The sequence below is a fragment of the Malania oleifera genome, chromosome 3 (genome assembly GCF_029873635.1).
Source record: "Malania oleifera isolate guangnan ecotype guangnan chromosome 3, ASM2987363v1, whole genome shotgun sequence".
Taxonomy (NCBI): Eukaryota; Viridiplantae; Streptophyta; class Magnoliopsida; order Santalales; family Ximeniaceae; genus Malania; species Malania oleifera.
In genome coordinates this window covers 37,910,967-37,983,055 of record NC_080419.1, presented here as the reverse complement: position 1 = coordinate 37,983,055, position 72,089 = coordinate 37,910,967, and the positions used below count along the sequence as shown (strand labels likewise).

General features: G+C 34.0%; 2 protein-coding genes across 2 annotated transcripts; one reads left to right on the top strand and one right to left on the bottom strand.

Annotated features, from left to right (window-relative positions):
• Positions 1-26,269: 26,269 nt before the first annotated feature.
• Positions 26,270-54,299, top strand: LOC131150606 (pre-mRNA-processing factor 19). Its single transcript, XM_058101431.1, has 18 exons — positions 26,270-26,432; positions 26,545-26,630; positions 27,287-27,358; positions 27,481-27,543; positions 28,642-28,728; positions 30,178-30,325; positions 30,408-30,529; positions 30,784-30,900; positions 33,606-33,701; positions 33,813-33,872; positions 38,885-38,959; positions 50,803-50,907; positions 51,085-51,201; positions 51,278-51,355; positions 51,436-51,532; positions 53,138-53,189; positions 53,647-53,717; positions 53,835-54,299. Exons 1-18 carry the CDS (start codon positions 26,420-26,422, stop codon positions 53,948-53,950), a joined length of 1,575 nt encoding a protein of 524 aa, XP_057957414.1. The 5' UTR covers positions 26,270-26,419; the 3' UTR covers positions 53,951-54,299.
• Positions 54,300-54,896: 597 nt separating this feature from the next.
• Positions 54,897-67,578, bottom strand: LOC131150607 (uncharacterized). Its single transcript, XM_058101432.1, has 8 exons — positions 67,207-67,578; positions 57,627-58,042; positions 57,454-57,526; positions 57,225-57,305; positions 57,010-57,073; positions 56,647-56,734; positions 56,451-56,535; positions 54,897-55,197 (listed from the first exon to the last, which is right to left on the bottom strand). Exons 1-8 carry the CDS (start codon positions 67,315-67,317, stop codon positions 55,159-55,161), a joined length of 957 nt encoding a protein of 318 aa, XP_057957415.1. The 5' UTR covers positions 67,318-67,578; the 3' UTR covers positions 54,897-55,158.
• Positions 67,579-72,089: the final 4,511 nt, after the last annotated feature.

Below are 72,089 nucleotides of genomic sequence, written 5' to 3'. Positions count from 1 at the left end.
TAGTGACAAAGGACTTAACATAGTCTTTAAGCAAGATAAGTGCATAGTTCAAAATCGAAGAAAACATGAAATTCTAGTCACAGCTTATAGGGTAAATAATGTATATTGTATAAACCTTGAAAACTTAATCTCTCAAAATGTAACATGTTTAGCAGCCATGAATGAAGCCAGTTGGCTTTGGCATAGAAGCCTAGGACATGCAAGCATGGATCTATTATCAAACTTATCTAGAAAGAAGTTAGTCAAAGGTTTACTAAATACAAAATTCATAAAAGATAAAATTTGTGATGCTTGCCAACTTGGAAAGCAAATAACACAAGCTTTAAAAAGAAGAAACATATTTCTACTAGTAGACCCTTAGAACTTATTCATTTAGATTTGTTTGGTCCTACGAGAACTTAAAGCATATGAGGTAAGTAATATGCTTTTGTCATAGTTGATGACTACTCCAGATTTACCTGGGTACTATTTTTAGCCTCCAAAGATGAAGCTTGTAACATGTTAATACATTTGTGCAAGAAACTTCAAAATGAAAAAGGATATAGTGTTTCAAATATAAGGAGTGATCAAGGAATAGAATTGAATAACAAAGAAGTTGAAATTTTTTGTAATGAATATGAAATTAATCATAATTTTTCAACACCTAGAACTCCACAACAAAATGGAGTTGTTAAAAGAAAGAATAGAACTCTTCAAGAAATAGCAAAAACAATGCTAAATGAACATAAGCTACCAAAATATTTTTGGGCTGAAGCGGTAAATACCGCATGCTGTGTAATAAATAGAGTTTCAATAAGAACAAATTTAAATAAAACTCCTTATGAACTTTGGAAAGGTAGAAGGCCTAACATTTCTTACTTCCATGTTTTTGGATGCAAATGCTTTGTATTAAATGATAAAGATGATTTAGGTAAATTTGATACAAAAGCCGATGAAGGTATATTCTTAGGGTATGCATTAAAGAGCAAAGCTTTTAGAATCTACAACAAAAGAACTCTTACAATTGTGCAATCAATTCACGTAACATTTGATGAAGAAAATCCATTTAATAAAACAATAAATGTTGAAGAAGTTCAAAATACTCAAAAACCAGAAGACTTAGAAATTGTAGAAGAAAAGAAGAAGAAAATGAATTAAATTCAAATGATGATGCTATAGAAAATTCTGAATTGTGATGACCCAAAAATATATATGTATGATTAAAGTACAATAATAATAAAATAATAAAAATAGTCATTAAGTTAATATACAAAAGTGTTTTTCTGTAGGATCCTTGATTCCATGTTTGATGCCTAAGAAAGACCTTGTCTTAGCGAGTGCTCAGAGACCATTGCGGCTCAGTCGCTCCCTGGAGGTCGGCCTGGTCAAAATGGAATTTCATAGGATAAACAGGATAGACACTATTTGTACACGTAAATAAGTATATATACATAAAATAGTGTTTTGACAGACATAATTTGTCGAAATACATAATAAGATAATAATAATATAGGTATCATATGTGGGGCCCACAAGACTATGTGGGGTCCACATGAGTCCCGGAGCCACAAGACACTGTTTATATACGTAAATAAGTACATAAAATAATGTTTTAACTGATATAATTTGTAGAAATATATGATAAAATAATAATAATATAGGTATCCTATGCGGGGCCCACAAGACTGTGTGGGGCCCACATGAGTCCCGAAGCCGTATGGAGGTTTTCACAAGTCTCAAAGTTATGTTGGATGGATAAAATCGTATAAGAGTTATTCGAGTTACGTAGGATCCATTCGGGTCTCGAAGTTGTGTGGGGCCCACAAGACCATGTGGGGCCCACATGAGTTTTTAAAATTTAAATTTAATTTTTGTTCAAAAATAAATAATAAATAAATAAATACTAAAAGTAGTTTAAAATTAATAACAATGATAATAATAATGATAATAATGATTAGAAAAAAAATAATAAAATAATAGAATAATTAATTAAGTTATTGATTAATTAATTAGGTAAGTAATTAATTAAAAAAAAAATTTATTTAGTGGGAATGGTGGCAAGCACTCCCACATGGCTTCCATCCCTATCCCATACTCAACCCATACCTTACCCATCCCTTGCCCATTCTTTAATTTTTAAAAATTATAATTTCACCCATCTCCACACATTTTTATAAATTCCATTTCTTCCCCAAAATTTTCCTATAAATAGGGAGGTCTCAACCTTCATTTTTCACAACAATTTTCTAAGGAAGAGAAGGATTAGTGAGTGAAAGAATTTGTGGTAGAGTGAGAATTTTGAGTAAGTTCTCACTCACCCACTCTTTCCGATCTCATATCTTAAAGATAGTTATTGTGTTCGTAGCACACGGTAAAAGAAGAAGGTAAGTAAATTTTGATTATGTTAGTTTCTTTTTATTTTAAATTCATACCCGAGCTTATTTTGTACGTAAATTTTAATTATGTTACTTAGTTCCACAAAATTTCTATGAGTTTATTTTTACGCGTATTTAATTATACCAGTTCTATCTTTAATATACTTGCATATATTTTTGGGTTAAGAAATGTTCCAATCCCCTCGGGTAAATTTTCAGCATTTCTTTCTATTCAAAAATAAAATTATATATATTTATAACACAAAAATTGTGTGGCATGAATTTATTTTTACGTTACATTTTTTATGTAAATATGAGTAAAGATGAGATTTTCACGATATTATTTTAAATTACATAAATTATAATAAGATGATTTTCAAACCCCTTATGACAACGAAAGTTCAAAGTTACAGATGCTCGGTACCGCAGCTTAAAGTTTATACGGATCAGAGTGCACCCACACTGTTTACAGAGTGGTTATTTATGTTAGTGGATTTCTCCTGAGTGCACACCTGGTTCCGGACCAGGACTTAATAAGGAAAATCTCACTTAAAGTTTACGTACGTTGATTTAGTTTGGTCGGCCAGCCAGCTAAGTCCAGTCTTCGGACCGCACAACCCAGTCATGGGGGTAAACATGACTTACGGCAAACAGGCCTAAGGGTGGGTTTTTATAATATATATTTATACATATTTAATTACGTGTACAAAGTTACTGATGATTTGAAGGAAAAGTGTAAGTTTACGTGAAAAGGATCATTTTGGTACTTAAATGACGATCTAAGGAAAACGTATAAGGAAAAGTATATGTATGTTTATCATTAAATATTTTTACAGTTTTAAAGTTAAAAGTTTAATTTAGCAGTTATAGTATATGATTGTAAAAATTTACTGTTGAAATTGATGACAAAAGTTTTATGTAGAAATTTTTAAATTTATGTTTATTCTAAAAGCAGTCTTGAAGTTATAGTATTAAATATTATTTTACGAAATTCTTTAAAAGCTCATTTTGACCACACACTAATAATAATCTTATTTACTTACTGAGCGTCGTCTCACCCCAATCATATTTTATTTCAGATAACTCTGAAGGACATGTCGGAAATCAGGCTTAGCAAGCATGCGGGTGGGGATTAGAAAAATAAAGATTAATTAGAAATATAGTATGATTTCAGATATTTACGTTTGTGTAATTTTCTTCTTTTGAAATAAGTGATTGTAACATGAATAATTAGCGCTCTGGTTTGAATAAAATTGAGTTTATTTGCTTCCGCTGTAAATTAGTAGTAAAAAGTTAATATCCCAGGCCCCTCGGGGTCGGGGTGTTACATGAATTACCTGAAGAATAGAAATATGTAAGAAATCATTCGAAAGATCAAATCATAGGAGAACCATCACGAGGTGTAACTACAAGATCTTCTTTCAAAAATCTATATAATGATTATACTTTCCTATCTCAAGATGAACCTAAGAATGTTGAAGAAGCTTTAAATGATGACTCACGAATAATGGTCATGCAATAAGAATTAAATCAATTTGAAAGAAATAAAGTATGGAAATTAGTTCCTAAACTAGATAATCATTCGATTATTGGAATTAAGTGGGTATTTAGAAATGGAAAGGATGAAAATGGACTTGTAGTAAGAAATAAAGCTAGACTTATAGCTTAAGGATACAACCAAGAAGAAGGAATAAATTATAATGAGACATTTGCTCTTGTAGCTAGAATGGAAGCAATAAGAATGCTTTTAGCTTATGCATCTCATAAGGAATTCAAATTGTATCAAATGGATGTAAACAGTGTCTTTTTAAATGGTTTTATAAATGAAGAGGTATATGTAGCACAACCACCGGGCTTTAAGGACATTCAAAAACCTGATTATGTGTACAAGTTAACTAAGGCTTTATATGGCTTGAAACAAGCCCCTAGGGCTTGGTATGAAAGACTTAGTGGATTCTTACGAGAAAAGGGTTTTTCTAGAGGAAAGGTTGATAGTACCTTATTTATCAAAACTAAGAAGGATGACATGCTTATAATTCAAATTTATGTAGATGATATCATATTTGGACCAACTATTGGTGATCTATGTAAGGAATTTGCCAAATGTATGCAAGAAGAATTTGAAATGAGTATGATGGGAGAATTAAACTACTTCTTAAGATTACAAATTAAACAAGCCAAGAATGGAACTTTTATAAATCAATCCTAATACATAAAAGACATGCTTAAGAAATTTGGCATGGAAAGTTGCAAGCCCATAGGAACTCCTATGAGTACTTCCATAATCCTTGACAAAGAAGAAAAAGGAAAACCAGTAGATATGAAATATTATCGAGGTATGATAGGAAGCCTGTTATACTTAATAACTAGTAGGTCGGATATAATGTTTAGTGTATGCATGTGTGCATGGTTTCAATCAGCACCTAAAGAATCTCACCAAATAGTCATTAAAAGAATCCTAAGATACTTAATAGGAACAATTGATTTAGGACTATGATATCCTAAGGACATTGGTTTTGAAATGATTAGTTATTTGGATGCGGATTATGCGAGTTGTAAGATTGATAGAAAAAGTACAAGTGGGGCTTGTCACTTTCTAAGACAGTCTCTTGTGTCTTGGTTTTCCAAAAAACAAAATTTCATAACTTTATCAACCGCTAAAGCTAAGTATGTAGCAGCCGGTAGTTGCTGTGCACAAATACTGTAAATGAAACAACAATTAAAGGACTACAATCTAGAATATTCAACCACACCAATTAAGTGTGATAACACAAGTGCAATAAACATCTCTAAAATCTAATATCACACTCAAGAACTAAACACATTGACATAAGACACCATTTTCTAAGAGATCATGTACAAAAAGAAGACATATTACTTGAATTTATAAATATAAACGACCAATGGGCGGACATTTTCACAAAAACCCTTCTCGAAGAGAGATTTATATCCATAAGCAAAGAACTAGGTTTGTTACATAGTAGGAAAGTTGTTTAAGAAGAGTTAATGTTGAGTTAAAATAGAAATTTTAAAATATTAAGGGAGTCAGATGACTGAACTTGGAAGCTCAGGTGACTAAGTAGTGTAAATTGGAGGTTCAAGCACCTAAGCCATCAAACCTCAAGCGATTGATGTCTCACTCACTCACAAATTAAACAAACAACTAATGCAAGCACTCGATGATGAACTATACGAACCTAGCAATCACTCAACAATGATAATTAATGAAAGCAACAATCAAAACACAAGAATTTAAGTGGTTCAGCAATTTGCCTACATCCATGGGAGCAGCAACTTTGTTTCACTATCAATGATGAAGCTTACAAGCTTTCTTAAGCTTATCCCAAGCTCAATCTATTATAGGGTTACATATTAAAAATTATATAACTATTTAATGCGTATAGAAGTGTTCTAGTATACCTAAACTACATTTGTAGCGATCCCCTGAAGGAAAAACCTCCGATTAGCCTAATCTACTGATCTCATATTCAAAAATTTGTAATCTACACTAACTAAAACCGTCGACAGTTTGGAGCAGGATTAAAACACCTCGCAGCTACTGCTTGAAACCGTCAACAGTTTGCCCTCCTTGGTTGCACCTTGTTTCTCTCCCTCGGTCCCTTGCGTTACGGTGCTTTCTCTAGTACATGCATTCCACTCATAATATATGCCACATCCCCAACAAACCGTCACTAAAAGTTTAAAATAATTAATTTTTTTAATGCATCCATTAAATTAAAGCCCAATTTGGGCTAAGGGCAATCAAAGAACAAGATGACCTTTCTTCCATGAATGCACTAAACATATCGAGATTAATTGTCACTTCATCCGTGAGGCATTTGAAGCTCAGACTATCTCTTTTCCTCATGTGTCTAGCAATTTTCAAGTGGCAGATATTTCCACCAAGGCTCTCACACGAAAACGACATAATTTTTTTACAAACAAAATGATGCTTATGGATAACCCCCATCAATTTGAGGTGGGATGTCAATAGAATGCCATAAATTATGCCTTTTTCATAAATAGGAGAGAAGATATAGCTTACCATGTATAGCTTCCTAAAATCACTCTATGTAACTTAGCAGGCTTACCATATACAGCTTTAGTTTCCTTGTATAACTAGCAATCTTGCCTATATACTGAAAAACCTTCTCAAAAGAGAGGACAATTCAAACCATTATGTTAAATATAACATATGAAAACAAACTGAAAGGAGAAATAAGAGGAGTGCTAGCACTAAATAAAAAAATCCTATGTTGCATATTTAGACATTGTATTTCAAATTATGAAGTACATCCAAAATCAAAATATAAAGGGCGAAATGAAATAATATATATCAGAAAAAACTAATATAAAACTGAAGACTTCCAAATAATTAAGGCCTTCAAAAACTAGCAATCTTAGATCATGCCAAGACATATAATTCTTAATTCATCAGACACGTCTCAATATGCATAAGGGACGGTTCGATCATGCAGGGAGGTTTGGGATTTTGGCGCGAAATGGAAATAATGGTTACGGGTAAGCATTTTAGTGACAATTTCAAACACCGTCACTAATAATAGACTATTAGTGACAGATCACAATTGTCACGAATCGTCTACTATTAGTGATGAAACTTTTCGTCACTAATACCTAAAAAATCGTTGCTAATATTTTTCCGCAATAGTTTGAATTGGAAATCTCCTTTTAGTGACAAAAGTATTAGTGACGATTTCATTTTCATCACTAAAAATGCATTGTTAGTGACAATTTTTAAAATTGTCACTAATACATTAACTATTAGTGAAGAATTTAGTTTTCATCACTATTGACTCATTATTAGTGACGATTTTAGCTTAATCGATAATAATTTCGTCACTAAAAACCTTTTTTTTTTGTAGTGAAGGATAAAGAGAAAGAAAGGGAGAGGGAGAGAGGAACAAAAAAAAAGGCAAAGTGACTTGTTATATTAAACACTAGTAGTTTGAATGTTGGGTTGAAGATCTTCTTACAATTACAATTATACATATTTATTTATACCCATTTAAGGTCAAGCATATATTAATTCTACGGTTACAATTATAAACTCAAAATATTGAATGCTTAATAAAGTTGGAACATTTTAAAATATTAATCTTGGAAATGACTTTTCTTATTAATAAGAAATTAACATTATAATTTTATGCAACAATGATTAATAAAGAAGAAAACTGCATTTTAACATGTGTTTAAGAATAAATAATAATTAATATCTAGTACACAATAATTAAATGAAATAGAATATAATTAATCTTTGTATTTTCACACATTTGTCATATACATTTTTGTTTCATTTATTTCCAAGTCATCTTTTCATGACTTGTTTGGTATGATAGATGGAATACGTTAGAAATAAAATGAAACAAATATTTATATGACTAAAGTGTAAAAAAACAAAATATAATTCTATTCTATTTAAGTAAGTTACGAATCAATGTTTTCATTTGTATTTTCAAATTGTTTGAATGAATTTTTATTTTCATAAGTATGCTCTGCGATTGCAGCTTATAGCTAATCCTTCGCAACAGAAATTTGTTCATAGTTAGTTAAATTGCTTGATAGAATCAAAATCTCTATTTTCTATTTTCTTGTAAAAAGCGATCCTGCCCGATTTGGTATCAGAACCAGTTACTATTCATTCATCTTCTTCATTTTTTTGAAAAATTGGATGATTTGATGTTTCTAAACATTGGTTAGCTTGTGGAAATCCGATGGTCAGCCCGTTAAGCCAAAAGAGCATCTAGGGTGGTCCCAGTAGGTGGTCCTAATTAGGAGATCAAAATTTGGAAAACTAAGAAAAATTAAGAAAGATAATAAAATATAAAACGAATAAGAAAGTTTTTGAAAGAAATTAACATAGATCAAAGGGAATCTACTTCAAGTAATAAATCAGATAAAAAAGAAATCCAAATTTCATTAGGAAACATTGAAAAAAGATTAGCAAATTGGAACGGTAAGGATTTACCTAAACAAGATCCAAAAGAAATCTGGAAAATGTCTAGAACAAAATCTCAAATCATTAAACGAGAAGGTTCAATAGAAATTCATGAAGAATATCTTGTCGAAATTGTTAATAAGTCTATCTCATTAGTCACAAATGAAGTTAGACAACAAAAGAGACTATTAAGTCTAGAAGATCTAGCAACTCATAGGTCAAACTATGATAGAATTCATATTGGAATGGTCCAAGTAGGACTATTTCCTCTTACAAGAGTCGGTCTTAATAAGCCAGTCTATGTCTTACTTAGAGATGTCAAACATCATGAGTTTAATGACTCCTTGTTAGGAATGTTAGAATCAAATATAGCTGAAGGTCTGATTTATTTTGAATGTTATCCAAACATTAGGGCAAATCTTCATGATGAATCAATATACAAACTTTTAACATTAGACATATAAACAAAGAATTATAATATGGACACCAGGTCTTCAAATCTTGAAATGATCTATAGAGTTTATTACAAACTAACAATTTCAACAGTATTTCCAAATGTTATAAAAAGAAAGTCTGAAAGGTCCAACATTATTATTACAAGCTAATAATTAACATACCTCTTTGGTATCTCAACCAAAGAAACTTCTTTGGCATGAGATTCAAACTGGGGAGAATGGGAATTTAATGAGATTCAAAGGACAATGGCTACAAGTATTATTCAAGATCCAAGCAAAAATGTAAAGATAAATTTTCAATCTCTATTAACCAAAAGTAAAAGTTTAGGACAATCAAGTCCAAGACAATTTGAAGATTTAGGTTGAAAAAGTATTTCAAGTGTTCACACGGAACCAAATAAATTTTACAAACTTAAAGGAGTAAACTTTGAACCAGAAATCCCACTAGGATATTATCAAGAGGATTCTAAAGAATCAATTTCTCTGACCATGTCTCAAGCATTAGATGAAGATCAAAGAAAAAATTTAGAAGAAGGCCATAGAAAGAATTTATTAACCATAAGTAAAAAGTTAGAACCAAATTTGGAAATCCTTATAGAAGATTATAAGCATAAATTAAATCAAAATAATAGAGATGAATTTTTCAAAAAATTTGATAAAGAAGAAAGAGAAAAAATAAAAACGGATTGGTTAGAAGAAATGCAAAAAAAAACCCAAAAGAATATTTTATTTTTCAAATATTTAAAGGACAAACAAGCAGTCAATGTTATTCATAATAATAAAAAGAATTGGAAGCTTTTGGATAATAATTATCTATCCTCAATCAGTATAGATTAAAAAGGAACCAAGGTCATAGCCTCACCATATAAAGAAGTCAAAGAAACAACAATAAAATCAATCAAATAATAAGTCAAAATAATTACACAAATCAAATACTACAAACAATTGCAAATCAATCCACAAGAATTGAGAACCTCTTGGAAGAATCAATAGATATCAAGCTTAATTCTACTTTTGAAAAAAGAGAATCAAGTAAACAAGTCAAGAAGCAAGAACCTATTTTCAAACCCTTTTCAATCAAAGATATTAACTTTAACTTTGAAACTCAAAACAACCAAATTACAAGGAAAATAGAAGAAATTCTTAAAAAAACATAAGGTAAAAATATTAATAATTTAACAAAAGAAAAAGCTATTCATAATTTAGAAATGAATTTCAAAGGAGAAAGTGATTTAGAAGTAAACAAAATTAATAATTCATGGAAAAACAAAAGTGTCAGAATTTATTACAAGAAACCAACACCTCCATGCTTATTATTTGAAGATGAACATTTAAAATTAGAAAGAAGTTTTAGTGGTAGTGCCTTACATGAGTGGAATCTTGATGGTTTTACAGAATATCAAATAGTTACATTAGTTCAACAAATGACTTTGGCAGCCATTGCCTTTAAATTAAATAATCCAAGAGTTGAGGAACCAATAATAGCAAGTATACTTGTTCAAGGATTTAATGGGTCACTTAAGGCTTGGTGGGATAATTATCTCACTCAAAATGAAAGAGATGAAATTTATACTGTAGTAAAAATTGAAGAAATTAATGGTCAACCAACTCAAGTAAGTGATGCTATTTCAGCATTGCTTTGGTCCATATTTAAAGCCTTTATAGGATAACCTAATAATGTTGTAGAAAAAAATAGTGTCTTATTAGTCAACCTAACTTGTCCAAAATTATCTGATTTTTCATGGTATAAAGATATCTTTCTTGCAAAAGTTTAATTAAGACCAGATGGTAGAAGTGGTTTTAGGAGAGAAAAATTTATAGGAGGATTACCAAAATTATTTGCTCAAAGAGTTAGAGATGGAATTAAAGATACTTTAGGAACAAATTTTGCAACGATCATTTATGGTCAAATAATCAATGTTATTAATCATGAGGGTTTAAAACTGTGCAATGAACTTAAAATACAATCTCAAATGAAAAGTGAATTTAAAAGAAAAAAAAAAAGTGAATTAGGAGATTTTTGTACTCAATATAGATATGAAAAAATTCAAGCACCATCAAAAAAGCATAAGCATCGTAAGTCTTATAAAAAACCTTCTAAAAGATATTATAAAATTATGACTATTATAGACAAAAGAAAAAGAAAAATTACTCTAAACCATCAAAAGATAAGTATAAATCAAAATATAAAGATAAAAGAGAAATAACTTGTTTCAAATGTCAAAAGAAGGGACATTATAGTAAAGATTGTAAAGTTAAGAAAGAAATCAAAGAATTAAACTGTAGTAATACTCTTAAAAGGCAAATGCTTTCATTTATTGCAAATAGTGAATTGGAATCATCTGAATAAGAAATATCTTCTGAATCAGAGGAAGAATTTATTAATGAGTTTTAAGAAAGTTCATTAGATTATTCAAAAGTTAAATCATCATTTGAAGAAGAGTTGTGTAAAGAAGACTTTGGAATTTGCTTTTGTAACAAATGTTCAAAGATAGTTAATGTTATTTCAAAAGAAAATGAAGTCATGTTAGAAATGATAGAACATATTGACGATATAAAAGTTAAAAATAGATATTTAACAAAATTAAAAGAACAACTAACAGAAATTATTAATAGATACAGAGAGAAAGAAACTTTAGTCAATAATAATCAACCCACTATACAAGACTTACAACGAGAAGTTAATAATACAAAGGAAGAAATAAGTAAAATAAAGGCAGAAATAAATTATTTACAAATCAAAGTTAATTCATTTTGTGATAAAGGAAAAGCCAAAATAGAATTTGAAGATGAAAAGGAAGATGAAACAAATGATTTTCAAGTCGATTTTGAAAGAGAAACATTTTTAGGATATTTGTCAAAAGTTAATATAAACAAATGGTATGCAAAAGTTAAAATAGTGATCAATAAAACATTTGTTCTTGTTGCGCATGCCTTGTTAGACACAGGTGCAGAAATGAACTGTGTACAAGAAGAATTACTTCCAACCCAATATTATGAAAAGACTACAACCCAATTGTATGGAGCAAATAATGCAAGGCTACAAATTCAATAAAAAATTTCAGACGTTCATATTTGCAATCAAGAGATATGTTTAAAAACTACCTTTATACTCGTCAAAGATATGCAACGGGAAATCATTTTAGGAACACCATTCTTGACACTATTTTATCCATTTCAAGTTAATGAGGACGGTATTCATACGCAAATAGGTGGTCAAGAAGTATTGTTTGTGTTAGCTTTTGTGTATTCTCAAGAGGGTGGTGAATTGGATATTTAAAATTTTGTCCTAGGTTTAACTAATCTAACAGTAGTATTTCACAACCTAAGGTCTTTCTATATATACATAAACCCAAATGCGCAGATAATATGCAAAAATTAAATCATGCGCAACATTCATAAAATAACATATACGTGCAAAAAATAAATTACAAAAAAGTAAAGTGCACACACAATATGTTATCGGGGTTCGGCCAACTGTGCCTACGTCTCCGCCTCTAACTCGCAAGCTCGAGAATTCCACTAATGCTCACTTAATGGGTGAAGCGGCACCGTTACAACCAGGTCAATTATCGGGGCTGACCTCAACCTACATCTTACCAGGATGGTGCACCTAACTTTCCTAACCGGGTTTAAGCAAATCTGAGACTATTCAATAGGGCTAGTCTCCCTCTTTAGGCTCACGCCTAGAATACAACAAATGTAAATTTACGTACACGGAAATGTGCTTCTTACACAAGCATAATATGTACCACTAAGCACAATCACAAATCAATGCACACCAAACATGTAAGAACGATAAGCTCAGTGGTGTATATGTGCAATCTACACTCAATACAATGATAATCTCAAGTGTGTGCAAGAGTATTCAAACAAGTTAATCTTTGAAAGCAAAGTATATTAAATCTCAATATCATATTAGAGTTTCAAAGATGCTAGCAATAATATTCAAACGAACTCAAAAATATTTTCTTAAATTGTATCAAACACAAGAGTTGTTTGGAATCAAGTTTTGTAAAATATTTTGCACACAAGAAAATATCTCAAAATATATTTCTCAAAAAGAATAAGCACAAGAGATATTTGGAAGATGGTTTGTAAAATATTATTTCACAAACAAAACGCAATACGAACTCTTGAGTATTGCAATGAATGTGCAAAACTCATAAGCTTAAGGAAGTTTTCTTACGGAAGACTTATTTACAAAGTCTCCTAGGAGAACTTGAAGCTTACTCTCTATGAAAAATGAATCTCAATCAAAACAAGCAAGAGAGAGTTTAAGCTTGATGAGATAAACACAAGAAAACTCTTACAAGGAAGTATTTGTAATATGAATGAGTAAGAGGAGTAGTATATGGCTTGAATATGAGATTTTGGCTTTTTAAAAATTAGAGGATATTTACTAATTATAATTGCTAATCTTATGCTAATTTTTGTAAATGAAGGGGTATATATAGAATTCCCCAAAATTATAATCGTTCAGGACATAGATGTCATTTTTTCAAAAGTTTAAGTGAGGTTAATAATATTTAACAGTGTTTTAACCTTGGTAAATTTGGACAACCTGAAAGGACCGATCAACCGTCTTGAGAGTTCAGTCGACCGAAGTGCTAAGTTTATTCGACCAGGGAAAATTTGACCTAAGTGTTCGGTTAGCCATTCATAAGACGATTCCTAAAACCGTACTGGGTTCAGTTAACCGAACTGTACAAGCTTCGGTCGACCAAGTCATTTTGAACTTGGTGGTTTGGTAGGGCGTTGGGACTTCCCCTAAGGTGGTTCAGTTGAACCGAGCATTACAGCTCATTTTTGGTTGGTCGACAAAGAGTCAACTTGTTCACCCCAGGGAGCTTCGATTGACCGAAGATCTATGCGTGTTCTGGTTCGATCAACCAAGTGGTCAACAATCAATCCTAGTGAGGTTCGGTCGACCGAAGGTGTTCTGTATGTTTTGGTTCGATCGACCGAACATACAAAAACTGTGCATTTAAGTTATGACTTCTATATAAAATCACCCATTCTCACATAATTCTCATTTCTAAGTTATAGGGGACTTTTCATGTGATATTTTGGGGTCCTAAAGTCAATCTATGGTCTTTGAGAGATAACCCTAAAAATCTGGCGTCGGTCGATCGCCCTAAGGTCATTCGGATCCCTATGATCATTTGAACTTATCAGTACTTACATGCATGATATGTAGGGATTATTACAGACCTTTTTCCTATATTACTATTACAGACTCAAATTAATATAGATTACAATAGACAAATATGTCGGGGTCTTTATTTTTCTTCAAGTTGTCGCATGCCATTAATATAATCCAGTTAGTATGATCCTACACACAAACTTGAAAGTCATCAAATACAAATAGTATTTATCATTATCAAAACCGGGTATGACCTATAGGGTCAACAGTTTGAATTCATTGATAAAATGAAAGAAAAGGAAGTCACTACATTAAAAAATTTAGTAGTTAAAAAAATTAATTTAATACGACAAAAAAGGAAACATATAAAGCAACTTTCAAAAGAAATCTATCATAAAAAGATTGAATAAAGAATTCAAAACCCAGAAATCAAAAGTAAAATTGAGCAATTTAAAGAAAAACTAGAAAAAAAAATTTGTTCAAATTTACCCAATGCATTTTGGTCTCGTAAAAAACATATGGTAAAACTACCATATACAAAAGAATTTATAGAAGATAAAATTCCTACAAAAGCAAGACCAATCCAAATGAATAAAGAATTACTTGAATATTGTAAAAAAAATTAAAGACTTACTTAACAAAAGGTTAATAAGGAAAAGTAAATCACCTTGGAGTTGTTCAGCCTTTTATGTTCAAAATTAAGCCGAAATCGAAAGAGGTGCTCCAAGATTAGTTATTAATTACAAACCTTTGAATAAAACTTTACAATGGATTAGGTATCTCATACCTAATAAAAATGATTTACTAAATAGGTTATGTAATGCTGCAATATTCTCAAAGTTTGATATGGAATCTGGATTTTTGCAAATTCAGATTGTTGAAGAAGATAAGTATAAGATCGCATTTACAGTACCATTTAGACATTACGAATGGAATGTAATGCCCTTTGGGCTAAAAAATGCACCCTTGGAATTTCAAAACATTATGAATGAAATATTTAATCCTCATACAAAATTTACTATAGTATACATTGATAATGTCCTTATATACTCTGAGTCAATTGAACAGCATTTCAAAAAACTTAACATTTTTCTTGAAGTTATCAAAATGAATGGTCTTGTGGCTTCACAACCAAAGATCAAATTATTTCAAGTAAATGTTAGATTTCTAGGTCATAATATTTATCAAAATACAATTACTCCAATATAGAGATCATTAGAATTTGCAAACAAATTTCCAAATGAAATTAAAGACAAAAAAATCAACTTCAAAGATTTTTAGGATGTCTCAATTACGTGGCAGATTTTATTCCAAATATTAGAATGATACTCAAGCCACTATTCAAAAGATTAAAAAAGAATCCACCAGCAATGGTTGGATGAACATACTCAAATAATTATTAAGGTTAAAGCTTTAGTTAAAACCCTACCTTGCCTTAGTCTTCCTGATCCAAAAGTTTTTATGATAGTAGAAACGGATGCCTCTGATGTTGGATTTGGAGGTATTCTTAAACAACAGTTAGGATCAAAAGTAACTCTAGTCAGATTTCATTCAAGATCCTGGTTAGGACCTCAAGTCAACTATTCCATAGTTAAAAAGAAATATTATCAATAGTCTTATACATTCAGAAATTTCAGGATGATTTATTCAATAAAGAATTTTTACTTAGAGTTTGTTGACCTTATAGGTCATACCCGGTTTTGATAATGACAAATACTTTTGGTATTTGATGACTTTTGAGTTTGTGTGTAGATATATAATTAGCAGATCAACTAAGGACACATGAAAACTCAAAGTCTAAAGACCCTGAAGACTTCTTTTGTTGTAATTAATATTTGCTCTATTCAGGTCTGTAATAGTAAAAATAGGAAAAGGTATGTAATATTAATGCATATCATACATGAAGGATTATAAGCTCAAGAGTCAACTGACGCTGGATTTTTTCGGTGTCCTCATAGACCTTAGAAAGACCTTAGGTCCCTACACAAATGCACAAAATAGTCCACATAATCACTTATAATATCAAAGGAATTAATTGAAACAAAAATTAGACTTAATTGAATATATGTGAGAGGACAGGTGACCGAATCCTAGGAGTTCAAAACTCCTCGAGCGCTCGAACTACTGGAAAGTTAGCAGTTTGACCTAACTTCGGGCGACTAAACCAGAGGTGAACCTACCGTCAACGGGCAACCGAACAAGTGCCAGTGCACTTTTCACCAACCCGGGCTCCTGAACCTTCGTGTTCAAAAAGGCCTCAAGCGATCGAACTTGAAACCAGGTACCCGAACCTACGAATATTTTGCTACTAACTTTTGTTCAGCCGACCAACCCTTTCTTCGGGCACTCGAACCATTTAAAACCAATTTTCTAAGTGATTCTGTTCGGGCACCCGAACGTCTCGGGTTAAAATAATTTTTACTGATTTTTAAGTGGGGTAAACTGGGTTAATTTTCTTAATTGGTTTTAAAACAAATCTAATAATACCCATTGAATCCCCAACGATCATAATTTTGCCTATGCCTATATATACAAGCTCATTTGCAAAATTAAGACATGATTAGGACCTAAATTATCTTAAAAATCCTCTGAAAATTTGAGTGCTCATATTTCATATACCATGCCAAATACACTCTTTCTTTGTGATTCCCTTGACAAACCTTGATTCCAAAGAGTGTTAGGGTGTGATCTTGATCAGCTACTCTTGCTTAAAACTCTCATTGAATATAGATTGATTGTTGATTTTATTGGAGAGTTTTAGCAAAGGTTTTCCCCTAGTTTAACTAATATATTTTGTGTGGGAAAACCTTGTAGCTAATAGGTCTTTGCACTACCATTGCAATACTTACTTGGCTTGTGTTTTTTATTGTACAAATATATTTTTCTAAAGCAAATTTTTTCAAATATCTCTTGAGCTATATTTTTTAGAAAATCATTTGTGAGATATTTTGAACACTCTTGTTGCAAATCTTTGAAACTCTTGCTATGATTGATCAATATTGATACTTGGTTTTAAAGATAGATTAATTGTACACTCTTTGTGGTTATTGTATATTGACATGTGTTAGAGTGTAGTTGAACATATTGCACAGAGCTTATAATTCATACATATTGATGTGCATTGATTAATTTGTGCTGAATCGGTACATATCTGCTTGTGCAAGAAGCATCTATTTATACGTAAATTTTCATATCATTTGTTATATTCCAGGCATGGCCGGAGGGGGCGGTAATCCGGCCCGTAAGGATTGTTAAGGCTTTCTCCACTCTGCAAGAGGAATTTGTAAAGGTTGAGGTCAGTGCTTTGCTAATTGACCTGGTTGTATTAGGTGCCGCTCCACCTATTAAGTGAGCATTAGTGGAATCCTCGGGCTTACGAGTTAGAACCGGGGACGTAGGCACAACTGGTAGAACCCTAATAATATATCGTGCGTGTTCTTTACATTTTCGCAATTTATTTACTACACGTGTATGTTTTATTGTGAATGATTGAGTTTAGTTTTGCATAGACAAAATCTAGGTTGAGTAATATTGTTGATCTGGTTTAACCTAGGCGATACCTTTTAAATCACAATTCAGCCCCCTCTTGGGAATACACCAAAGCTAACAGAATTGATTGTAAAAGTGCAAAAGATATTTTAGAAAAAAATGTCAAAAATCTTATTCCAACACCAAATTTTCTTATAAGAGATTTTTTACAGGGAAAAAATGCCTCGACAAACGGCCAATGATTACTATTCAAAAGCCACCACCTCAAAAGGTGTCCCAACTCAAAATAGGTATTTGCCCCTTATCAATCCTTCAACAGTTCAAACCTCATCATTCAAGGAAATTATGGAAGGACAATAGAGTTCTTCTTCTTCTTCTGAAAAGAAGACTGCAAAATGTCACATTATCAAAAATATCATTGAAGATTTGTTTCCCATCGAGCCCAAGTGGGATTCGTCTTCCCCTTTTGATGTAATAAAAAATTATTTCTTTAGAGAATGTCACTTTGACACTCCTAACCCTCTGAAGGATAGGAAGTCTTACAAATTAATCCTGATTGAAACAAACTATGTTTTCATAGATCTTAACTATGATCTTCAAGATGTTTCAAAAGTCAATTTTTCAAAAATAAAAATTTTGAAAATTATTACTCCTTCTGAATGGGGTCAGCACTCACGTGTCCCAAGAAGGTTCAGAGGAGTTGTTTGTCCTTAGAATTATGACTACAGAGATTATATTGATGCTTGGTTCAATACAATGTTCATCTGTAATTATAGCCATTCATGGTTCATTCATTTTGATCAAAAGATTTAAAAAAAAAAATTCCTAAATGGTTTTTATCATGGTTCAAGTTCTTTGGTCATGAAAACTATATTTTCCCATAAACAATTCAAAATGACTTTGAATTATTTCAAAAGAATTTTCATCCTCCTCAAGACCAGTCTGACCCATCTTTCAAGATCCTACTCTTCTGTTCATATTTCATGATAACTTGGATTTTTTGCTGGGACTATATTATAGTTTCTCTAGAAAAAAACTCAATCTGTTTCTCAAAAGTTGTTCGAAGAATTTATAAGGTTAGATGGTGGGACAAATTCACCATGCCAAGGCAAGGTTCGAGCATGGCTTGCTCAAGTTTTTGGTCAGAATTCTCCTGCTCTACCTGAAGGATCTTATCCAAAAGCCAAAGACAAGAAGAAGGTTTTTGAATACAAAGATACTGTTTCTCTATGCTCAAGAAAATCAAAGTCCAGTAGTATGAAGTCCAAATTAATCAAAATGATTGCTCAACTTGAATTGTCTGATTTAGATTCATCTGATCATGATTCTCCTAAAACCGTTGATCTTAATCTCTTAGGATCAGATATCAAGAACTGGCATGACTTTATTCATAAAGATAATCCTACGGCTGAGAAGGCTTCAAAATCAAAAGATCTTAAGTCATCTAAGAAGAAATAATTTTGGCATCCTTTTCAACAGTAAGAGATTGATGTTCAAACTTTACTTTTCAAAAAGAAGACAATGACTCATCAACTTATTGTCTGCCATCATCAAAAGGAGATAAAAACTTCTGTCAAGATGTCTTTATCGAAAGCATTTGTTCAAAAGTCTTCATTTTACTGTAATTAAGTGTTTGAAAGAGGAGTGTTTTACAGCTGTCCACTTTTAGGCCAGCTTCGTAATTTTTTACTTGAGTCTGTACAGAAAGTATTGTGTGATAGTGGACTTTCCACCCAAAGGCGACCGTCCATGTGTCGTTATCACCTTTACTTTATTTAAAGTTTTTTATTTTTTTTTTTTGTCGGTTGAAGTCTTGTATGGAATTATTAAAGTGGTCTTGAGTGGTTGATGGGGCCTATTGTGTACCCGCACTCATTTCTCTTTACGGATTCCAACTGTTTGAAATCCGGTCTCAAGCCTATAAATAAGGTCTTCATTCTCAGTTGCAACTCGCATGAAGTTTGGGGATTCTCTTAGAGTATCCTAAGCCTCGAGCTTCACCAAACTCTCTCTCTCTCTCTCTCTTCGTTCTTAGGTTTATGTCATGTAGAGACTTATTTTCAATAAAATTTAAGTAAGTTATGAATCAATGTTTTCATTTGTATTTTCAAATTCTTTGAATGAATTTTTATTTTCATAAGTAAGCTCTACAATTGCGGCTTATAGCTGATCCTTCGCAACAAAAATTTGTTCATTGTTAGTTAAATTGCTTGATAGATTCAAAATCTCTATTTTATACTTTCTTGTAAAAAGCAATCCAAAATTTATAGAAGGATTACCAAAATTATTTGCTCAAAGAGTTAGAGATGGAATTAAAGATACTTTAGGAACAAATTTTGCAACGATCACTTATGGTCAAATAATCAATGTTATTAATCATGAGGGTTTAAAACTGTGCAATGAACTTAAAATACAATCTCAAATGAAAAGTGAATTTAAAAGAAATAAAAGTGAATTATGAGATTTTTGTACTCAATAAGGATATAAAAAAATTCAAGCACCATCAAAAAAGCATAAGCATCATAAGTCTTATAAAAAAACCTTCTAAAAGATATTATAAAAATTATGATAAAAACTATTATAGATGAAAAAAGAAAAATTAATCTAAATCATCAAAAGATAAGTATAAATCAAAATATAAAGATAAAAGAGAAATAACTTGTTTCAAATGTGGAAAGAAGGGACATTATAGTAAAGATTGTAGAGTTAAGAAAGAAATCAAGAATTAAACTGTAGTAATACTCTTAAAAGACAAATGCTTTCATTAATTGCAAATAGTGAATCGAAATCATTTGAATCAGAAATATCTTCTGAATCAAAGGAAGAATTTATTAATGAGTTTCAAGAAAGTTCATCAGATTATTCAAAAGTTGAACTTGCATAAAATTATAATGTTAATTTCTTATTAATAAGGAAAATCTTTCACAAGATTAATATTTAAAAATGTTCCGACTTTATTAAGCATAAATTAAAAAAATTGATTAAATAAATGCTCATTTTTGTCATTGAATCAAGTAATAAATTTAAAATATGATTAAAAAATAATTGTACAAAATAATAAAAATGTTGACTTTATAGGTCATACGTGGTTTTGATTATGACAAATATTTGGATGTTTAATGTCTATCAAGTTTGTGTGCAGGTTCATATTAGTAAGATCACTTGATGACATATCAAGACTTAAAGACTAAAGACCCAGAAGATTTATTCTTATTGCAATTTATTTTATACTTATTTGGGTTTGTAATAGTAATATAGGAAAATGTTTATAATAATTGATGCATGTCATGAATGGTAGGAACTACAAGCTCAAGACCTTAGAAAGACCTTCGGGATTACCCTTCGATTAACCTTTGGTCAACCGACGTTAGATTTTTTCAGCAAACAAAACGACCTTAGAAAGACCCTAGGTCTCAGTACTTGCACCTAGGAAAGTCCCCACTATCACATATATTATATGGGGAATCTTATGTTTTTGAATTGAACTTAAATGTGCAAAATCCTATGGATTCGGGCGACCAAACTTGGCAGTACATTTTGCCTCGATTGACCGAACGTTGGACTAAGTCAATAAATTGACTTGAGTTCGGGTGACCAAATTGAATTGGCCGTAGTTCCTTTGGTTGACCGAACATATACTAAGACTTGATTTAACAACTCGAGCGCCCGAACTCTTACGTTCAAAATACCCTCGGTCAACCGAATTGGCAAGTTCGGGCTACCGAACATACGAACGGGCGACCAAACCTCGAGCGTTTGGAAAATTGCCTAGTTCAGCCAACCGAATGTATTTTCGGGCACCCAAACATTCAAAAATTCCTTTTTCTCATATGTCTGTTCGGACGACCGAAAGTCTCAGGTTGGCTAATATTTACTAGGGGTTAAAAGAGATAAATCAAGGTTAATTTCTTAAAACTCAATTAAAACAATTTGATAATTCTCTTGGTGTCCCCCAACGATCATAATCCTTCCCTTCTCTATATATATGAGTTCATTTGCATGTTTAAGGAAGAATTAGGGATTTGGATTAGCCAAAAATCCTCTATACCTAGAGTGAATCTTTCTCAAAACTTCTCATTGCATTATTTGTCATTTGATTTTCATATTGAGAGTTAAGATTAAGTTTTCCCACTTATTTAATCTAATAAATCTTGTAAGGGGGAAACTTAGGAGCTTGTAGGTCTTTGCATTCATATTGCAAGACACCTAAGACTTTTATTTTGTGTGTGTAAAATATTTTTCACAAGTTATTTTCAAATATCTCTTATGCTTGATCATTGAGAAAATATTTTTGAGATATTTTGATTATTATTGGTTGAAGTCTTTGAAACCCTAGATTGTTATTGAGATATATTTTTTATACAAAGTTTCAAAGATTAGTTTATTGATGCATTCTGGTGCTAGATTTAATATATACATTATCTTGAGTATTGATTGCACACATACATCACTGAACTTATAGTTTTTACATTATTGGTATGCATTGATTATACTGCGCTGTATTGTAGTATATATTTGTTTTCGTAGAAGCACTTTATTTGTATGTAAAATTATATTGATTGTTGTATTTCAGGCGTGAGCCTGAAGAGGGGACTAGTCCTGATGAATAGTCTCGGATCGACTTAAACTCGATTAGAAAAGTTAGGTGCACCATCTTGGGAAGGTGCGATTGTAAATTGAGGTCAGTCCCATTAATTGACATGGTTGTAAACGGTGCCGCTCCACCCGTTAAGTGAGCATTAGTGGAATCCTCGGGTTTACAAGCTAGAGGTGGGGATGTAGGCAGTATTGGCCGAACCCCTATAACATATCATGTGTGCATTGTTTATATTTTCGCAATTTATATTTCTGCACGTGGATGTTATGTTGTGAATGTTGCGCATGATTTAATTCCAACATATCATTATCTACGCAATTGGTGTATGATTAGACAAATCCTAAGTTGTGTTATACTAACATCTGGTTTAACTTAGAGGGCAAAAGTTTTAAATACCCAATTCACCCCCCTCTTGGGAATACACCAAAGTTAACAAAAAATATTAAAATTTTATTATAATTATCTTATTTAAGTATTAAAATTTAAAATTCAATATTCAAGAATAATCGTTTTGTACATGATAACTAAAAATTAGTAAAAATATTTATAAATTGATTTAATTATATTTATTTTTTTATGTTTTATGGACAAAATTTTTACTTTTTTTATTGTATTTTAAGCATATAAAATCATTTTATTTTAGTTTTAATTAAAAAGTATGTATGAATGAACGACTTAATTAAAATAATAATAATTTTGTATGCTTAAATATTCAGAATCAAGTAATCTTTACAATTATTGTTATCATTGCTTATTAAATGATCAATTTATGAGTTTTTTTTTTAATTTCTACTAAATTTAAAATTTATTATTTGAGGACACTTCTAGGCCTATAAATTTATTTTTTAAATTTATGTTTCATAATTTATATTTATAAATGGAAGGTCTATAAATTTATTTCTAGAATACATTTTAATAATTTATATTATTATTTATCTAAATAATCTTAGACATTTCACAATAATTTTAGAAGATATCATAAGAATTTACCTACTTATTTAGAGACATACATTTTATTTAGTATTTATAATATCATCATATGCATTGTATTAATTTTTTTTAGGTTTAAATGTTGACCTGTTAAAATAAAATTTTGAAATATGAATTATGTTAGTATTTTGAATTTAATTTTTTGGATTTTTTTTTGGTTCTAAATATTGACGGTATAATTTTTCAACTTAAGAAGATAGTGAAATAAAAATATTTCATGGTCAAAGGGCATACAAGTTTGTAATCGGCCAAAACTTAGTGTTGGTAATGATTCTTTACCAAATTGTGAGTATTAATTTAAAAATAAGTAACGTAGTGGTCATGGGGATATTGTTTATGCACTTTTTTGTACCTTCTAGAATACAGTGATAATGACGTGACTAAAACAAATGTTTGAAGAATTACATGAAAAGTCGCATAGGCGAGGCACGTGACAACCCATTACAAGAAAAGTCACATAGGCGAGGAACGTGACAACCCAAACTAGGTGAATCATTTATCACGCAATTGTCTAGAAAGTTATAAGTGACAACCCTGAAAGTAAAAGTTGCATAATCATCAAATGATAGAGGTTGCCTAGTCAATTTGGAGGCCGCTTAGTCATTAGCTATTAAGACAAATAAGCATGATATGATGATTTTGTCAATTGTAATGACCAATTTTGTATTTAGGATTAATATTTAAAAATGTTCAAACTTTATCAGACATTTAATATTTTGAACTTATAGTTGTAATGGTAAAATTAATACATGCTTGACCTTAAATGGATATAAATAAATATGTGTAATTGTTATTATAAGAAGACCTTCAGTACAACAATCAAACTAGCCCGGTGCTTTATAGTCATAATGTTCTTTTTTAATTCCCCCCTCTCTCCCTCTATTTCTCTCCATCCTTAACTTCTCTCTCTCTCTCACTCTCATGTTAGTCCATTCATCTCTCTATCATTCTTCCTTCCTCTCTTTTATGATTTCTATGGCTAACTTCTTTCAATCTCCTTATGTATTTAGGGTACTACTTTTGAAATAAATCTACTCCTAAACCTAATGAGGACTAACATTACAATCCCATCTCATCCTCCACACCTAAAAAATTTCCTATTTATGCTATGAGAACTAGATTAATATATCAACACGTGGTGAGACCCCTCATCATCATCACTATTTTTTGGAGAATAATTTCTTAAATACTTTTATATATATATATATATATATATATATGTGTGTGTGTGTGTGTGTGTGTGTGTGTGTGTGTTTATTTTATTCCTTCTTTGCATTAATAAAAAATAGTATGCAAAAAAAAAACTAAATATATCGACTTGGTTACATTTAACTCCTAAAATTTATATTGTTAGGAAAGCAATGTAATAAGATGAAAATGCAATAAAATTTGTATAGAGATTAATAATTTAACAAATAAATCATTGATCTAAACTTGTATTTTATTCAAAATGAAATTAATATAAAAATAAAACCTTTTATGGTGAAAACTAGAAATATTTTTTAGTTACATATTCCATGTTGCAGATTTGGAAAAAAACTTACATTATCATTTATTGCATGACAAAAATACACCTCATTTTTTCGTAATTTATTAAATTATTTTAGTATATCATTTTATTTTCAAAAATAAATATTTTGGGATGTAAACCTAAGGGCTTGTTGGTATCATCGTTGTTTTTTGTTTTTTATCCAGTTATTCGGCCTAGAAGAAAGTATTTTCTCTCAGGCCATTCGAAATGATGAATTCTTTAAAAAAAAAAATTTCATGTTCCTCAAGCATTCTCAGATTGATCTTCAAAATTACTACTTTTTTGCTCTCATTTCATGTTAACTTGAATTTTTTGCTGAGACTATTGCATAGTTCCTCCCGAGATCAGTTCCTTATGTCATTCAAGAACATTATGAAGAATTTTTAGAGTTCGTTGGTGCGACAAGTTCACCATCCCTGAAGGCGAAGTAAGGGCTTGGCTTGCTCAAAGCTCTAGTCAAAGTTTGCCTGTTTTTTAAGATTGTCCAGCATCAAGTTCAAAAGACAAAGCGAAGAAGATTTTTTCAAGCAAGAAGACAATTTCATTTAAGAACATTATGAAAAATTTTTAGAGTTCGTTGGTGGGACAAGTTCACTATTCCTGAAAGCAAAGTCTGGTCAAAGTTTGCCTATTTTTCAAGATTATCTAGAATCAAGTTCAAAAGACAAAGCGAGGGAGATTTTTTCAAACAATAAGACAATTTTGGAAGACGAAACTTTATAATCATATTCTTCAAAGAAATCAAAGTCCAAAACCTTTAAGGCTAAAATGCTCAAAATAATTGCTTAATTGAATTCAGAATCATCAGACCATTCTATCTACAGGTCTCCAAGTTCCCCAGAAGATGTCAATCTTAATTATTTTGGCATTGGCAATTGGTACGACTTTATGCAAAAGGAGGAAGAATAAGAGATTCCTGCTAAAACATCTCATTCAAGAGAAGTAAAGTTTTTGTCAAAGAAAAAGTAACTTATTAAAGCTTTCAAGTGGTCGACAAAAGTATTTACAACTCATCAAAAGAAGTTTCATCTTTATCAAAAGAAAGCCAAAGTTTGTGGTGCCGATGCATCCGTAAAAAAGACTCTTTCTTTTATGAAAAGCACCTGACACTCCAATCCAAATTTTTAAAGCAAAAATTCTCCATCATAATTTTGACACGTTGCAGCCTCAATTATTCAAAGCTCTCAACGCCTTTCTATATAAGGGATGTCTTCTCTTTTGTTCAACATTGCCTCACCAAGGCATATAATTTGTTTTTTGTTTTTTATTTTTTATTTTACACAATAAAGAAATAAACTATGAAAATGCATTTATTTATGTTGCTTTTTTTCTATTTCTATTGTCGATATTCAGTTATTTTATATAAAAATAAAAATGTATGATTTTTAGTTATTTTGGCAACCTATTGCCAAAAATTTTAACATTTAGATTAAATTAAATCATCAATTTTATGTACTTTTAAATTAAAATAAAAATAAAATGATCATATAGATTTAAATATAATTAAAATAAAAAATACATAAATTTCAAAAATTAATAAAGATAATTACAAAATATTTTTATTATTTTTCAATTGTTATGTCTCATAAAATTTTTAAATTTCAAAAGTATAACAGTTAAGCAAAATAATTATAATAATTTTTTATTTTTATTATAATATTTTTAATCTATTCTTATTTTTTATAACGTATTTGATTTAAAAATAGAAGCAAATATTTTAATTAAGATAGCGGGGTTCAGACCGCCGGGTCGGTTCGGTCGAAATCCTGAAAGCATCTCCACTGAATTGAATCCCCCATTCTCTCGGCTGGTTCTTTATTTCACCAATCATCTTTCGTTTTCACTTTCCTCTTGACCGCGAGCAGCTGAATCTCGCGCAGAAACCCTAGCTCTCCGCCACCATGAACTGTTCCAGTAAGTCTCTCTCTCTCTCTCTCTCTCTCTCTCTCTCTCTCTCGCTGCACGTTTTGTCTTGTCTATTATTGTTTCTTGATCCCTCATTTTCTCGTCTTCTTTGTTACTGCAGTATCCGGCGATGTGCCGGAAGAGCCCGTGGTTTCAAAGAAGTCAGGGCTGCTCTACGAGAAGCGTTTGATTGAGCGACACATATCCGTATGTTCCTTTACTCCTCGCTCTAGGGTTTTTCTTCTCCTTTCCACTACACAGCGTTTCATTACTGAGAAAACCTAGGAAAATAAACAAGTTCAAGATTCTAGACCTCGGATGTTCTACATTTCAACTCTGAAAATAAGCAAACTCTATTCTACAGAGCCTCGTACAAATATTGGGCATGTTTGACTTGGGTTTTTCAATAACGCCGCATGAACCTTGAGATTTCAAATTTTAAAGTTTCTTTCCTTATCGTTTTTTTGGGGTCTTTTCCAACCAAACAAGGGAGTGAAATGCTGGCTACAGTTGTTCTGAACTGTTGCCCAACATGACTCAGCACCAACAAACACCAATCATCCTTTAACTGGCAATTTTTCAACTCTGAGAACTGGGCGTTGAGCTCTAGACTGGTCGCTGGGGAAAGGATGAGCCTGTATAAAGAGGTACAGTGTGCAAATTTCTCTGGCATGTGGTGCTAGGTGGCTGTGAAAGTGATTGTTGCCAGCATTTCTCAAACTTAGTATTGTCTCTGGTCTTTTTTTGATTGGTAATTGTGTATATTGCTCATTTTTATATTATATTTGGTGTGATTTAGGGCCTTGATGTTGATTCTTTGTTTGATTTAAGAATGCATATTTGTTTATTTTTCTTAAAAATAGGATTATGGAAAATGCCCCATTACTGGGGAGCCGCTTGCAATGGATGACATTGTTCCAATCAAAACTGGCAAGGTATGATAGGGATTGATGCTTATGTTTTATATCACTTCATTCTTAACTCTACTTTTTTTTTTTCTTTCAATTTTGTGGTTATTTGTTGTTATTGCTTAAAATTTAATTGGCTTGTTATGCAGGTAGTGAAGCCCAGACCGGTGCAGGCTGCGAGCATCCCTGGGATGCTTGGAATGTTCCAGATTGTATGTCTCTCTTATCTATAACTTTGATAATGGAATTTTTGTGTTTAGCTGCATTAAAGAGTTTGGTATGCTGCAGAGCCATGAACTTTTTTTTTTCCTATCCTCTTTTTTGTTACCTTGTGTTTCCTTTGTTTACAATAGCCCTGTATGTTTTATCATGTCATCATTTTGCTGGCAACGCACCAATTGTTAATGGCCATAATTACAGTAACAAAATTTTAGTATGATTAAAAAACTCTATTCGGTTGAAAAAGTTGTGATTTGATAAGGATATATATTTTTGGCACTTTGGTGCTTTCTACCCTAGCGAACGTCGCAATTGTCATGTGAGCTTTTGAGCCCTTGGCCTTGGTGTTAGAAATATGCCCTTATCCTCTAGGCTGTGAGGAGGCTCTCCACTAGTTGAATATGTGGTGTGGGAAGTGGGCCAAGTTAATGCCTTGATTTTCATTGTCATCTTTGTTTTCTTGTTGACATTATAATCTATTCTATCGGTAATCTATGGATAAAGTTTGTTATAAATTATAATTAGTATCTTTGTTGGTACTGTGGTAGTATTTGTACTGTAATAAAAAGTAGCAGTAGAAGTGACTAAGTCTAATACCATTGAGCAATGTTGGTTATATGAGTAATTTATTGCCATGTTGAATTGCTGATCTAGGGCAATGTCCTCATAAAATGGAAGTTCTTTGAAATTATTCCTGACTACCTTGTTCCAAGTTAGTCTAGGATGATCAACCCACTCTTTTGAATGGGGGCATTACTGGGTCTATGCCTTCAGTGCCCACTGCATGTAGTGTCTTGTGCCTTACCTTATCTTTTTCTAGTTCTTCTTGTAGCTCCAACAAATGTACTTGTTTATATTTCGAGACTTCACAAGTTAGTGTGAACCACTTTTTTTTTGCCTCCATGATCAGTATGTCTTTCTGCTGACGCATATGTGTTCCTTGCAAATTTATGATCAGTATAACAGTATATTAATGTCATTATAGTCCTGTAATTTGTTTAATTAATGCGCTAGTTGCATTTTTTTTTTTTATGTTTAATGTTTTATTTAGTTCATTCACCTTTTGAATTTTTTTTTTTTTTTAAATATAGGAATGGGATGGATTGATGCTATCCAATTTTGCACTTGAGCAACAATTACATACAGCAAGGCAAGAGTTAAGTCATGCTTTATACCAGGTAACGTTAGCTTGCTTACACATCTAGTGAAGTTTGTATCTTGATTTAAGTATGTTCAATTAATGTTGTTTCCTCACTAGAGCATGTATAATATACATTCTATTGTTTATGTTGAACTGGATAAATCCTGTTAGTTGGTCTTTATTATATTTGCACTATCTATTTTTATTTGATATTGCTCTGTATTATTATTTCATAAGGAGAGTGATCCTATAAGTTAGTTTCCACTTTATTCTAAAAGAGTTAATGCGATAATTTTGGCTCTGAGTTTGCTATATTTTGATAGCAAATCATCTCAGTGGTGCCTTCATCTAATTGTCAATAGATGATTTTATCAGTGGGATTGTGAACCGACATTTGTCTTTTACTAATACGATTCTCTCTTCATCTCCTATGTTGATGCCATTTTTTATGGAATTGAAGATGATCAACTGTCTGAGATTTTATAGAGTTCTTTTTTAATCTATTTTTCTTTTATTTTCCCCTGAAAAGGGTGGGTTTTTGGTGTTTTTAAATTTTTTTTTTTAAATTTTTAAGTGTTTTGTCATTTGGGAATGTTTCTGTTCTTAATTTCTGTTTCACCTTTTTCTGCATATGGGTTCGCAATGGTTTGGCAGTGGTGATGTTGCTGCAGGCGGCAGCTCACCACTGGGGAGTTAAGCAGCCAGCATTGACAAGTGACAACATCCCTTTAGTGGCAATGTTAAACTTGCTATTTGTGTGGGGGACTTTGCCCTTAAAGTTGAGTTTACTATGAAGTATTTTGTAAACACTTGTTAAGGATTATTATTATTATTTTTTGAATTCCAAAATTTTTACAATTTTGGACTGTTACCCAAAGAAGTAAAACAAACTTTGTCAATTGTGTTCATTTTTCTGTTTCCCAAAAAGCTGAGAATAGCAACAGGAAATGGAGTTATTTTCATGCACCCAAAATCTTTGATATACTAGTGTAACTTAGTTGTGGAAGCTTCTTTTCTCATGAAGCTACTATGCTTAATATCTTGAACTTATTTTTTTTTATTGATATGTTGCTTAAAATTTTTTCCTCAGTTTTATTTTAATTTTGTCTTGAGCATGCACTGTTTTTTCATATTGGCTGCTCTAGTGCTTTAATAGAAAAACCTGTTGCCATGGTGAAGCATTGAGGAATGTTGAGAGGAAATGATGGGGACTATTAGTTTTTCAGACGCTGTACACTTTTATTCTTTTTTATTTTTTATTTTTGTCCTGTTTCTACTTTTTTTCATGTTCATGCAGTTTCATATTTTCTGTTTGTTTTGCATTTTCAGTTATTTCCTTTATTTTTGAACCCCCTTATAAACCTAAAAGTAAAATCATTAAATCTATTTTTGCAAAATAATTTTAGATCAGAACTTTAAAACTATCATGTTAGTTGGCTGATTTGACCGATGGATTTTGCTTGTACAATCTGTCGAATGTGGTCAGCATGATGCTGCTTGTCGTGTAATTGCAAGACTAAAAAAAGAAAGAGATGAAGCAAGATTACTATTGGCACAGTTAGAAAGGCAGGTACCTATGTCAGCGTTGACAGTGACTACAGTAAATGCTTCTGCTCTTAGCAATGGGAAAAGAGGTTCTTGCTTTGCATGCTTCTAGTTTTATTTTTATTTTATTTTATCTTGGGGAATGTCTCATTTGAGTTCTTGACATTACAGCTGCTGATGATGAGGATTTGGGTCCTGGTGGGAAGAAAATACGTCCTGGAATTTCTGCTAGCATCATTGCAGAGCTTACAGACTGTAATGCGGCTCTTTCACAGCAGCGGAAAAAGCGGCAGGTACTGTTTTAGATGATGTATAAGTACCTGATCTGCTTTGGTCCAGCATTTATTGAGAAATTATAAGTCTTAATTCTCGTCTTAAAACATTTGTATATTTTTACTTAATTGCTGCTTTGAAAATTTTCTAATGAAAAAATTATTGACGGACTTCATATCTTCTATTCGCTTGTATGCTCTTTTACAGTTTTTGGCAGTGGTTAATTTTAAATTGAGATTATCTTATTTTATTATGTCGTTGCATTTTTGCCCAGATTTCTCCGACATTGGCCCCTGTTGATGCTGTAGAGAGATATACCCAGCTTTCAAGTCACCCCCTTCACAAGACTAGCAAGCCAGGCATTGTATCTATTGATATTCATAATTCCAAGGTATGGATCACACACAGTTAACACAATGTTCTTGCATCATTGTATTTACTGTTTATATGCATGTTGATTCTTTTCATTGTCGACTTGCTGCATGTCTTAAGAGGTTTTGGATCATAGACTGACTTAGGTTTAGATTGCTCAATTAGACCTTTGTTTGGGGACCTCCTTCTTTAGAATGTTTGGCATACAAATCAATTACCAGTGAATTGTGTCCTTTTGGATTGGTATGTTGTTGCCATATCTTAACTTGTACTAATGAGGTGTTGGCATAAAAAAACATGTACTAATGAGGTGATTCTAGATTGTTATATTAATTGATACATCAAAACTTTCAAATGTAGAGGACGAATTTGGAATATGGAGATTGGAACTTAATGTCTTTAGAGTTCAATTAGTTACATTTGGAATTTTCGGGATATGGGAATGAGTATGCGAATGGGGAAATCATCCATCTTATATTTATGGAGGATATGGTGCTTTTCTGTCAATTTTTTGAATACTTGTAAATTTAGTCAATAATTTGAGAATTTTTTAATAAATAAGGATATGGGAATAATTTAGGCATTATTGAAATATTTGGGAAACTTTGAAACCCTAATGTTTATGAAGCAAATGAATTTGCCACACACAAGAATGCTGATAAAGTTTTGTTACAATACATCTTATGGGAATGTATTGATGGATACATGACTGTTGATGTTATTGTTGAAAATTGATGTGTGCATATGACCTAGAAAATCTGCCACAGCATGATATAATATGCACTTCTAGTCCTAAGAGGTCTTTATTCTGAACCAGTGTAAGCGAATTTTACCCCTGATGAGATGAGTCATTAAGGCACAAGCCTTAGAATTTAAATTTTGTTTAAGAAATATAAAACTAAATTAAACCATAAGCAATATGATACTTATTTCTATAAATATTGTTGTATGAATTTCAAAAGTAAAGACAAATTTAGAAACAAAAATTCCAAACTCATATAAATCAAGCTATCTTCATTTGCCTATGCATAGACTGCAATACTACAGCCATGTGCCCTTCTATTGAGGGACTGTAAAGAGCCTTATATTCTCACATAACACCAGTTGGTCAGTTGCCTTCACTCACAGTCAAAATGAAACAAGAAGACATACTAATCTAGAGCTCATCTTCCTCAAAATTTCTCCGCATCTCGCTTGGGATTTTCTCTCCTGTCTGGTTGATTATCTCCTATAAACCGGTGATTGGAAAATTGAAGACATCCGTATGAATTATTCCTTCTGAAGAACCAGCTTTCAATCATGATTTTCTCTCCACATTCGAGTCAATTGCATCCAACAACCCAACAGAAAATTGAAGACCTTCGGGCAACTTATGTTGCATGAAGAACGAGCTCTTGATCAAGAAATATCAGAATCACAAAGCCGTCGAAGGAGCTGAAACTCAATGGAAGCCATGAGGTCAGGTTTAAAGAAGGGTCTATAAGGGATCATGGACCCCTTAAATCCTAAATGTTTTATAAACTTGAAAAAAGAAACAGTGATAGCACTGATCCTGAAATGCGTATTTTCTTGGAGGAAATATATTTAACATACACGCCTTTCACCAAAAGGCACATTCCTTGAACTGGAATGGACATGTCTTTTGGGAATCTTGCCTTGAGGTTTTTAACTTGCGCCTTGCCTCAAGCGCACCCCCCTTCGGGGTGCCGGGAACATTTTTTAAAACACTGACTGTAAACAGAATTATTAAGGGTTTTCCAATTTTTTCCTAATCAGTCTCTATTACATAGTTTGCATTTAAAGTTTTAACATGTTGCAGAAGTCTAAGTAATGATTAAGTTTTCTCATTTTTGCATTGACAGATAACTTGAGAAAAAAACAGTTTTGACTTTTCTCATCTATGCATCACCATAAAAACATGAGTTGGTGTGATCTTATAGATACCTTTTGCTCTGTGAATATGCTTTCCAATAGCGTGAGCCCCAACCTGCATGCCAAAAGGCTTGTATCTTTTATCAAACGGGCTGAGCTGAGCCTTGGGTCATCTTGATGTTGATGAGAAATATCCATATTTAATCTATGTGAACCTTAATTCAACTTGGTTCCAACAAGTGTTGCTTGAGGACTTGTCTTCAAAATTGCTAAAGAAAACATACTTGATGATTCCTTGGGGTTCCAATTCTTCCAAACAACTCAGTGCCCGTGCATGCGACATGTGATCCTCATGTATATTAATAGACATTAGGTTCTTTCTGAAAAGCTAGAAATATCCTTCTGTTTTCATTCTTTGAAAATAGGAAATAATTTCATTATTATTCTATGAATATGGAGCTTTCAAGCCTTCTCAGATGTTTTAATGCAAGCATGTCATGTTATGGTGGTGAATTCTTCACAATGGGCTACTGTAAAACTTTGATTAGATCTCCCCTTACTTTAGTATCTTTCTTGTAGTGTTGGGGATATCCTGGCTGCAGTAGATAATTGCAGTATGATTTGAGTTTCAAATTAACTTTCTGTTGCATTTGAGCAATTTTTATTTTCTAGTTATGTGGCAAAGCATGTGGAAACAGCCATCCCTCATCTCCTCAGCCCCCACCCCCCCCCTGCAGAGCAGCAGCGAAAACAAGAATTTTAACAATACTCAATAAGATAAAGTCTGTTAATATTTACTAAATTTGGCTCCTTTATACCTGTCTAAAACATTGCTTGTTACTGACTCATTAGGATGTTATTGCAACTGGAGGTGTTGATACAAATGCTGTAGTCTTGGATCAACAATCAGGGCAGATTTTATCTACACTCAGTGGTCACTCAAAAAAGGTGCTCTGCTTGATTTGGTTTAATTTCTGGTGTTTGTTTCCATATGAAAATAATTTGGCTGATCATTTGCTCTCTTTCTCTCTCTCTCTCTACCCCCCTTTTTTTGAGTAGGTTACAAGTGTCAAATTTGTTGCTCAGGCTGATTTAGTTGTAACCGGGTCTGCAGATAAGGTAAGTTGTAAAATGTGTTATTGGCTTCTAATTTCAAGGTTGGGAATTTTGTGGTTTCTGCTCCTTCTACACTGCTTATATATATATATATATATATATATATATATATTTAAATGTTACTAATTTCTTCTTAAAACTTGGAAATGCTTGACCCCCCTGCCCCCCTCCCCCCCAAAACACACACACACACACACCCTTAAAAAAACTTATCTTGGTGAGTAAAAAGAATAGTTGTATTGTATTATTCACTACAAGAATCTGGTAGCTGTTTGATTGATTTCACTGATGCAGAGCACATACTCTTAAAAAGTAGGGTTGCTGATGCTTGATCAAATGCAGCAGGTCAATACTTTTACTGAATATCTAATCTGGAATGTAATAGACTTGTAGGTGGGAAGAGATTACAATATAAGGAAATATAATAAAATTAAAAATTTGTAAGTTCAGCTTTCTGAACTGCTGATGTGCTTGAAAAACTTGAATGACAGATAACTTTGACATGTCCACCAGGCTCCTGCTGCACTGAAGGATGTATGGTGCAAAAAACTTAGATGTTGACATGTTGTTAGTGGTCCATGAGAGCAGTACAATCATATAAATTTGGACATGGCAGTGAACTGATGGTTGCAGGCTAATCTTATTGATCATGGTGTCATTAGAGCTGTTTTAAAAGAAGATATTACTTTATGTGACCTTGCTGCTTGACTTTGGAATGGTTTAGACTTTATATCAATGCCCAATTCTGATGTCTAAGATCACTTATGGGCATGAATAGCTGGTGCTAACAGGCTCTTAATAGAAAGGTGAACCGAAAAAAATAATAATTTAAGAGCTCTAGTATCCCCTAATGCCAATTCAGCAAAATATTTGAGGGCAGATAACAAGAAAGGCTTGTTTTTTGCTGTATCACTGGTTAAATGTGGATGGCTATAGACTCAAATATTGCTGTTGAGATTGCCGTCTGAGAGTGAAGGCTTATGATAGGCTTCCCTTAAAGATGTGAAAAGGGAATCATTCCTTTTGATGGTCTAACGAAATGAGTAGGGGGAGCATCGGTGAAAAAGCTTGTTTTGTATTAGGTTGAAAAAAGAATGATGAAGAAAGAATTTTTCACTCATGTTTGATTTGGAAATTAGTTGCTGACTGATGGGGTTTTTTGGGGACATGGATGTCCAGTGTTATATGCAGTTGAAATTTGCTCAAGCAGTTTCTTGCTGAAAAGAAGTAGGTTGTACTTTTTGCGTGGAGGGAATGGAGTAGTTTTAGAATGGGAAATTTGCATAATATTAGTTCAAACATGCATATATGACGAGGTGACTTGAAGTTAAAGTTGTATAGTCTTTGTATGATTTTTTGAAGAAGAGCTGCATTGTTTCAGCTCATTATTGATCTCATGATACATAATTAATTTATTTCATAAAGTTTATTCTGTCTTATTGTGTGACAGTTTATCATGAGCGTTTAATCATGAGTGTATGTGAATATTTAAGGATCATTTAGCTGTGGAAAACAGTTTTCATTTTCAATTTTAGTTCACTAAAAATTTACAAAATAATTAACTAATTTTTCTTTTTTTGCAACATTTGTATGCAGAGAACGGAAATCAATAAAAAGTTTTGGCACTACTTGTCTGTGGAAGTAGTTTTTTTTTGTCATATCTAATTTTTCAAATAATTACAAAAATGCTACCTTGTTTTCGAATTTTCTAAATTTGTATAGAAGTTGGAAACATCTTTTTATTGTTTTCTAGATATCTAATTTTCATAGTCTGTGTTTGGGAGCATAAAATTTGGATGTCATGGATTTGGATTTTTTTTGTGAATTATGACTAAATATAGTATATAATTGTATTGAGCCAAACCCACTCTAATCCAAATCCCAAAATCCATGATCCTATATACTATATATAATTTTTGGAAAATTGAAAAACAAGTTGCTGGTTCTGTAATGTTTTGAAATGTAGAAATAAAAATGAAAAACTGTTTCACAAAAGTAAACACGCTTTATTTTCTACCTTTTTAATACTAATCCTGAAAAACTAAAAGATAAGCTAAAGTTTTTATGATTCTGTGGAAAATTTGAAATGGAAATGGAAAATGTTTTCCACATCTAAATGGGTCTTTAAATTTTCTGTGATTCTTTTGTGTTGAGCATGGGGAATTGGGGATTGTAATGAGAGACCACCGGGTGGCTAGTGGCAAGAGAAGATTTTACGGAAGAGTTAAGAGGATCATAGGGCTGTGGTTCTAGGAATCCTGATTGCTCTGCAGGTATGGGCCGTATAGTTACTGATTTTTATAGTGATGTGTTGTGGGAGGAGGATTAGAGAAGGGCTATGATTGAGGGGTTGGACTGATGTACCTGTTTTGGTAGAGAGCAGAGTGGTTAGAGAGGCCTTTTAAGGACAAGAAGATTAGAGGAGAAGTGTTTGAAATGGACAGAGAGGAGGCTCTTGGGCCACAGGTTTTACGATGACTTTTTTAAGGGCTGTTAGGATTTTTTGAAGGAAGATCTTTTTTGAGTTATATTTTTTTCATAATGTGGTGGTCTGTAGGGCTATATTCGAGTTGAGTTGAGTCGATACATTGGGATAATTGAACTTGACTAAAAAATGGTAAACTTGAAACTCGACACAGGCTCAATGATCTCACAAGACTTGATTAAGCTTGATTTAATTATAAATTAACATTAAATATATTCTTGAGGTCTTAGATGGAAAGATCCCTAATATGCCCTCTTCTTTTTACCATTGCAGTAGATGTTTTGACTAGAATGGTTCATGGAGGGGACGATAAAGGTTTTGGCGGTGATAAAGGTTTTGGTGGAAGGGAGTAAAGTGGGTCATGAGAATTTGTCCATGTCGCATTTATATTTTGTTGATGACACCATTCTTTTTATTTCAAAGGATATGGTCAATTTCTCCAATATGTTAACCATTTTTGTAGATGTTTGAAAAAGTGTTGGAGTTAAAGGATAAACTTCTCTAAGAGTGGCATTGTGGGTATAGTGATTGATTGGTGTTCTTTTGCTTGGTGAGCATTTTGTGGTGTACTGATTGAGCCTATCACTTATTTAGGATTTCTCCTTAGGTGGTAATTCTACAGACCATTCTTTTTGGGACCTAGTTTTTGAGAGTTGTTGGGAGGTTGGATGTGGGGAAAGGAGCTTTCTTACTCTATGGTATTGTATTACTTTATCCATGTTTGTCTTTCTCCTATTCCCTTGAATTACTTCTTTTTAAAATTCTTGTAAGAGTTGCTCGAAGATAAGAGAAATTGATGAGAGATTTCTTTTGGCAGGAGTAGATGAGTGAGATAGACATCATCTTGTAGGGAGTGGGCAAGTATGAGTAGGTCTAAATGGGAGGGATATTTAGGTCTAGGTAATTTGGTGTCTGGAAATATTTTCTTGATGGCAAAGTGGTTATTGCAAGTCCCTTAGAACCTCATTTTCTTTGACACATGGTAATTTGTAGTAAATTTGTGACTTCTACAAAATGGGTGGGATGCTAAAGCTGTGGCTAATATTACTTTAGTCCTTGGAAATTTTAGTCTTGAATTTATTGTACTTTTTTCCCTAATATTTGCTATATAGTTGGTCATGGAGAGAATCCTTTTTTATTGAGGATCATTGGATTGGGGAGGCTACCCTGGCTCATGTGTTTCCTTGTGTTTTTTCACTTATCTACTCGTCATGAAACCTCCATTTTTGCTTTCCTCTCCTTGCAAGGGGGTGGGGCATCCTTGGGATTTTCATTTTGTGGTGAACCTAGTGAGAGAGAGAGTCTGAAAAATTACCCTTTTGATTAATATGCTTGATTCTTTTGATTCTTTTCATTTCTAGTTGGACAGTAGTAAAAGAGTTTGTTAAATTCTTTTGGGGAATACTCTGGCAAGTTTGACTTCTCTTCTTTGATTCATGATATCAATTCTATTCCTGTTGCCTTTGACTCTCTCATTTGGAAGCTAAAGTTTATTCAAAGATAAAAGTCTAAAGCTCCTTCAAAGATAAAGGCCTTTACGTACGTGGAATGCAATCCTTGAGAAAAATTAATGCTAATGACTTGCTCCTGAAACGAAGACGTAATAAGACCCTGTTGCCTCATGTGCAAGTCCTTTGCTTTTAGAGTGGGGAGACTCCTTCATATTTTACTTACATTGCCCTTCACATGAGTTATTTGGAGTAATTTGTTATGCATTTTTGGTGAGAATTGGGCGTGCCCCTCGTTTTTGGAGGCTTTTTGCAATCTTATGTTGAGGGGGTTTGGGAAGGGGAAGAAGAGGAGCTTTTGGCTGGTGCTTGGTTTATGGCTATCATTTGGTGTATTAGGATGGAAACAAATGCCAGAATTTCTTAGGGCATGACTGCTTTTTTTAATCTGCTTTGGAGCGTAGTGGTGTTTCTTGCATCGTGGTGATCTTTCGCAAATGGCTTTCTTTGACATGAATATATGTAAGATCTGATTAATTATAGCAGGATTGGATTGCTTTGCTTCATTATAGTTGTCTTGTAATTATTTTTTGTTTTTTTTTTTCAATTTTTGTTTTGCTGTTTTTGGGTAGCGGAAGAATTTTGTGTATTCTTTCCTTTCTCTAATATAATTCTTTGGTTATCAAAAAAATATTTTTCTTTAGCCATTGGTTGAGTTCCTTTGGGTCTCAGTATAGATTTTTGTTCTCCTACGAGGACAGGTTAGTTGGCTTGCGGAGAGGTATACATTTTTTTTTTTATTTTCTTCCTGATTTTTTTGAATTAAAGTTTTAACTCAAGCTCTTCTACGGTTTCCCACTGTCAGAAATTTTGTTGTCAACTGTTTAGCTTCAAATCTGTGCAATCTTTATTATGCAATAAATTCCATTTTTACTTTCACATATTTGTACTTGTTTTATCAGGTTGTGGCTTCAATTTTCAATTATGTATCGCTGGGAATTGAAATATCTATTTTTCATTTTTTGAGTTTGTTTCTTCTTTCCTTTCACCTAATAGACAATTTGTTTTGTAATGGTCTGCAGACGGTTCGTGTGTGGCAAGGGTCTGAAAATGGGAACTATGATTGTAGGCACATTTTGAAGGATCATACTGCTGAGGTAATTTTGACTTAACCCTTGTTATTTGGTAAAAACTGTTTTTTGTTGACAATACGTGTATATATTTTTTGTATCTACGTCGAATCGATAAATTTTGAAGCAGAAAAAGTGGTTTCCTTCTATTTTCCACTGAATTTTTGTCTGTGACACTTGGATTCGTTTTATAATTGGAAACAAGACAAAAATGTGTTTCTGTTTTTCATGAAACAAAAAATAGAAAACTGGTTGATGTTCTGAATGCACCTACAGGATCTGTTTGGTCATGTTGTCAGTTTCATGTTTTTATTTCCAAACATTTCCATTTTTCATTAGTTTTGTTTTTGTAAATTTGTAAATATAAATATGTCAACCATTTTTGATTTTTTAATTTTATTTTTATGAAAACAGAAACGTAAATATGTTTGGAGGTAGGGTGTAACGACCCGACCCTTTATACGGTCCCAGATTGCTACCACACATACAGAATACTTGTACCTGATAAACATACATAAACAACCCACTCTAAACAGGGACATACGGGTGTATCTCATACATAACTGTAATTCAAATGTTGCGTAAAAACATAAATATTCATAGGGATTCTATTAGACATACACTAGAGTTCTAACTTTATCTTTAATGCATAGGATCCATACTTAAAATATAAACTGTATTACATCCCCAAAAGAAACTAACCAGGCTAACAACCCAGTACTAGTACAAAAACTTACTTCTATCAATCAGATTCTAAGCTCCAAAGTCTCGCTAGAAGACTAGGATCAATGCCCTGAAGGACCAGAAACAAATGTTGTAAGATTGGTGTGAGACACTTCTCAGCAAGTTGGAAGATATTATAACAGTATGTGATTACATGAGTTTATTCCAGTTAAAATAGTTGCACAATTTCACATTCATATTATTGCACCATAGGAGATATACAAATATAATTCAGCATCGTTACAAGCGAGAGTTTCTGAGGTTAGGGTAGGGTACATGCCCATACACTGTACGATCCGTCCACTCGGTACTCAACACTGTGACCTTGCCCATTTTAGTTTTTAAATCATGTATATGAATATTTAGAACAACGACCAGTTTTGAAATGTCATAATATGCCTATTTACCCCGTGACATGGGTTGTGCACTGATAACTTTGACATGCCTTGTTCGTGCAGGCACTGTCAAACATCTATTATATAATCCGACAACCCCACTTGGTCCATTATTTCACCAGTGGTCCCAATACTCCTGCAAGTCGACTATCTTTGTACCCACACCGATTCACATGTGTGGTTGCACTGTACTTTACTAGCAACGGAACCGCGCTTTTAGAAACTGGAGTATCTTTCAACTCCTTTAATCTGAAGTATCTTTCAATTCCTTTAGTAACAAGCTGTGGTCCCATTTATCATATATACAATTTACAATGAAAACATAATAGCCTGTACATTTCCAGTATTTCACAATCTCATTAATGAACTAAACAAGCATTCTTTCTTTCTTTCAAACTGAGGTATCAACCGGCACATGTACTCTCGGTTTTCCCCTTTTCACATATAAAACTTGGTATTTAACCGGCACCTGTTTTCCACAGTTTCAGATAATATAATGGAACCTTAGTTCCTATAGTTCATAACTGTATATACAATGCATTATAAGTCCATTTAACAGCATATATCTCGTTCATTTCGTCAAAAACTGCTTTAAGGAGTAATCTGTTCAAAAAGTCATTTAAATGAAAAATGAGGGTTCAAGCATCTCTTACTAGTAGTTTAAAGCAACTAGGTAAGTTTTTAAAACTTTTGGAGATCATATGCAAAAATCCCTAAATTTATCAAAACTGTAAAAATAATTAAACCGACACTTTTATTCGAAAGGATTTTGCAAACGAACAATCATAATGTACATAATAGTATAGACTACAATTTTACTGGTTTACTTTTCAAAATAAACTAATATAAACAAATCCTCTTACCTTAAACCGGAAATTGAAACACGAACGAATCGATCCAAAACAATGACTCGGGGTCCCCAAAACCTAAAAACCGAAGAACAATACTTCAATATAATTTCTTATACTACCAATCTACTGAACTGAAACCGAATTCTGACCCTTCGATTTTAGGGAAAATCCCGAAATTCCACAAACAAAGATCCATTCCACGATAAACGTAGAGATTCTCCTCCTGATCCACGTGGTAACGACGGATCGTGGATTTTGGCAACAGACGGAGCGAAATCCTAGAGAGAGGGGGTTGGTTCAAGTTCTAGAGAGAGAGAGAGAGAATGAGAGTGTATAAAATAAAACCTAACTTAGCCTTTTAAGTAATCAAAATAAATATCTTCTCCATGATATTTATATATAAATATCTCAAAATATCTCCTTTCAATATATCTTCTCCAAAATATCTCTTTATTATTTATTTATTTATTTTTGGGTCAGGTTACTACATAGGATGATAATTGAATGGTTGGATGGATACCCTTTCCCTCTGAGAAAGCAAAGTGGACTGAGAGGCTATTTAATGAGGAATAGATAGGAATGGATGTGTTCAATTTGGGCATTGGGAGGAGGGCTCCTGGGCTCGATGGGATCACTTTGGCCTTCTTTCAAGATGGATGGATTGTTTTGAAGGATGATTTTCTTGAAGTATTTTGCGATTTTTTTCATAATGAGAGTGTGGATAGGAGCAATGGTTCCACCTATATTTACTTGGTTTCCAAAAAAGACATTGCTACTGGAGTCAGATTTTAGGCCAGGGGAGCAATGCGTATACAATCCTGGGTAAAGTGTTATTCAGGAGATTGGACAGTGTTTTGGTGGATAGCCTTTCCCATAGTCAAAGTGCATTCATTGGTGACAGAGAGTATTGTTGCTCTGCTTTGATAGGTTAATGAATTTGTTGAAGATACCATCAGAAGATGGAAAAGGGGTTTGGTTTTGGAAAAACTTAGGTGCCATGGGGATACCCCTTGGTATGCAAATTTTTCTCTTGGTTTTGAAATTGGATTCTAAAAGAGCCTATGATTGTATAAGTTGAGTATTCTTGGATAGTGTGTTGGATAGAAGAGGTTTTGGAGATGGATGGAGGAAATGGATTAGGGGTTGCCTCTTGTGTATGGCCTTGTTTGTTCTAGTGAATAGGAAGGCTAAACCATGGTTCAGAGCCTCTAGGGATCTTAGACAGGGATATCCTCCCTCCCTTTTCCTTTTCACAAACATGGCCCGTGCTTTGAGCAGAATGATTAGTAGAGGGGTTGATAGAGCCTTGATGGAAGGATTTAAGGTGGGCCATGAGAAATTAAGCATATTGCATTTGCAATTAATTGATGACACTATTCTTTTTCTTTTGGAGGATATGGGTAGGTTTTCCAATTTGTTAACGATCTTACTGTTTAAAAAAGTGCCTCGTCTTAGTATTGACTTCTTTGGAAGTGGCATTGTGGGTCTTAGAACTAACCCAAGTCCTTTGGTTAGTTGGTTGTAGCGTTCTGAGTTGCCTATCCCCTATTTAGGTCTTTCCTCCAGTGGCAAGCCTATTGCGGGTTCTTTTTGGGATCTAATTTTCGAGAGAGCCAGAAGGTTGGATGGGTAGAAAGGTGGTTTTTCTCATTCTTTGGGGCTGCATCACTCTTATTCATGGTTCCCTGTCTTCTATTCTCGTGCATTAGCCATATCTTTTCAAAATTCTTTGGAGAGTGGCTAATAAGCTAAGATAAATTGATGAGGGATTTCTTGGGCTTTGGAATAGGTGAGCGCAACAAAGAGCATCTTGTTAGTTGCATGACTGTAAGTAGGTCCAAAAGGGAGGGAGATTTGAGTCTTGGTGACGTGGTGTCAAAAAACATCTCTTTAATTGTAATGCTTCCCTTTAGAGCCTCTCTCTTTGGCACAAAGTTATTAGTAGTAAATTTGGACTTCATAACGAGTGGGATGCTAAAATTGGGTTTTAACATTATGTATTCGAGTCCTTTGTAAATTTGTATCCCGAATTCACCATTCATTTTCCCCTCATGTTTTGTTTAGTGTTGGCAATGGCGAGACGGGAGGATTATTGGATTGGGGGGTTGCGTTTAGCTTTTGTGTGTCCTTGTCTCTTTTGTTTATTTTTTCTTAGTGACTCTCCTATCTTTGCTTTCATCCACTTGCAAGAGCTTGGGCATTCTTGGGACTTTCATTTTGCAAGGAACCTTAATGAGAGAAAGACCAACAATTCATTCTTTCTAGTTCTAGTCATGGAGTGACAAAAGAGTTTGGGGTTTAGAAACTTCTTGGTTTTTTCCCCTTGTAATTCTTTCTTCTCTCTTTTGATTCATGCCCCTAATGTTACTCCTTTTGCCCTTTACTCCTTCATTGGGAAGCTAAAGAAACAAATACCAATGACTTGCTCCAAAAACGTAGACCCTACAAGGCTCTTTTACTTGATATGTGTGTCCTTTGCTTTAAGGTAGCGATTGGCTCACAGTTGGAATCGGAATCAGAATTGGAATCCACTATAATCAGAAACTGAATGTCAAATTCCTTTTTCATGTTTGGTTTGGCACAAAATCAGAATTGAAATTGTATCATAATGTTTGGTATATATGGACAGATGAATTACAAATGAGTCTAGTTTATCAATTATGTCATCATAGTATAAAATTTTTATTCAATTAATTTAATTTTAAATAATAATATTATAAATATATAATATTATTTTAATAAGTTATATAATAAATATTTTTTACAATAAAATCATTTTAATAATCATGTACTTGATTTTACTTTGCATATTATAATTTATCATATTTTTGTGTTATTATTATTTTATCTTAAACTTTGCTTGTGATGCACTTGATATAGAATCTTTTCACACACAGTCGGTCTCAAGCCCGAGTAAAGGAGGAGGGTTGCGTTGGGTAGTTGACAGCACACAAAAAACTTGTCAGATCACTGTGATGTGAATCCTTACCAATAGCATAAATTGGCAAAAAAGAATTTATGTAGCCAACCTCATCTCTTATATTGATATTAAAAATTAATATTTTTTCTTATTTTAGGGTTATATATAATAATATAATAAATAAATCATACCAAAATTATATCATAGTATTTTATAATTTAGAACTATTCTATTATTTTTTGTGTTGTAATATTATATAATATGTATTATACTATATTATATAGTATTATATTAATATTTTTTTTTAAAAAGTTATGTAGTATATATTTTATTATATTGTATACAATATTATATTATAATATATACGAACCTGCATATATTTATTATACAATAGTATTATATTTTTTTGTATACTATATCATTATTAAAATTTATTATTATATATTTTTAATTGACGAGAATGCTAATTATTTTATCTTATCTTATTTTTAAGATTATGAATAATAATACAATAAATCAATAATCATACCACAAGTATACCATAATAATTTAACATTTAATACTATTCTATTAATTTTTATATGTTATAATATTATTATATATAGGAAAAAATATTAATAATGATGGCTTAATGTTTATATTAAAATATATAATTATATTTTAAATATTAATAATGATATCTTAAATATTAATATTATTTTTTAAGTTTATGTAATATATATTATAATATATAATATACATAAAACGTCATATTATAATATGTAGGGGCACATGTATGCGTGTATGTATATGCATTATAATGAATAGGGTAATAAATATTGTGTTTTCAGGAATCATGATTTGATTTTGGAATAAGAGTCAAAGATTAAAAAGTAGGCAAAAGGGGGAATCCCATTCTTGCATGGAATGGGAATCAGAATGAAAAACAAACACTAGGAATAAGAATCAACCCTTCTGATTCAGATTCCGATTCCTATAGTTTATTCCCAATTACCAAACACCCCTTAAGGGTGGAGAGACTTGCTCTCATTTGTTCTTGCATTGTCACCTCTTGTGGTCCCTGTGGAACAAATTGTTTGGAATTTTTGGAGAGAATTGGGTTTGCCCTTCCTCCTTGGTGGCTGTTTGCTCTTTGACTTTCAAGGGGGTTGGCAAGGGGAAGGAGAGTGTTTTTGGCAGTGTCCAATAATAGCTGTCTTTTGGTGTATTTGGTTAGAGAGAAATGCCAGAATTTTTAGGAACTTGGACACTCCTCTTAACTTGCTTTGGATTAGAGTGGTGTTTCTTGTATCATTGCGGAGTTCAGCGCATGGCTTCTTTAGTCGTCTTCCTCTGGCAGATTTACAGCAGGACTGGGTGGCTTTGGTCGAGTAGAGCTGTTCTTGTAATCTTTGTGTTCTGAAGATTTTATTTTGCTTCTTTTCTTCTGTTTTAGGTGGATATCTTGTCCTCCATTTTTTTGTTCTTTTTTCTTGCCGTACTACACTCCTTTCTCTCTAATAAAATTCTTTGTTTATGAATAAATAAATAAATGAATAAAATGAAATAAACATAAATGGAAATTTGACTACCTGGTGGAGTGAGGTTGTCCATCATATTATATTAATCCACTATTTTCACCTTTTAATTGCCTATGCAGGAGTTGTTTGAACAATGTTTGTGCTATTCTGTAATGCTCTACCCATTTGAGCTAATAGACCAAAATAGAAATGTGCTGAATATCGTAAAATTTAATAGGTGGTTCACTTGACATTTGATTCAATTAACAATGATATACATTTAAGCAATTATTATTATCTTTTTAGGGGTAATATTAGATTTTTTATGGACTTATATCTTATCTGATTTGAGTAATTTCATAATTTAACCAACACATGGAATTGATGCCTCTCTAAGTTAATGCATCAAGAAATAAACAATAAGTCAAGTATTGGTGCCTCTCATTTGTTGGTTTGGCCCATAAAAAATAATAAATAAGGGGCTGCTGCAACACAAGGATAAAACCATGAGAGCTGTTTAAAAGCAATTCAGCCTTTACTTCTCTTTTGATTTTCAAAATAAACTCAAAAGTCAATCGAAGATGGAAAATACTCATGAAAAACAAGATATGGAAAAAAAATAAGAGGAACACTGAATCCATGGACACGACACAATTAACAAGGAAGGCAACATAATAGGTTTACAGTTCCAATGTCATAACCAAAGCCTAAAATCTCAAAGATAAAGAAGCCTAACTACTTAGAGCTGGCATAGCTTAAAAAAAAAGTGAAAGAAGTCTTGGAAGTCACCGATTCCATGTTTCCATTTATGCACATGGTTGGGGAAAAAATTGATACACAGAAATTTGAGTAATGGACATGCTGAAGAATATTTTGTGTAGAGAACCAGGTGTAAAATTTGATGTGCAGAAAAAAAATTGTGAACTTTAAAGTATACACTGTTTGGATGATAGAGCAAGTGCAGTGAAAGAAAAAAAAGTAAACTGAAAAGAAAATCCATTAGATTTTAGTAACTTCATTGTTCTCTTCTCATATTCATGCTAATTGCAGCTCATTATGATGTTTTGTTTTATTTTATCGACCATCCATTTTGAGGCCTGCCACTGACAAACCCACTAGATTTTGCTTCATGAAGAAAACATAATAGTTTTTAGTTATTTTTCTCTCTTGTTTGTATTTTTTTTTTTGTGGGTAATGGGGATTGGCAAATGTGTTACCCATGTATTATAGAACACCCAATAAAATTCTCTTTTCGTTGCTTGGTTTTCACAAGTCAAGCTTCTTTAGCATATTATGCTTGCCTGTGACTACATGTCCTGTGTGCATTAGATGTGTAACCATCATGTAAAATAGTAGTGTAGGCTTTATTGTTTGAGTAGGTCCGTAGGATAATGCCTTGGTAAAAGAAAAGGGAGTACAGTTCCTTGGTTAGATTGATGTTTTCTAGTGTCAAAGCTAGAATAGCGCAGAAAGCTCTTTATGCGAGTTTGACTTGACTGTTCATCAATCATTGTAAAACTCACAAGTTATTATAAATGTGTTTAGGGGCTGTATCATTGTAAAAATTTATGAAAATGAAAACTAGGAACAAAAACTAGAAACCAAAAATAGAAATTTAAAACTGAAAAGTGGTAACCTGTTTGGTACTTTGGTTAGTATTTCTAGAACTAAAACAAATAAAGAACTTAATTAAACGATTGCTTATAAATTTTGTCCTTAAATCAAATAACAATTACAAAAAATAAATAATAAGGTACAATTATTATAATGTTTTTTATTTTTACTATAGTATTTTTTTAATTATTACTATTTTGTACTTAATGATTCTGTTTCGAAATTCATGTTGCAAGAATGATCTTATTATACATGACAATTGAAAACATTAAAAATATTTTGTAAATGAATTTTATTATTTATTTTTATTTTTTTGAATTATTTTTTAAATTCATATGATCATTTTATTTAATTTTAATTAAATAAATATATATAAAATGAATGATATAATCCAAAAAGATTTAATTCTGGATATTAAAATATTCTGGCAACAGATTGTCAAAACAATTGAAAGTCATAAAATCTGGTTTTTAATTTTTTCAACAGCTGCTGAAAACTGATATCATAAATAGAAAAACTAGCAACACACACATTTTTATAATATATTTTTTACTGTCCAGAAATGAAAACAGAAAAAAAAAAAAAAAAAACAGAAACAATTGCAAACAGAGCCGTAGCTTGCTTGCCTCCCTCGCTAAATACACGTTCTTCTGGAGGTTAATAATGAGTTGCATTGCTTTATAGTTTACTGTATGACTAGTTTGCTTGTACTGCTTCCGCTTCATTTACATCCGACGGATGTGAATTTGTTCATGTGGTGAAACATTTTTATACTTTTGGCTGACTTGTTAAGCAAGTGTGCTATAAATAGTGATGCCTGGCCCTTCACCAAATGTGAAGCCTTTGGCCGCAGCATCTGGGGTTGTAGATAGAAAGTGGTTTCTTTGGACATGCTTCTCAATTTTATTGTATTGGAAGGGATGCAAGTTTCCTGTCTTTTTTTTTTGGCTGTATGAAATGAGGGATATAATTGTTTGTTTTGTTTTGTATTCATTTTTATTATTTTTTATATTATATTATATATATTTATATATATATATATAATATATATATTCTTTAAATTTTTGGTTTAGTGTTTACCTAACTCTGCTGGGTGGATTTGACTCCTTGGGGCAACCTGGGGGCGTATGTGGCCATGCCTGGTGTCTTGAGTGTAGGGTACTATTAACTTACTGTCGTGCTCTTTTTTAATAATAAACAAGAAACAGTTTTCATTTTAGGACACTCATCCCCTTCCTCAAGGAGGGGCATCCTTGTCAGTTTGGATTAGGACACGTCAGGATGCTTATCATCCCCTACTTGCCATGGAAATGCAACATCAGGGGTTATGCATGTCATTCAAGTTATCCTACAAGGAGCATGGGTATCATTTTTGAATTTTTTGATTCTTTGTGGAGTGTAGGAAAATCCATGAGGATTGTGGCTTTCCTATATTATGTTGGTTTCTCAAATGCATGGAAGAAGGCAATACATGATATGAAATACAATTCAAACACTAGCGCAATCCTTTCAACAGGAGGGAGTGCTCATTCCCAAACCCAAATGATCATGAACCAAAACATGGCATTGATCCATGCTCTTAGAAAGATGCCCTGGATCCTTATTCCATGCTCTTAGAAATGTGCCTTGCGTAGTAGTCACAAGGCCCCACTGAGGCGCAAAGGGTACCTATAGCCTAGGCGAAGGTCCTCACAGAAATGAGGCGCACATTTATTAAATTGTCTGTAAAAGACCCTATGGTTGTAACACATTAGTACTATTATTTGAATTTTAGATTATCAAATTATTCAATACTAGAGCATAAAAATGAATACTATAATGCAAATTTTAAATAATATGCAATGTTCATGCCATAAGTTCCCCAAAAAACAGAAGCAGAAATAAGCATCAGGAAATAAAAAAACAGCAAAAAGCTGCAGCAGTGCAGCTGTGACTGAGATGCCAGAAATTCCAGATAACAGAAGATGAATTGCCAAGAATAGAAAAATGCGTCCAGGAAAAAACCCAGCTCAGTTTCCAAAAAGATCATCAGAGGAGGAAAAAAAGAGGAAAAAAAACAGAAACAACAAAGAGGGGCCAGAGCAGCAGAGCAGTTCAGAAGAAGAAGGCTCAGGAGCAGCAGAGCATAAATTTCAGGAAAAGATGCAGAAATTCTACAAAAAAGAAAAGACTAGCAAAAGAGATAAATCCACAAGGGGACTCTCAGATCTTACTGAGAGTAGCACAGCAGTCCAGAAGAGGAAGAAAAGAAGGAAGCCTGAAAAAGTGGCAGAAATTCCATAAAAACAGCAACAAATAAAGAAAAAGGGGATCACAGCAGCTCTGACTGATAGAAGTTGAGCAGAAGAATCACTGATTTTGGTCAATCAAGAGAAAGAAGAAGAAAAAGGCAAGGAGGAAGAAAGAAGAAAAAAGAGGAGGGAACCTGATTGATCAAGAAGAAGAAAAAGACTCTTGAGTTGACCTTCATTTAAAGCTTGAGAGTTGGCCTTGGAAGGGTTGGCTTTTGATTGAAGTTCTGTCTATATTATGAGATGCTGAGGTCTGTTTTTTTTTATTTTTATTTTTTTGGGTCGGGAGAGAATGCTAACTTGGTGTGAGTTGAAGGATATTAGATGCAAGATAAACTAACTATTGTATTCTGCTTGTAACCCTTTTTATACTAACACAAATCAGATGGCTGAGGAAGTGTGAGTGAGGGACGGCTTATGCACTTCTTAAATGAGGTCTTCACCCCTATGAGGTGCAAGCCTCATTGCCTCAGTGCACCTCACACCTAGGCATGCCTCACTACTTTGGTGCGTTGATCCTTGCTGGGATAATTTTGGTTATGATATATGTAATTGAATTTAACATCTTTTTTGTTGTATTCTTTTGTTTATGCATATGCCTAGCTGTTCACATACACATTTATTTCAGTTTTTTATAATTTGTTATGAGAACAGTTTTCTGAACATTACAACTTGTATAGCCTATTTGTACAGCTTCTGTTCAGTTTCATTCTTATTTGATTATATAATCTCTCTCATGATTTATGCAATTTCATTGAACTATAGTACTGAAATTGTATCCTCATGGTCTAATATAATTCAGTAATATTGCATTTATATGTGGACAATTTCCCTGGACTACAGTATTATACATATTCTGGCATCTCTCCCATATAAAACATTGAAACCCATGAACTGAGGAGTCCAAATGAAATGAACTATTGAGGATGGCAACAACGATGCATCTCATTATTTGGCTCCAATAGTTTCAATTTGGTTTAGTTGCATTAATGTCTTGTCATAGTGGCGACTGTGGGAATCATAAATCTTTAGGGTTCTTGAATAATTTGGGTCATGAATTCACTTTGAATTGTTGGAGGAGGCCTTAATGAAAATGTTTGGGAAGTATGGAATAACTTTTAGTTCCAAATCTAACTCATTTGAAAGGGAAAAAAAAATAAAAATCCAAAAAGTAATTTGATTGATCCCCACTCAAGAAAAAAAAAAAGTGTTTAGGCAACATAGATGCATGTTTAAAGGACTGTTGACCCTTTGGACTTGAATAAATTATTCTGGAATTGTCTATTTTGTTTGGGAGTTCTTCACAACTGCTGTGATAATTAAGAAATTTGTAGATCATTTGCTGTGATTTGGCATCATTCGTATTATGTATAATTCAACTGTTACTGAAGTACACCATAGTAAATGAAAATTGCATGTACTTGGGAGAAATTTTCTAACTGCAATAAGATATTTCCACCACCAATTCTGTGACAATATTTCTTTGTGCTTGCTAGAATATGACTTCCATATCTTGATTGTTATAATATTGCTTCTGCTCTTTCAACCATTCAAGAATGACACCATCAACTTGTCAGGTGCAAGCTGTCACTGTTCACGCTACCAATAATTACTTCGTGACTGCTTCACTGGATAACACATGGTGCTTCTATGATCTTTCCTCTGGTTTATGTTTGACACAGGTCTTACCTCTCTCTCTCTCTCTCTCTCTCTCTCTCTCTCATGCCGCACATACACAATTCCCCCTCGCTGTTTTTTTTTTTGTTTTTCTTTTTTCTTGGGCGGTGGGGTCTGGTTAGTTTTGTTTTGAGGTCTGTTTGTTTGTCTGTTCCCCCATTCCCTCCCCCCCTTCCCCGCAGGTTGCAGATGCTTCAGGGTCTGAGGGCTACACATCTGCTGCTTTCCATCCTGATGGTCTCATTCTTGGGACAGGCACCTCAGAGGCCCTTGTTAAAATTTGGGATGTAAAAAGTCAGGTATAGTTTTTTGTTTGCAAGTTAATCTCAGTGTCTTCATGCAATTTTCCAATCGTACTTCCCTTTTATTTTGCAGGCAAATGTTGCCAGATTTGATGGGCATATTGGTGCAGTTACTGCCATTTCTTTCTCTGAAAATGGATACTTCCTTGCGGTATGTGTTTTCCTGTGAAGTGCTTAATTGATGGAGCTTCAGACATACTATGTACTAATTTTCAGGGCTCAATCGGTTAGACTGCAGCTCAAGATGGTGTTAAGCTTTGGGATTTACGCAAGTTGAGGAACTTCCGGACTTTTACCCCTTATGATTCAAATACTCCCACAAACAGTGGTATGTAAATATTGATATTCCCTCTAGTTTTTGTGGCTTAGCATCATGCGTTGACTATTGTCATTCTATTATGTAGTTGGAAAAACGTGGTTGTCTTATTCTTTTCAGAGAATGAGTTCTGGTTTTATACCAAAGAATAATGAAGGGGTGGTGTTGGGTTCTGATTTTGTGTATCGTAATATTATAAAATGTGCACTTGATACTGTCCTTGAGGTTTGCCTCAAGACAAGTTGTGCCTAAAACACCACAAGGGCATGATCTAATTACCAGACTCTTGAAAGTGAAAAAAACTCACCTTTGGGGGTGCATTTAGGCTTATGCGTGTTGATTTTGTACATTTTGAGTCAAATTTGGGAACCTGGCTAGAAAAGCTTTTAGATTTATGTAGGAAGCAGTAAGGAGTGTTCTAATCTTAGCAAATATATATAAGCTCTTGAGCTGAATCTTTTGCAAAATAATTAAAGTTGTATCTTGGATCATGAGTACAATTTGAACTTTGTGATATAATCTCTTAGCAGTTTTACTTGAATTATGCTTGTTAGGGGTGAAATCAGTTTCATGCGGTTTGGATAGTGGCAAAACCAAACACTGAACCAAACCAAACCCTTCAATTTTTAAATATTAAAAACCAAAACTGAACCACAAACCATCAGTTTGATTCTGTTAAATTCGTTTTTTCAAAATTTTGAACAAGCAGAAAAAATTTCATGTGTCCATGGCTTTGGCAAGGCTGAAGCCTCAGAGCCCACGACGGAGGAGATTAAATTTTTAATTGGGCCGAAATCTGATCACGTTTAAACCTAGCAAGGCAGCCAGAGAGTTGGGTTTGAAGGGAGGCGGTATTTGATATTTATAGGAAGGGAAATCTATTCCCTTTCCCATTACAACTGATGTCTTGGAATACAGCAGGGGAGGCTGGCAGTGGCATAGGCAATGCGTGGGCTGGCAGCACTCTTTTACTGGTCTGAGGGGCGGTTTCCTACGTGGGTACTTGTCCCACCCCAAGAATTAAAAATACGGGGGGGGGGGGGGGGGGGCCGGGTGGAACCTCACCCCACTTGTATAAATTTCCATGTCCCAAACTAGGTTTCTCTCATCATCTGAGTTAAATTTAGTTTAAAACAAAATGAAATATAGTATTACTGATGGGGTGGGAATTAAAAATTAGGATTAAATGATTAAATATTTATGAAGGTATCTAATATTAATATTCTATAAAATTATAACATGAATTTTTTTAATTGGTTTTCTAGTTTTTTGGTTTGGTTTTCAGCTGGAAACTGAAACTGAAAAACCAAACCAATTTGGTCCTGATTTTGGTTTTTTGGTGAAATTTGTACACCCCTAATGCTTCTGATGACTAACAAGTAGTTTGCATGAATCATGTGTAATATTTCTCAGAAGGCTTGCTCTGTAACACCTTAAGGCTTTTGCTTCATAAGGATTAAGGCAATTTGTCTCAACCTTTTAAACATTGGTTTATCATTATCTTATTATCGCTTGCCAGTGATCGAACATTTTGCTCTTTCCTATTACTTCTGTTCAATATAGTGTTGTTATGAAGAAACAATTGTATAATGCAAGCTGTGTTTCTGGTTCTTGCAGTGCAATTTGACCATAGTGGAAGCTACCTTGCAATTGCAGGCTCAGATATCAGGTGAGCCTTTAGAACAATTCTCCACTTAATTGGTTTGATATATATTTTATATTAGCTCTTGAATGATATGGTATTTAGTTCAGTTTGAATCTGGGTGGTGTGCATATTTTTGCTCGTCTTAAGTATCAAATTTTTGATGTGTAATATTTGATTTTGCATCAAGAAACTTCCTGTTCTTTTTTGTTTGAAGTTGGTTTGAACCTAGTAGAGCTGTAATGACTACCACTTATTGCCTTTATGTCCTGGCTGGCCCAATTTTTACTCGGCTTGGGACTATTGTTTACTATTTTGTTTTTATTCCATCGTGTAAATATGTTAGTAGAGGAAATTCTTAATATTGTTGTAGTAATTGTTTATATATTTATTTATTTGTTATTATTATATTATTTTTTTAATGTTCTAGTTTCTTATGTTTTTTGTTGCTACTTTTTTGAAACTATGGCTTGGGCTCCCACAGAGTTTACCAGGTTGCAAATGTTAAGTCGGAATGGAATTGCATCAAAACATTTCCTGATTTGTCTGGCACAGGTTTTTTCTCTCTCTGATAGTAATGGTGTTCTTTCTGTCTGATAATCTTTATTCCTGTATGAGCTTAGCTATAGTTCTTCCTTGATGGGAACTAAAAATTTCCTGTTCTGAGTGCAGGCAAAGCAACTTGCGTAAAATTTGGTTCGGATGCAAAATACATTGCAGTAGGATCAATGGATCGGAACCTCCGGATATTCGGTCTACCAGGGGAGGATGGCTCATTGGAGTCGTAGGAAGTGCCTCAACTCTATTTGTGGCTGCTAGTTGGTTTCTGCTACTGTTGGTTCATTGCATCTAGTCTGCCGAAGAAGGAAATAGTCCTGTTTATCATATCATATTTAATTGCATTGTCTTGGCCCATGCTTCTAATTCCAAAATAATGGAGGGCAAGGGGAGGAAGCCGCTGTACTGGGAAAATTCTGCAGCAACTCCAGGTGCTGAGTTGACTGAGATTGGAAGAGGAAACAGTGATTCAAGCATATTGTATTTTGTCAAGTTCATCGGCACCATGATAGTCATTGTTCAATGTTTGTGTATTATTCTGATTTTTTAAAAAGAAAAGCATTGAAAGATTTTGCCTAATTGGTAGTTTTGCTTCGACGAACAATTGTTGTCAGTTGTCTTAACAATTTTCTTGCGGAAGTTGAGGTCGGACATGGTCCAATGCCAAGTGCCTAACATTCTTTGTCAGGATGGAAGCTACACGTGGTTCTCATTGGACCTGTTCGATATCAAACTCTGGGAGCCGAGGATTTATTACCCTAAACATACATGGGACAACACATCACTGTACGTTGAAATTCTCTACAGAATGTGCGATGCTGCTGAACTGCGTCTTTGCCCGGGAACAGCATATAGCCAAAGGAGCAGTGCAAGGACATGGACGCCTTTAACTACAGGAGATGATCTTCTCAAAGAATAATACAATATTCGCCCCCTGCAACGCGGGCTTCCTAGCACATAGGCCAATACAATTTACACTTCAACCAAAAAAAGGGAGGGCGAGACTAGCGTGCACGAAATAATAGCTATAATCAACTAATTGCTTTAAATTTGTGTTACATTTAAATAAAATATAATATAAATTATATTAAAATTTATTTAAATTCAATTTAGCATTTTTTTCAAATGCAGTGCAAACATATTTACCGTTGCTTTAATCAAAATACAGGGGCAACAAGGCAAATAGAGCAGATCTATTATCAAATATGTCATTGTTACAACGTTTTTCTCTTTTTCTCTTTTTTGGTTTTGTTTGGAAATATCAAAAAATTAAAAACAATAATAATAATAATGACTGACGAATAGAAGTTTCATCATATTACTTGAGGCAAAGGCAGAGCCCTCCTGGATCAAAATGGAGGTCGATGGTACGAATAAAGAATGAGGATACTAAATGTTTTAGAACGAGACAAAATGAAGAAAGCATCCCAGCATTGCATCAGGCCACGTACTTTGATGAATGTGTAAACCCCCACAGCTGTATAAACGAGAAACATTTACAATTAATTAAAAATTCAAAAAAATAAAAATTTACAAATAACAATAGAGTGAATTTCAAAGTTTAATTCTGCAGTTGCAAGCAGATTATTGTAAGGTGGAAATAGATGCTTCTACTGTGTAGGTTACAGATGCACTCGTCGTCATTTTTTTTGAGAGAATGTAACCATATCTAAGTTCGGAAAATATAACAAGGCCTTGAACTCATAGGCTGCTCATTATAATGAAGTCACTTACAATATATGAAGAAATTATACCTTTGCATGCCTAAAGTTCTCTACTGTATAGTAAACCATTTTGAAAAATGTCCAAGCAGAGAGAGAGAGAGAGAGAGAGGACAATGTAACCTTTTCTTTTTTTGTTTTTTCATGGTGAGTTTTTCTTGAACAATATATTAGCTCGGATGCAACAAATAAATATTCCTTAAGCCTTCCAAGGATGCAACGGGAACAGGAGAAACACAGTTTCAATTGCTACCCTTTAGTTTTTCCTTAAATTTTGAACTAGCTTTAGTTTATCTCATGGAACTGCATATAAATTTTAACCCCCTTCCCCACGAATACCTTTATTTATTTATTTTCGTTTTTTTTTTCTTTTTTTTTGGGGGGGGGGGGGGGGGGGTTCATTGCTTAAATATGGGGATACAAGAATAATGTATTGCAGCACCCCTGCCAGGCCAAAAAAACAAAAAAATTCAAGTAACTTCTTCCAACATTGTTCAACCTTTCTTGAACTCCACAAGTTGGTTCCATCATAATAATGTTTTGGGGAACATAGATATCGAGTTCAAGCATATGGGAGAATGTGTGAATCTCATTTGACACTAGTAATTACAGGATGCAAGTAGTTACATGAATCCAAAGATGAAAAAACAGATGGAAATATCTACGAGCAGCCTACATACAATTTTCTGTGGTTGTAAAGCAAACAACACATAACAAACACTTTGTCAGGTTGAGAGAAAAAAATGCACAAGCCCCGGGGATGGGTTTATTAAAGTGGGAACCTATGTTTCAGAAGGAACAAAACACTCCTGCTAGAATGAAAAGCATACTTCAATTATAGGATAACTGATCGGTAGACAATTCAAATTTGTTCCAAGGAAAAAAAGAAAGAACAGAACAATGATAGAAAAGAAGAGTCCAAACAAAAAAAACAGCAAAGATAATGACTGGCAGTTAATGGGTTTTTTAATATGAGACAACTAAAGGCTTAAGATGATCAGGGTATTACCTCAAGATTCTTCAATTCAAACTCAGGTTTATGCGCCAAGCACAAGTTTCCAAATGTTTCACAGGGACCACTAGTTCCACTTAACCTTTTCAAATACAGATTTAGGTATCAGAGCAGAATAATCTAGCTAATCTTCCTCTTAAACTAAGAGTAGACAAAGTAATCTCAAAAGTGAACAGCAAAGAAGGAATCTTACAGATCTTCATCGAGGCACAAAGCAAAGTTTCCACCCCCACCGAGTGCAAGTAAGTCATTCAAGCACAAATAGAAATATCTATTTGCGCCTATACAAATGAACAGTTGAAAAGTCAATATCAATTTAATAACATAACTATAATGCTCATGAACAGTGCTTCCCTATCTAAATTCAATGGCATGATTTTTTATTTTTGCAATGGCATCCACTCTTAAAAAAAAACATTCAGAAGTCAGAATAGATAAAGTACTTTAGAGGCTATTATGTGTTCACCAACTAATCTCTTAGCCTCAGTAATTAATTTCAGCTTAACTCATCTTTCCTAGAAAGGATACATATTTAAATATGTGATGCTATGTTTACCTGTTGGTCTAAACAACCTTGGTTCACCATATATGGTTGTAAATACGAATGTTTGGTTTGTACCCTATAACAAAACATTTTGGTCAGTAAATGGTTCAGTCAGCAGGATTCAAATTTAAAAGGCTGTGTGTTTGTGTGTGTGTGTGAGAGAGAGAGAGAGCAATAAAATAAGAACTTAATAAAAAGATTATCTTTGTAATCACAGCATAACTTACTTGATATTTTCTTTTTGAAGTAGGGTTCAGGGGACATTCTAGCAGCCCTCCAAAAACAGCACCTTGCATGTCTCCTACAACCTTAAAGGAGTAAAACACAATTTACATCACTTTCCACTAGAAAGATTGAAAGGTGATCATATAGTTCAACAGACAACTTTCAGTGGGTGGATCCCATATAGTTACCACAACTTTTAAAGCCTCAAGTAGGATTAAGAAATGAACATACCAACAAACAAGGACCGGAAAGGTCTGCACTCTTACGAATAAGCGTACGAAGCGATATTCCATGTTTCAACGTACTGCCCTTCATTTGAAAGAATCAGAATTGAATCAAGATCCCTATGCAAGAATCCAAGAGGAATTTCATAAACAGGCAACGAATTCTTTAGCAAAATTTACCTATACAGCAGGACCCATTGGCACCCTTTCACTATGTTAGGAAGAGAAGACTGCAAGAATTCATATAAATCTAAAGAAATAAGTGTAGATTCATCTGAGAGATAAGACATTGCTTTCTCCGCTGTCTGTGGGCTAGCAGCATCTTCAAACATGTCAGAACAACTAGTGCTACTTCCAGGGGCATGTCCCTCCTCTTCATGACCATTCAATATTTCTTTGTTATCAAATGAAGGTTCACAATCAACATACTCATCCAAGTTTTCATCGGGAACTGCAATATATTGACTTCTCCATCCAACAGGAAGTGATTGAATTGGTTTAATATCATGTTGACGCTTGTTGGATTTGAACCCATCGAAGCTTATGTAAGAAAAGAATGATGACAATGATTTTCCTCCTTGAGAATTTGATTTGGCCTGCACAAGTTAAGATGTAGCATTACAAGCTATAGTGAGTAAATTCACAAGTAAAATAAATGGAGAAGAAAGCACAAATACTCCATTTATTGATGAGATGGAGCTAAATCATGGGTTTTGAATTTTCTATTTTACTTGTCTCACATAAATGTAAAACTGTAACTTATGCCAATTGGACTCAACTCAATTAAGCCAAAAATTGTATTGGGCAGCGGGCCTAGTTAATAATCTTTTGGTATTCCCTAGCTGTAAATAACCCAAAACAAAGAGACTCAAGAATTTTGGTAATTTTATTACAAATTCACAAAAACTAAATAGAAGATAATATTAACAGGATGGAATAAAAACAAAATTAATCCCTATTTGTCTCTTGAGGGTTATGTCATACTCATAGTGCCTCACTTTCCAGCATCCCTACTTCCTTTCTCTTTTTGAGTGGCATGAATGTAGCAGAGACTCTAGAAAGGCTGACGTGTGACTTCCTTTGATCAGGTTCTGGAGAGAGTAAGAGAGACCAACAAGCCAGTTAAAAGGTTGTTAAAATACCCAAATCCTAAGTGGGATTGGTGCTTGGCAATGTCGAGGTTCCCATTAATGGTTGTGGAGGTTCCCACTAAAAGGTAGTTCCCAATGGCACAAGGTGATTAAAATTAATTATGGGATCCATTGAAATGAGTGGATGGCTAGAGAAAGTGGCACTAGCAAGCCCCTTGAAGTTTCCAGGGTGGTGTGTCAGCTCTTTCCTCTTACTGGACCCAAAGTGGTAAATGGCATTTTTTGAAGGATGTTTGGGTGGGTAAGGACTCCTTGGAGCTGATTGTACCTCCTTTGATAAGCTTTCAACTCTTCACAATGCACCTATCAGTTTGTTCTTTTCTTTTGTAAGCTATCTTTCATAGGATATCCACTTTTATAATAATCTCAAAGAAAGAGATGTTTATGAATTTAGCACCTTGAGTGATCACTTTGCTCCTTCCATTAGGGATGATGAAAGGATTTGCGAGATTTATTCTTTCTCTTTGTTTTCTTCAAAATCTTTTTTCTGACACCGCTTAGAAACTCTTTTCTCAGTATTTTCCTTGGAGCCACATCATTTGCAACATTAAGGTTCGTTTGAAGATTCAGACTTTCATCAGCACTGTGACTCTAAACAGGATTAATATGCATGATTTGTTGCAGATGAGAACGCCATACATGTCTCTTAGTCCTGACATGTGCTTGATGTGCCACGTGTCCGACAAAAAAGCACTCCCCTTTTCCCCCATAGTCAGGTGGCAACCCACCATTGGAATGCTCTCCTTTCTTGTTTTGGTGAAGCTTGAGTGGCACCTTGGGATGTTGGAGATCTCTTGCTCATGAGACATTAGGGTTTTGGCTCAAGCAGAAAAGGGTTGTGTTTTATGGAGTGGTGCAGTCACTATCTTATGGACTCCATCAATTTAGAGGAATGCAAGAACATTCAAGGGTGTAAAACTTGGTTCTGACATTCTTATGGGACAGAGTGCTGTCTTGGATTTCTTCTGGACCCATTCGTTTGGACTTTTTTGGGGCTTATTGCTGTCCAACCTTCAAAGGGATTAGAAGGCAGCTGTATTAGAATCTTTTTGGTTGTTGCTCATTGTTTACAGAAGACACCTTGTCCTCATCTATTATACTTCAATTTGTTCCCTTAGAGATGCACTTAATGTCTTAATCCTTTCCACACACAATTGGTTCCAATCTAGATAAAGGAGGAGCATTGTGTTCGATAGCTGACAACCAATGTAAAACTTGTTAGATCCTTATGGAATAAATCCTCGCTAATTATTCATTGGGTATGCCCTACGAGTGAAGGGTAACGCTTTTACCACTAGAGTGAAAAAAATAGGCATGGGTGGGCTAGGTAATTGCCACGAAGTGACGCACCTTATTAGTACCTGCTATGATTTAAAATATGCAAGCATTCCTATATCATTTTGGATGTCTATGGGTAAATAAGCTAGTTCTTGAGACAAGGGTTAGATTAGCAACATGGAATATAGGAGTAGCTCATTGCTAAAAGCATAGAGGTAGTTGAAACAATGATTAAACGAAAAAGATGATAATTTGCCTTCAAGAAACTAATTAGTAAGGGAAAAAGCTACATAAATTTAAAAAATCAGGATTTAAGCTTTGGTATGGAAACAAAAACATAAGCGGGGTAAGAACCGTTGCAGGCAATGGAATAAAATCATAAAAGTCAAGAATGTATGGGGACAAGAAAAATAAATGTCATTAGGGCTTATACTCCTAAAATACGATCGATGGGAGAAAATATAATAAAATTTTAAAAAAAAATGATAAAAGATTAGAACATAGACATAAACACTTTTTGGAGTAGGATATAGCTAGTTCTATGAAACTGATAGAAAAAGAAATTTTGTGTGAATTAGAGGATTAGTCTCAACTACTAAAGTAATTTGGTGGTAGAATTAAGATGTCCAAAAAGTCATTAAGTTAAAAGGCAGTGGTTTAAAGAATGGCAAAAATAGAGAGACAAATGATGTAAAAAAACGTTGTTAGAGAAGCTAAACATAAAGCATATACTAGTTTGATACAAAAGAAGGGAAAAATACATATTTAAACATGCTTAGACCAGAAAAAAGAAAGAGAGAAGACTAAGGTAATACCAAATGTATAAAAACTGGGTATGACAGGACCACAACCCAATTGAAGTCTGGAAATGCTAATGGGATAACAAGAATATTACTTTAAATAATTTTTTAACAGAATTATAAGTGTTAAGAATGCTAGATGAATGGAAGCAAAACACTTTTAAGGCCTATACACAAAAATAAAGGAGATACTCAAAATTGTAAAAAATGGACCTTTGGGAAAAAGAAATTTAACAAAAACTAGATGAGAAATAAGAGTTTGACAAAATTAGTTTGGTCTAATGCCCGAGAGAACAACTACAAAAGCTATATATCTATTAAGAAGATTAACAAAAAAATTTAGATAAAACAAAAAGGAGTTGAATGTGGTTTGACCTAGAGAGACTTGAACATGTTTTTTACTGACAGAGAAAGACTACGATAGGGTATTAGGGAAGTTCTGTGGTCTGTTTTTGAAAAAAAAGAGTCTATAGTAGGTATATAGATGTTATTAGGGATACATAGGATCGAGTAATGACTAGTGTTAGGAATTTCTGACCATAGTAGTTGTACAATAAAGGTTTGCTTCGAGTCTGTCATTTTGCACTAATGATGGCCGAACTTCTTAGGAGTATCCAAAATGCAGTTCCATGGTATATGTTGTTTGAAAATGATAATATCTTCATGGATGAAACTAAAGGTAGAGTATAACCTATGTTAGAACTACAGAGAAAATTTAGAATCCAGAGATTTGAAAATAAGTAGAAAATAAGGCAAAATATATAAAACATAATTTAAATCATGTTTAGAAGAATATTCGAAAAAACATTAGATTTGATGGTCAAGACATTAACACTAGCTAATTTTGATATCTTGGATCTACTATTCAAGTTGAAGGAGAAATCGAAGATGTTATACATAAAGTTAAGGCAGCTTTGATAAAATGAAGAAATGCTTTAGGTGTATTGTGTAATTGTAGACTTCAATATTAAAAGGAAAGTGTGCTATATTGATAAAAAATACTAGAAAACTAAGAAACAATCAAAATTTTGGTCAACTAAGAAATAATATATCCAAAAAGTAAAAGTTGTCAAAATGAGGTAAGATGTACGAGCGGCATGATTCTAAGGGGATGTTTGGTTCACATCATTTTTCAATATTCCAAGGAATGTGATGCCTATGGCATCTCATTCCCATGTTTGTTTGGGCACTGGAATCTAATGCTGTGGGCATCTCAATATTTCTGAGATGAAAGGTTCCCATAAAAGAAGAGCACCCTATTCCTACCTTGATAAGTAAGTTTCATTAGAATCCCATTCTCATGGGATCCTACTTTTGGGACAAAATTGCCCTCACTATTTTGTGTTATAATATATAACATAATGATTAACATTACGAGACCATATTGCCCTCAATTATTTCGATTAATTGGATAAAGTATTTATTTATTTTTTATTTAAGATTGTTGGAATTTTAGAACATGAATTTAATTAAATATATATTCTTAGTAGGTTTTTGTGTTAAAAATATAATTATTTTTATATATTGTCTATACACATTGTTAACCTTATAGGTCATATCCCGTTTTGATTATGACAAATACTCTGGTATTTAATGGTTGATGAGTTTATGTGCAGGACTAATCGGAAGTATCATATGGCGCACGCACATGGACTTAAAGAAGATAAAGATCCAGACCTTTTATTTGTTGTAATTTAATTGAGTTTTATTGGGTTTGTAATAATTTAAAGTTCAATGGTCTGTAATAATTAATGTATTATATGCATGATATGGTAGATAAACTCAAATGACCATAGGGAAACCAAATGACCGTAAGGTATCCTTCGGTCGACTGACGCTGGATTTTTTCAGTGTCCTCAAAAAGACCTAAAATGACCTTAGGACCCACATGCATGCATAAACATATGTACTTATATGAATAGGATCATTGTATAAGGGAATTAGAACTAAAATGCATTAAAAAGGCATGTTTGGTCGACCGAACCAGAAATATATGGGCAACGCCCTGGTTGACCGAACGCCCACGTGGGAGATTCCAACCACTTGGTCGACCGAATTTTATAGTTCAAAACAGACTGGTCGACTGAACCGCACGGTTTTGGGAAAATCGCCTTTAAGACTCTTAGTACGGCCGACCGAACTCTCAATTCAATTTTTCAACGGTCGACCAAACTCTGTCACTTAGTCAACCGAACCTTAAGTTCAGTCGACCGATGCTCTCGGGATGGACAATTTTTTTTTACCGAGGTTAATTTTTTAAACAGGATTAACTTTGCTAAAATGTTTTAAAACAATCCTAATAATACCCTACATGTCCTAAACAGTTATAATTTTAGGGAACTCTATATATACCACCTTATTTGCAAAAATTAGGGTTAGATTAGCAATCATCCTCTGATTTTCAAAAAGCCAAAATCTCATATTCAAGCCATATACTACTCTTTTTACCCATTCATATTGCAAATACTTCTTTGTAAGAGTTTTCTTGTGTTAATCTCATTAAGCTTATGTAGTGACCCGGGAGAGATTATGATATTTTAAATAATAACTGAGAAGGAGAAAATAGAAATTCGAAAGGAAAAGAAAGAGGCAGCAGGCCTTGTCGACGAAGTTACAATTGAGCTTGTCGACGAGGGTACGTTTCGTTGACGAGAAAATACCGAGCAAGGGTTTGGGGGATTCTGAATTTCGTCAACGAAGTGACGTGGCTCGTCTACGAAGGCCAGTGTATAAGTAGGGGTAAAATTCATTTTTAGCCGAAAACCTACGCAAATCGCTTCTCTCTCTCTCCTCTACGCCCCTCCTACCTTCTCTCTACGATCTCGAGCTGGATTCTTGCCGGATCGATGATCTGAAGCCACCACGACGCTCTTGGAAAAGTTCTCTACAAGTCTGCCGGAGCGGATCGTCGGTGGGGTTGAGTTGGAAACTATCCCAAATCTAGGGTAAGACTTTTTACTCAGTATTTGATTTTTTGACAGTTGTAGGAAGTGTAATACACGTAAAAATATTGAACTTTAGTTCTCGGAAATGTCATTTCCAAGGTATTGAACAGGGAACCCTGCGGGTGCGGGGCCGTTTGTTTTAGGAGTTTTTAAGGACTCAGGTAAGAGGATAAACTAAGCTAGTCTTTTTATGAAAATGTATGTATGTTATTACAATATTTGATTTCAGGAAAATAAATATATATTTATATATATTTTATATTCGAGAAATACTACTAAAAAATGATGGTATGTTAAATATATGAGAAACCTATTTTGTGTAGCATGAGTAGAATTTATGATAAAATACTGTTTGTGGGAATATGATAATGATGTGGATATGATTTTCAGGCGTACGGACCATGCTATGTATGTGATTTGCTGGTATACGGACCGTGCTATGTATGTGATTTTCCGGGGTACAGGCCGTGCTATGTGTATGATTTTCTAGCATACGGGCCAAGTTATGGATATATTTTGCCGGCGTACGAGCTGAGCTATGGTAAAATGTGAAGTACCGGTGTATGGGCCGATGATTTTCATGATATACGTATATATGCAAAACGATATGATGATAATGATTTGGTAATTAATGGTATGAAATATTCATGTATCACAGTTTCATTATATGTTATATGTTATCAGAACTTGGTTGGCTTGATCTAGGCTAACACTTGCACAGTACCGTTGCTATGTGTCCATGATCATCATGATCGTGATATTGTGTTAACGCTACTATACAGAGTGGTGTGAGGTTGGATGATCGATGTGGTTTTAAGGAGTGTGAGTGCCCCTGGACCAGGTCTAGCAGATCCATCGGACTTACAGACTGTACTTTTGACTTGACAGTAGTCGGCCAACCATTGTCAGGTCCTGCTACGGGCCACACAACCCAATCATGTGGGGGTAATACATGACAATAACCAACTAACCTACCAGGATTGTTTTCGTATTATTATTATATGAGATGATTTATGTTATGGGATTCATTATGTTCTGCCATGTTATGATTATACATGTTTTTCCTAGAAATGATATATACAGTTTTACGTGTTACGTTCATGATTATATATATATCACAAAAATGCTCATATTGTCACACACTAGTGTTAGTTTATTTCCTTTACTGAGAGATATCTCACCCCGAATTATATGAACTTTTCAGGAGCCCTTGATAGGAGAGCGGATAAAGCTCCGCTGAGGTAGATACTATTGACCTACCCTTTTTGAAGGGTATGTATTTTTGTGATAGGGTCAGATGATTTTGTGGAAATGATCCTAGGTCTCCTTTTGGGTTGTAAATATAATAACAATGGATGTGATAACTCTGGTATTGAGATGAATGGTTTTGTGTTTATGATATTGTGATTTTATGTTTCCTACTGCGTAAGCTTTCGTTTTGTATTTCAATTCTATCCCTGGTACTCATGGGTTCAGGTGGATTATGTTTTTATTATATTATGAAAAAAAAAAAAAGGAAAATTAAGCAGCTCGTTACAGCTTAAGCTCTCTCTTGTTCTTGATTGATTGAGATTATTTTATTAGAGAGCAAAACTTCAAGTTACCTTAGGAGACTTTGTTAATAAGTCTTCCTTAAGAATACTTCATTGAGCCTTTAAGTTTTGCATTGTCATTATAATACTCAAGAAGTTCACATTGGATTTTGATTGCTAAAATATTTTACAAATCATTTTCAAAATATCTCTTGTGCTTATATTTGAGAAATATATATTTTGAGATATTTGCTCGAGTGCTAAAAGATATTTGTTGCTATACCTTTTGATTGTGATTATCATTTTAATACAAAGATCAAATAAATTTTTACAAACCATTATTGAGTATCTCTTGTGATTTATTTTGATAAAAACTTTTGTTGAGATATTTAAAGTATACTTGTGTTCTTTGCTAGTGCATTGTGATTGAGAATATTATTTTGACACAAAAATCTTTTCACATACATTCTCACGAACTGATTATCATATTTGCATTAATCTTTGAGAGTAGACATTAAGACTACACTGAGCTTATCAAATCCTATCTTTTGGTAGTGCATTGATTATATTGTGCGTATTGTAGTACATACCTTCTTAGTGTAAGAAGCATTTCCTTGTACGCAAAATTTTCATATTCATTGTATTCCAGGCACGGGTCTGGAGAGGGAGACTAGTCCTGTTGAATAGTTCCGGATTGGCTTAAATGCGGTTAGAAAAGTTAGGTACACCATTCTGGTAAGGTGTAGGTTGAGGTCAGTCCCATTAATTGACGTGATTGTAACCGGTGCCGCTCCACCCGTTTAAGTGAGTCGTAGTGGAATTTTTGTCCTGATGTAGCCAAGGTGGGGACGTAGACAATTTGGCCAAACCTCGATAACATATCGCGTATACTGTTTACCTTTCTGCTCTTTACTAAAACTGCATGTGTATGTTTATTTATTAATTGCATATACTGATCCTATGTTGTATAATACTGTTATTAAACCGATTGACCTAGGCGATAATTTTTAAATACCCAATTCACTCCCCCTATTGGGGTTGCACCAAAGCTAATACACATGTTAAGGGTATAATAGTCATTTTCTTGAAATGCTTGTAGGATTCTTAAAAACATTAACATAGGAATCTTGTGTACAATTATACAAATCTTACAATGCAAACCAAACAAAAATATTCACATGATGCAAGCATCTCATTCTAAGGAATGTCATTCTAGGGGAATGCTTTTGATGCTGCAAACCAAGCACCTAAAAGATAAATTAAAGAATGAATATGTTTGTGATAAATTATACTATACATAAAACTAGTAGAAGATAATATAAAAGAGGGTCAAATGAGATGGTTTGGGTAACAACAAAGTACAGCAAGTAATGCATAGGAGTGAGCTAGTTAATGTAAGTGGCTGGAGGGAGAGGGGTACACTTAGGAACAAATTGGACGGAGAAAGTGACTAAGGATTTGACAACTCTCTATTTGTGCAAGATCAGACAGTTTGCTGGAAAAGAATTCGCCAGCTAATCCCTCCTACTTTAGGCTTGGTTGTTGTTGTTTGTGTGTGTGTGTGTGTGTGTGGGATGAGTGTCAAATTTAGCTCATCAGACAAACATTATAAGACACAAATACTAAAAAGGAAAAAAAAAATGGCGAACTAAAAATTTACAATCTTGTTATAAGAAATGCTCGTAATATATAATATGTTCCTTTGGCAACACATATTCGGAGCTGTAAATTTGAAATTGTGTGAAACAAAACTTCACAAAATTTTTTATTAAAATTTGTCCAAAATCCACTCAATTTCAAGATCATCGTCCCAAATTCATATTCCTAAATGCTACGCGAGAAAAATATTCGAGAAGAAACCAAAATGGAAACAAACAACTCTGGTCAGCAATCAGTGATAAATTACAATTTCTTCAAAAAAATCTAAAGTTCAGGCATAATTGAGGAGTAAGAAAAACCAGATCTAACCAATAAATCATTCGTAAAGGCCAGATCAAATGAGCTAAATAAATGCACATATGCGTAAATTATGTAAACAAGGGAGGAGAATATACCGGAGGAGAGTTGGGAGGGGAGTCGAGGGTGGTGGGAGATGGCGCGGAGGAAGGCGAATCGGCGAAGAGGCGAGAGACCTTGTTCGTGACCTTTTCCTTCAACGCATTCATCTGTCGATTTCGTTGGCCTTCGTTAATGGCGGAACGGATCGTTTCTGAATAGTCAACCAGAGAGAGAGGGAGAGAGAGGGAGAGAGAGAGAGAGGGGAGAGAAGAGAACAGCTAACAGGAAAGGGCAGCAGGCATTTGTGAAGGAAGGAAGAAGGGGTCGCATAAACGACTATGGGTGGCAAATTTGGCGGTGACATTGGGATCCCACTGGCTTCTTGGAATCATGCCTTTCTCATTTATCGGATTCCCACTGATTTTTCATGTCAATTTACTAGGAAGCAAACATTTTAAACTTGCTTTAATATTTTAAATATCTCTCATGCTCTTTCAAAGTATAAATTTTTAACTTTAATTTTAAATTTAGATAAAGTTTGGACAAATTTCAATACTATTTTACATTAGATCTTATTAAAATTCAATATGATATGCCTAAATATATCAGCTTATAAAAAGAAGTCAAAACCTAACAATCGCTACCCAAGTCAAATTCTCTGGCGAGAGCAATTAGCTCTAATCCAATAATGAAGGGAGAAATCCACGTTGGCACCTTAAATGCTTAGAGTGATTCACGCTAGCGCTTTAAACCTCTGAAGTGATCCACGCCCCCGCGTTATAATGACGGATCACCACAAGGGTCAAATCTCGCTACTATAAAGAAGGGTGATGCAAACAAGCCAAGATAACTAATTCTTAACCCAATCTTATTATTGCATTCGATCTCTTGGAAGCATTCCCTTACTTAGGCATCAGAGTGACCCCCCGGAGTACACCCCGGGTCCTCCAAGACTCCTTTGTTTTCATCCTTTTCAGGTCATCGGAAGTCGGAGAGCAACGTCGTAGGTCATTACCATTTTATCCCGCAACAGTTGGCGCCGTCTGTGGGAACTTGCTTCTGAGAGGTACTTATCTTGCTCTCGACCTCTGACATTCAAATAATGTCAACCACTCACGGCTCTAGTTCAGGTCTTGCTGCTGGAAAAGAATCACCTCGGTCAATCTACTCCACACCGCAGAACATTCAAAAGTCACTAGGGAGGAATTTCTTGCCTTCCAAAAGAAGATGGAGAATATGTTCAACCTGCTCTTGCAGCAAAAGAGTTAGGAAGAGCATGTCCCCCACCAACAACAGGTTAGCCCTAACCCACTTAAGAAAGCAGAGAAATTATAGGAGAGTGAGGAAAAAACTAAACTCACTAAGAAGGTGAAAGATGTGAATAGCATAGGAGTCAACGAGCAAAGATCGACCGAGTTGGATGAATGGATTAAAAAGATAAACCAAATTAAGAAAATGATGAAAGAACGTCGGACCAACCCCTTCTACGGGGAAGCCTCTTTAAGATCCTCGGAGCCGTCATTCACTAAAGAAGTGATGAAGGTCCCGTTGCCTAGCAAATTCAAAATGCCAACCTTTGAATGGTACGAGGGTTTGTCTAACCCGGTCAATCATCTGGACACCTTCAAGGTGTTGATGCAATTGCAGGGCACACCTGATGCCATCATGTGTCGGGCATTTGCTGCAACCCTTAAAGGTAGTGCTAGAGATTGGTACCAAACCCTACGACCTGGATCAATCAGTTCTTTCTCCGAGATGGAGCAGCTGTTCACCGACCATTTCCTCAGTAGTCAAAGAATCGTCAAAATGTCGACTCATCTGATGAGCATGGTTCAGGGAGAAAGGGAGACACTAAAAAAATTCATGCACTGCTTCATCACCGCAACTGTGGAGATCCGCAACCTGGACATTGGAGTGGTGTTGACAGCCCTCACCACGACCCTATAGCCAGGAAACTTCCTATCTTCTCTAGGAAAGAGACCCCCAGTTGACATAGGGGAGCTGATGGCAAAAGCACAGAAGTATATTAATCTGGAAGAGGAAATGGACATATGAAGAGCGCGAACTTATCTGAAGAGAAAAAGTTCGAAGGATATGGGGGAGGCCTCTAAAATAGGGAAGGGGCAAGAGAGTAACAAGTTGCATAGCAACCCTAGGGGGTTAGGACATACAAGTAAGTTCCGGTCCTACAATCCCCTAGATGTCTCACATACCAGTGCCCTAAAGGGTTCTGACTTAATCTAGCATGCCCAAGAAAATTGTTCCATAAAATTGCATCTCTGTCAGTCATGTACTCGAACATTTTGTGTGCCTTTATTAAATTATCAAATTTTGCATACATACCTATAACTGCATTCTCTCTTACGTTATTCAATGTCAGCCCAAAGAATGAGCACAACTCATTAAGCAAATAAGAATCGGCCTAACTGAGGAGCAAACCTCGTGAGGCCAGAAGGCTGCCCAACAAATGAGCATAGCTCATTAGGCAAAATTAGTCTAACTGATGAGCAAAGCCTGTGAGGCCAGAATATTACCGAACAAATGAGCACAACTCATTAGGTAAAGAAGGCCCAACTAGCGAGCACAACTCGTGAGGCCATATAACCTCCAACAAGTGAGCACAACTCACTAAAAAAAAAGACCGAACGACGAGTAGCTCAACAGAAATAGCTCAGCAAGATTTTCCTTGAAGGGCAGCATAACTGAAAATGCCCACGAAGAGCTGCTCGACCAAAATAGCTCGATGAGAATTGCCTTGAAGAGTACTTTGATAAAAGTTGCCCACGAAAAGCAGCTCGGCAAAAAATGTCATGAAGAGTAGTTCGGCAAGAAATGATATGACGAACAACTCGACAAGAAATGTCATGACAAGTAGCTCGGTAGAAAATACCCACAAAGAGCAGCTTGGCAGACGTTGTTCACGAAGAGCAGCTCGGCAAAAACAACTTTACAAGAAGTGCTTTGAAGAGTAGTTGGGAAAAATAACTCGACAAGAATTGCCTTGAAGAGCAACTCGGCAGAAGTTGCCCATAAAGAGCAATTTAGCAAAAATAGCTCGGCAAGAATTGCCTTGAAGAGCAGCTCGATAGAAGTTGTTCAAGAAGAGCAGCTCGACAAAAATAGCTTAGCAAGAAGTGCCGTGAAGAGCAGCTCAATAGAAGATGCCCACAAAGAGCATCTTGGAAAAACAACTCGACAAGAATTGCCTTGAAGAGTGGCTCGACAGAAGTTGCCTACGAAAAGCAGCTCGGCAAAAATAGTTTGACAAGAATTGCCTTTAAGAGCAGCTCGACAGAAGTTGTTCATAAAGAGCGGATCGGCAAAAACAGCTTGGCAAGAAGTGCCTTGAAGAGCAGCTCGACAGAAGATGCCCACAAAAAGCAATTTGAAAAAAATAGTTCGGTAAGAATTGCCTTGAAGAGCGGCTCAGCAGAAATTGCCCATGAAGAGTAGCTCAATAAAAACAGTTCGGCAAGAAGTGCCTTGAAGAGCAGCTCGGCAGAAGTTGCCCACGAAGAGTAGCTCAAAAAAAACAGCTCAACAATAAGTGCCTTGAAGAGTAGCTCGACAAAAGATGCCCATGAAGGGCAACTTGGAAAAAATAGTTTGGCGAAAATTGCCTTGAAGAGTGGCCTGGCAGAAGTTGCCCATGAAGGACAGCTCGGCAAAAATAGCTCGGCGAGAATAGCTCGGCATGAATAGCTCAGTGAGAATAGATTGGCAAGAGCAATTCGGCATAACTACTAAATGAAAATCTAGCTCGGCAAAGCCGTGTTCGCCTCCACCTCGACTCGGACTAGTGGATGCCCCTTTAAGTTCAGCTTGGAAAAGCCAGGAGCACCACAAGATCGGCTCAGGTAAATCGAGCACGCTCCAAATCCGGCTCAGCAAGCTTTAGATAAAGAAGTAGCTGAAGAGTGCGTTAAAAAAAGTTTTTCCGGGAGTATTGTAGCTTAATCCATGGAGTGAAGGCTTGGGCCGATAAGAAATCTTCCATTAAGAAACCACACATCATTACCTTGGATCGGGTCATCACTCAGATCAAACACAACTAGGCTCCATAAAAGCCCAACAGGAACAACTTTCAAACTTTGGGAACATGGTTCAAAACTTTGAAACTAAAGGGGGGACAACTGTTATGTCCTAAATATATCAGCTTATAAAAAGAAGTCAAAACCCAACAATCCCTACCCAAGTCAAATCCTATGGCAAGAGCAATTAGCTCTAATCCAATAATAAAGGGAGAGATCCACGTTGGCACCTTAAACGCCTAGAGTGATCCATACTGGAGCTTTAAACCTCTAGAGTGATCCATGCCCCTGCATCATAATGACAGATCACCCCAAGGGTCAAATCTCGCCACCATAAAGAAGGGTGATGCAAACAAGCCAAGGTAGCTAACTCTTAACCCAATCTTACTGTTGCATTTGACCTTTTAGAAGCATTCCCTTACTTAGGCATCGGAGTGACCCCCCAAAGTACACCCTGTGTCCTCCAAGCCTCTTTTGCTTTCATCTTTTTCAGGTCATCGGAAGTCAGATAGCAACGTCGCAGGTCATCACCACTTTATCCTGCAACACAATACAACTTAAAATTTAAAATTTCTTCAATTTTTTTAAATACATACATACATACATATATATATATATATATATATATATATTTGTTTATAATTATTTTTAAATATAAAAATATATTTTTGAGGATGTGTGCTTTCTTGAAACTAATCTAATTATTCAAAATAGGAATTCTATTGAACATTATCCCTCTCAATGTTAAAATAGTTATTGTTTAACGCTTAATTTGTATATTTAAAAATAAATCATCTCTTATTTCCTTCTTCAATGGGAAGATAGAAGTTCAAATTCCACATGAATTTTTGCTTTTTTGTTTTTTCAATATGGATACATGAAGCTCTTAGGGTAATTACTTGGACCTA

Coding starts and splice junctions, on each gene's coding strand:
- LOC131150606 (XM_058101431.1), top strand. Junction 26,631..27,286: donor TGATTGAGCGACACATATCC/GTATGTTCCTTT, acceptor TCTTAAAAATAG/GATTATGGAAAATGCCCCAT. Junction 50,908..51,084: donor CTGGTTTATGTTTGACACAG/GTCTTACCTCTC, acceptor CCTTCCCCGCAG/GTTGCAGATGCTTCAGGGTC.
- LOC131150607 (XM_058101432.1), bottom strand. CDS start 67,317: ATGAATGCGTTGAAGGAAAAGGTCACGAACAAGGTCTCTCGCCTCTTC. Junction 57,306..57,453: donor TTTCCGGTCCTTGTTTGTTG/GTATGTTCATTT, acceptor TACTCCTTTAAG/GTTGTAGGAGACATGCAAGG. Junction 56,536..56,646: donor TTGTGCCTCGATGAAGATCT/GTAAGATTCCTT, acceptor GTATTTGAAAAG/GTTAAGTGGAACTAGTGGTC.